This window comes from Ruditapes philippinarum, unplaced genomic scaffold (assembly GCF_026571515.1).
Source record: "Ruditapes philippinarum isolate M1 unplaced genomic scaffold, ASM2657151v2 ctg17960_1_1_1_1, whole genome shotgun sequence".
Lineage (NCBI taxonomy): Eukaryota > Metazoa > Mollusca > Bivalvia > Venerida > Veneridae > Ruditapes > Ruditapes philippinarum.
In genome coordinates, this window is record NW_026854351.1 from 1 (window position 1) to 56,286 (window position 56,286).

At 30.7% G+C, this 56,286-nt stretch overlaps 4 protein-coding genes across 5 annotated transcripts; 1 reads left to right on the forward strand and 3 right to left on the reverse strand.

Moving 5' to 3' along the window:
* Positions 1 to 8,943: 8,943 nt before the first annotated feature.
* Positions 8,944 to 15,639, reverse strand: LOC132739899 (perlucin-like). Its single transcript, XM_060727733.1, has 6 exons — positions 15,507 to 15,639; positions 14,952 to 15,052; positions 13,644 to 13,734; positions 13,329 to 13,426; positions 12,994 to 13,115; positions 8,944 to 8,998 (listed from the first exon to the last, which is right to left on the reverse strand). Exons 1-6 carry the CDS (start codon positions 15,607 to 15,609, stop codon positions 8,989 to 8,991), a joined length of 525 nt encoding a protein of 174 aa, XP_060583716.1. The 5' UTR covers positions 15,610 to 15,639; the 3' UTR covers positions 8,944 to 8,988.
* Positions 15,640 to 18,061: 2,422 nt separating this feature from the next.
* On the reverse strand, positions 18,062 to 20,759 carry LOC132739900 (perlucin-like). Its single transcript, XM_060727734.1, has 6 exons — positions 20,603 to 20,759; positions 20,209 to 20,321; positions 19,415 to 19,505; positions 19,049 to 19,146; positions 18,720 to 18,862; positions 18,062 to 18,189 (listed from the first exon to the last, which is right to left on the reverse strand). The coding sequence occupies exons 1-6, from the start codon at positions 20,679 to 20,681 to the stop codon at positions 18,162 to 18,164; spliced, it is 552 nt and encodes a 183-aa protein (XP_060583717.1). The 5' UTR covers positions 20,682 to 20,759; the 3' UTR covers positions 18,062 to 18,161.
* A 2,584-nt stretch (positions 20,760 to 23,343) lies between these two features.
* On the forward strand, positions 23,344 to 26,342 carry LOC132739903 (uncharacterized). The gene is made up of 3 exons (XM_060727737.1): positions 23,344 to 23,500; positions 24,158 to 24,365; positions 25,301 to 26,342. The coding sequence occupies exons 1-3, from the start codon at positions 23,452 to 23,454 to the stop codon at positions 25,404 to 25,406; spliced, it is 363 nt and encodes a 120-aa protein (XP_060583720.1). The 5' UTR covers positions 23,344 to 23,451; the 3' UTR covers positions 25,407 to 26,342.
* Positions 26,343 to 26,488: 146 nt separating this feature from the next.
* On the reverse strand, positions 26,489 to 37,963 carry LOC132739901 (uncharacterized). 2 transcript variants are annotated; one of them, XM_060727735.1, is made up of 5 exons: positions 37,805 to 37,963; positions 29,992 to 30,129; positions 28,938 to 29,039; positions 28,445 to 28,601; positions 26,489 to 27,511 (listed from the first exon to the last, which is right to left on the reverse strand). In XM_060727735.1, exons 1-5 carry the CDS (start codon positions 37,868 to 37,870, stop codon positions 27,333 to 27,335), a joined length of 642 nt encoding a protein of 213 aa, XP_060583718.1. In that variant the 5' UTR covers positions 37,871 to 37,963; the 3' UTR covers positions 26,489 to 27,332. The 2 variants fall into 2 exon arrangements, with proteins under 2 accessions (XP_060583718.1, XP_060583719.1); XM_060727736.1 differs by lacking the exon at positions 37,805 to 37,963 and adding an exon at positions 30,978 to 31,096.
* Positions 37,964 to 56,286: the final 18,323 nt, after the last annotated feature.

The window sequence follows — 56,286 nt, forward strand, 5'->3', positions numbered from 1 at the left end:
TAAAAAGTTATAGATTACTTCCTATGATAGCATAACGTCGTTTGTGACGTCGTGAGCTGCGCCGCGTATTGTCATGTATATATATTTTTCACATAAACCGCGGTGCAGGAGTGTAATAAAGCCATTTTAATAAAAACGATATTACACTAGTGTAATACCACTTTGACGTGACGTTTCATTTGCACTATATAGAAACATAGCGTTAAATCGCACTAATGTTAGCGTTTCACTTTAAAGTACATGTAGAGTCAACAGATTCAACAGTGGTTTCAATGTTTCCATCGTCTGTTATATTCGGCTGTGTTTCTCCTTTTTGTATTGAAAAAAAATACAAAAAACTTGATAGAAAGCCATGCTAGAGTTTCAAGGTGAAGCACATTTTACTTCAACAGGCGCATATGAGTAACAAGAATCATCTCCGCCATATCTTCGAAAACATATATTAAATGCTTGACATTAGGCATGATACAGACGATAAGGTTTATTGACAAAATAGATAAGACCACGGCGAACTGATTTATAATGTACTCGAAGGTCGTCATACCAGGACGATTCATTCGAGGAATGATTCAGAATTACCCAGAATTTGTTGATGAATTTCATGTTTTCTTCAAAAATTTTTTACCTGCTTAAAAATTTATGTTTTATCAATCTCATTGCAAAATATTATTGATTTAATGGCATCTAGTACCATCGCAAGCCGCCTAAAATAACCATGGAAACGCCAAAAAAAAAACATGACAAATCTTGAAACTTTATTATACACTAAAGTGCCTGATACAAAAATGTTGATCTTGTCTTAAATTTGCCGGTGTAAAACCCGAAAAATGTCGTGCTACAATTTCACGTCATTTAAACATTGGATTATTGTGTAATCAAGTGTCGACGGTTTGTAGTTGCAACGTTTATTTATTCGAAAACATCGTCATATAGGCGTCCAGAAAACGGCGCTATAATAAAAATTTGTCAACAGTTCGAATAGTTTCCTTCAGAAACATCTACTATGACTAAACGAACCTGACATAGGTTTCTTGTTAGTCAATCAATAGCTTTCGAGTGGTAAAGACGTTTTTCTTTATTTTTCAGTCTTAAATATCGTTGGCGGGATAACAGAATACGCTAACGTTCTCCATCGCCGTGGTACTTTTAAAGGACAAATGTGCTGTCATGTTCGGTGTTGCATACATTTAAAGTCATATTTAAAAAAAAATATTGATGAATTAGATGCTTTTAGGCTTCGTCTTAAGTATTATCTCTATTTATCCAATCCATTCATTTGGTTTCTTATCTTGGAATAAAGGCTATGATAAACGAAATATACAACATTTTATTATTTACATAACATTTTATTTTTTATTATTAATAAATAATTATACTACGCACCTTTTTACTTAATTAAATGATAGAGAGATGAAATATATGTTATGCTTTTCAACTTTTTGTGCATTATATTTTCCACCCCCCCCCCCCCTTCATCAAATCAAATAATCAGAAATATTTTTAATTAGAAAGTGTTTGACGTCGCTGCTTATGACGTTATGATACCATTTAGGCTGCGCCGTATGTGCTAATAAAATTAGTAAAAAATTATAATGAAGATTTATTACGCATTAATTAAGTGTTTTTAGATAATCTTTTGATAAATGATATTGAATTTTTGGCTTAATTTCGGATCATTCTGGATCATCCTTCGTATAACTTTTGCTTTAAAGAAATATATACATATTTTTGTAATATAAAACCATCAGCTGTAAATTCTTTGATTTTGTACTCCTGTTTGTGCATCAAAATAACGAAATAAAGACTTGGTGAACCGATTAATGTTAATGCGCTCGTGAAGGTTCGTGCAAAAATGGGGGGAGAGATTATGTAGACGGTAATTGCACTTTCAAGTGCTGTCCATGAACAGGCTCAATCAAAACAAGCCTGAAACAGTTTTAATGTTTGCCCTTTTTGCACGTTCATTAAAAAAGGATTCTGTTTTTCTCTATGTTATCTGTTTTCATTCTCTTTTTTTTTTCAGAAAAAAAAACATTTGGAAAAAAATCAAAAGTTGTAGGAGTTGTTTTAAACACATTTTTGAATATGTTTAAAAAATAATATTAATAAATTTTAAAACGTTTTTTATGGCAAAACAAGTTGGATGAATGTAAAAAATTAACAAATAAAATTTCATTTTCCATTATTAATACAAAAATGTTATGGCAGTCTTATAGGCACGTTGTTTATCCCCAACTTACTCCTCCCTAGTTGGATAAGTTAGCTTAATTTCATTTCGTCACATTGATTTTACGATAGTCTTTAATTAATCAATACTCATTTTGATATCAACACTTTCAACTATGCCAATGCATACAAATGAGACATTTGATACAAGCAACATTTTATCTATATTAACATCTTAATTAGGTAGCAGAAATTCGATAGTTTAGTAAATACTAATTCATCACATTGACAAGATCAATATATATTACGACAAAGAATATTCATGTTTGAAAATCCTTAGAGAACGAGCCAAAGAAAACGGCAACATTGAAAATCTACTAAGCTCGGATTCATTGAGCCAATGGTAGTTGCAAACTACCGTCCATGCCTCTTAGCACTGTCTTTGTTAGAATTCAACATTTTACATGAATTGGTAATTTTAAAACATCCGAAGATGGGTCATTGTCATTTTTTTTTTCAAAAACAGCGTGTCAAAAGAGCAGGGTAATTTTAAGATTTGAGCCAAACCATACAAAAAATAATTGTGTCACTGTTTTTGTGGTTCTATAAAAGTTGGACGAATGACTCATAAGTAAATTTGTAAATTCAATAACGAAATGTAAAAAAATACTCATGTCCAACGCAATTTCTATTTACTAGATTTTTTCGAATTGAAAGATAAAGGGTTAACACTCACTGGGTTCTTTTTCCCCGATTTAGTTAGACACAAAATTCTATCATTTTTTTAATTTTAACATTTTGTGAATGCCCGTTTCGTTTCTCCCTTTCGCCCTGTCCTGTTTTTGTTTTGGGTCCTCCTGGGCTCCTTGCCGCTGGTTCTTGTTGCTGGATCGTGTGGGGGTTGCGTTCATTGAACGCCTCCTTTCCTTGTTGATCTTGTTTTCCATATTTTAACATTTCTAACAGATTCTAAATCAAATTTTAAATATTTTTACTAGTTTTGATGGTACCAAAAACGTCCCTGTTTAAGATTTAAAGCCAAAAACAGTGTTTCTTGTTGATTTATATAACAGTTACTATCAACGGCATCATTTTATTTATAACAAAGGTTTGGTCTCACGCTAAACACTACTCCATCTACTTCAGCACGAACTCCGCTGATATATACATCAAATGAAGTGATGTGATGTCTTGTAACAATGAATCAAATATCTGAACTTGTTGTACCAATGCTTTATTCCTGACTTATATCACTTTGTTTCCAGATTTTTATATATTAGTTGGTTTCTTTTCTTATCAATGATTTATTGATACTTACTTTTTATGATGTTGTCTCCGCAATTTGTTATTGTGATAAAAACTTGAGTATTGATGACATAATAATCAGTTCTGTGACATTCAGTTAGCAAATAATGGAAAAATGAAAAACGGAATCCCTAAAGAACGCCCTAAACGGCAATATAAAATATATACAGGCTTGGTTATACAGACTCTTTCTACTCTATTCTATTTAATTGAACCTAGTCATGTTTAGCTTTGAACATCAGCAAACTCGGCAAAACAGAATCCCAAAAGAAAGCCCAACACGTCGAAATTGACAATATTTCAGGCTCGATTTGATTGAGCTTATTCGTGGACGGTACTGGAAAGTGTAACACACCGTTCATGCCCCTAGCAGCATTCAACACTAAAGCCATATTATGCATTGAAACTTACTTATATCAATCAGACCAAAAGTAACTTTATTTCAATTATATTATCAGCAAAAGGATCCGATAGCAATTTCAACATTAGTCTTACAGATGTGTGAAAAAACCTTTATGTTCTTTGTTGAAATACACCTGAATTTGTAAAGCGAATTACTAGTAGCATTTGAAAAGTGCCAGTATGACATTTTTTGAATGCTGAAAACATAACCAACCTAGCTTACACCAAGTGAAAGATTTTTTTGTTCGTGAAGAGGCTCAATCAAATTTTCTTTTACAAATTATGCTTATTATTTGTATTATCACTTGTCTGGAATAATGTCATTCTATCTGGATTTATATGACAGTTGCACGTTACTTTATAAGAAAGAGATCATCCTTAAGAAATACGAGCTAGAAACGCTAGCAGTGTATAATATTGCATTTGAGCGGAAATGCATCACTATTAAATTATCATTTTGTTGTTACCACTTACAAAATACATGTATCTATTTTACAACAATGATAAGGTTATTATGTTTAATTTGAGTCAAGTGTAAGGGGTGTTGTTAAGTTGTTAATTGTAAAAAGAATATCACTGTTTAATTGTTATTTAATATGCTATTAAATTTAGGTATATTTGTACAAGATTTCGACCGAGAACAAGGCCGTCCTGTTAAGGAAAACATTTTGGTGAATTTCGTGTGACACGAGAGTGTGTAGTGATCGAGATGTTTCGTGAAATTGGCGACCATGCCTTTCCTATTCATATAGACTTATTGATGACGACGATATCCAACTGACGTCATACAGTCGACTAAAGCACATACTTATTCAATGACGACGATTACGACTCTGGTGACGTTCTATCCCATGCACATGATATAATTCACACAGTTGCTTTAATGATACAGGGAGCACACGTTAACTAAACACATTAATTAACATCATTCTGTTTCAATGGATAAGAACAATACACCGTTGTGGTTGAAGTGACGCCCATTTATTCAAGGCTATTCCCAAATCAACCTTACTACCGGCAAATAATAGTGGAAATATATGGATAGTCCTTAAACTCTCAACCGCACTATCAATAAGGTGGTAAAAGACCTTTCATGGAATCGAAAACCATTACCTCTAAATCTCCAAAGCTAGAGCACTCTTATGGATGCTTCATTACATCGGTCGAGTGATTTAATATTGATATTTCAAAACTTAACTTTAGCAATTTTGCACACGATGATTTAACTTGACAAATTGCACAGTCACTATTTTCCAATATTATTTTATAAAAAATTCTAACTTCCTAACTTATTTACTTAAAATATAACTTTATTAATTTAATCTATAGCACACGTGCGTTTAAATAATTGCTTAGTACATACAGTTAGCATTATCTCATCCAAGGTTAGCATGACAGAAATGTTGACAAAAAAAAGAAGACGTATTCACTTCATTTATTATTTTAGTTTTTTATATTTAATGTTTGCTTAATTTTACTGTTATCTTTATTTATTCTGCACGTCGACAAGTCTACCTGTACCTTTTCACTGTTGACAAGAGAGACTATCTCTCTGACAACACAATATCTTTGAACAAGACCTACATGTACACTGTTTTTCATATCATTTTACTGTAACAACACACTTTTTTGATTATAATTATGCATCTCAAGTCAATATCTAATTAAGCATTATCCTAAACATGGCCATAATGTTATGAAGTAAATGTCCTTGCAAATATTTGTTTTTACCTGCATGCGTTTATATTTCAAATAGATCTTCATGGATCAGGAGATATGAGTGAATTTCCCGAGAGTAAACGGTTAATGCGTCATCAAGGTAATGAAGAACATAAAATGACACAACAGAATTGAAAGATGACGTAGGCGTTTTCTGCACTTACCGTACGTACCAGTTATGTAGTTATCAACATTAACCAATCAGTGCATAAAATTTGAAAATTGTTTTCTTATACGTTGTAATATTTTATTCAAAAAAGAATTAAAACTTTTGTTTAACTATTCACATTTTAAAAACAATATAGTTGTTATAATGTGAAAGGCTGAAAATACCTGATATCGTTATTATGGTATAGCGATAGTCTATGAAATGAAAAATCTACATGTATAAATCTATTTTATTTGAAAATAAAATGGCAAATATTAACTTGAAAATAGTGCATTCATTACATACAAAGAAAAGAAGAGGTAAAAGAAGGAGAAGAAGCTGAATAAAAGGAAGAAAAAAGGACGACCATGCAATATTTTTACTTAATAATAAAATTAAATTATTTTATCTTTATAAAAAAAACATATGAAGAAAATTAACTGCTTTTGCAAATTTTATTTAGTTTTCCAAAAATTATCTTTTTTTGGGGAAGGGGGTCTAAAAAGAAGCCAAATTGGAGTCAAAAGAATATGTTTCCAAATTTTTGGGTGAAACCCCGAATGATTTCTTTTAAAGTGTGTTTAGGGCCAAGCAAAATTAAAATTTAAACAAACAAATAAAAAAAAAACCTTTTTTAAAAGTCCCTTCCAAATAAAAAAAAAAAAGGACAAAGTGTAATGGAAATACTTGGAAAAAAAGAAAAACAAAAAATTTTTGTAAAATTTCCCGGGCCCTTTTCCCATTTTTCTTACATTCACTTTTGCCAAAGTTTTAATGGACAAATAATGCTTTTTCAAATTGACATTTTCACAAAGGAAAAACCCAGTATGCCGGGCTATATTTAAAACAGTGTATGGTTTTAAAATCCCAAAAAACGGGTACCCTATGCCCTGTGATACTTCATATCCGGAAAAAACTTTTCCTTTTTTTCTTCTGCCTTGATGATCCCTTAAAAATCGGAAAATGATCAAGATGAATTGCTGAGGCTTTTTATATTTCTGGGAAACATTTTATTCCCCTATCAAATTGGGGGTTTTTTTTTATTTTGACCGCAAAGTTTTTGGAAAAAACTTAAGAGCTAAAAAAAACCTATTTCACCTTTAAATTTTAAAGATTTAAAAATGTTTTGCCAAAAAAAACATATTTAAATTTTAATTCCAAGTTATTTGGAAAATTGGGGTTTTCTTAAAAACAATGCTGTTTTTATTGTTAAATTTTTTATATGAACAAAATATTTGAACCCCAAATTTCTTTTTATAGTTATATAGTAGGGACGAGAATTTTCCATTATAAAATTGATTACAAAAGTTGGGCAATAGAACAAAAATCCCCGCGTGCAAATGTTTAAAAAAATAATGAAAATTTATCAACCACCCTAAGAAAGCTCCCTTTTGATAAAAACAATTTTAAACAAGAAAACATTTGAACGATATTATATTTTTTAAACCCCCCGAAACAAAGGGAAAAACCCCCTATTGAGGAATAATTTTATCAACTTCATCCCATTTGGTATTTTATTTTATTTTTTAAATACAGGGTTGGCTTTTAAAAAATTTGTTTTTTAATTTCCCTTTTGGACCATAAATTTTCATTCAATTTAAAATCAAAATTTTGGAAAATTGTTAAGGTCCCCCCGTTTTTAATTTTTGGGATTTTTTTTTTTAAATAAAAAGGGCCCAAATTTTTAATAACAAAGGGGATTGGGTTTCGTCTAAGCAAAAATTTTCCCTTTAAAAATTTTTATCTTTAAGACCAGACAGTTGTTTCTGCTGTTTTTAGTACCGTAAAATTCTTTAAAACCCAAACCCTTAAAAATTTTTTTTTCGCTTTAGATAAATTAAAAAAAAAAAAAAAAAAAAAAAAAAAAAAAAAAAAAAAAATGTTTTGAAACATTCAATTTTTATTTTTTCTCTTTTTTTAAAATAGCATTTTTTAGTCTTTATCTATGTCATTGTTTTTAACTGTAAAAAATCTGGAAGAAGGGTAAGCCATGATCAAATGACCAACTTAAGTGTTTAACCTTTTGTTCGAGGGAATGTTAAAAAAAAACGTTTCTTTTTATTTGATACCCCAATGGGTTTGCATTTAATGTAAAATTTTAAAAAAATTTTTTCTTTTAGTATTCATTAAGGGAAAAAAAATGTTAGATTTTCCTTTGAATAGAAATTATATGTTTTAAAAAATTCAAAATGGGAATTTAAACATGTTTTTTCAAAATTTTTTGATTTCCTTATCTAAAAAGGACGACTTTCAGGGCAAAAACATTAAAAAATTTAAAAGCAAACCCCCCTATTAGTTTTTTTTCCAGAAAAAAGGTTTAAAAGGGGAAAATTGAATGAGTGGGACTTTTTATACTTAAAATTTTTAAAACGAGGGAAAAAAAATTAATAAAATTTAAAATTCAACCTTTGGGGGGGGAAGAAAAAAAAAAATATTGTTTTTATTCAAAGAGTTCAAAAAATTTGGGATTTTAATCTTCACGAATATTGATATTTTTTTTATCACACCCTAAAATAAATAAGGGAAAGGTAAAATGATAAAAAGAAGGGAATTTTTTCATTTACGCGGGCCCAAAGTGTAAATTTTAGCATTAAAATCCGCTTTAAGCTTCTTAAAAAATAAACGTAAAATTTCGTCACTCAAATTTTTTATAAAACCAGGAAATTTTCGGTTTTTTTTAAAAGGTTTAATTTTTTCTCCTGTGCGCGGTTTTTTGATAAATATCCAAAAAAATATTTAGTCCATAAAAAAAACATTGGTTAACTTATGATGGAAAAAAGTAAAATTTATCATTATGAAAAAATTAAGTAGCAAATTTTAAAAGCCCTCTCCCCTTTTTCCCGGGCCCCCAGTGCACTTAAAGTAACCAATATTTTCGCCCCGCAAACATACGAAACACACCCCAAAAATAAGATTTGGAAAAATTAAATAATCATCAAAAAGATTGCCCCAAAAAAAATTTTGAAAAAACGTTTGGTTTGGTTAAATTATTTCCAATTTTTTCCACCCCGGGTTTTTTTAAAAATTGGGTAAAAAGTAATTTCAAATCTCCCGATCATTTTTTATCGACTTAAAAAATCCGGCCCCAAAATTAAAAAATGTTTTTGTAAATCAATAAATGCATTAAAATTTGAAAATCCCTTCCAAAATATGGCATTTTTTAAAAAAAAATGGAAAAATATTAAAAACATAAAAAAGTTGTTGTTGTTGACTGCCTTTCTTTTCTGTATTTCTGTCTCTTGTTTTGTCTAGTCCAGTCTGAAATCAAGCATGTTCAATAAATATTCACAATTAAATGACCAGTGTATATCTTATATAAAAATTAAAACAAACTTTTTAAAAAGAATATGTTTCTTTATTGTTAAAATACTTTGCAAATAAGAATGTTTAATATCTATCTTTCAATTATTGACAAAGTTTGTCTCTGTGTAATAACACGCTTTCCTAATACTTATATCTTGAAATATTTTTTGGGAACAGCGCTTTCCCTTTTTAAACTAACTACTCCCACTTATAACGTTATTTTGTAAAATATTTGAGGACAGTAATTAATTAATCAATATATACGAGGGATGATCCAAAATTTCGTGGACAATGTGTGTATCTCCGTAATGAGACGTCCTACCGAGGTGAACTCTTTGGATACTATTAATCAATGTTTTTTTTTAATAAATTGACCAAATTTCAAAACACTTATTGCTTTTTTATCTATATATGATAACCTTAAAACATTAAGTATCAAAATCGCGGCGCGGCTTACTTTTTCTCTGTGATATAAACGTTTTCATATCATTTAAACACATGTTAAAACTGTTCCAATAAAAAAAATTGCGGAAACGTTATAATAACGTTGTTAAAATGTGTATGACGTCATTCTGTCAGTATCAGAAGACATTTTGAAGTTGCGGTTATTTTACGCTCATGCTATAAAGAACAGGTGCTAAAACAGCTTTATCAAAAATTGACGCCACGGATCCAACAAACCGTCGGACAGTTATACAGTTATGTGTAAATCTTGGAAAGACGCGTGGCGAGACAAAAACAAATGATCGAAACCAAGTGTGACAATAACTACCGCTCTCCCAGTGGGGTCGTTCTCTAGTTTATACAGATACGGCATCGCCCGATTTCGGATGGAAGAAGGGAAAAAACCAGAACACCGCTTGTGTTGGGATGATGGAATCGTCACGCTTATCACAATCGATCACCTCATACACCAAAATCAGTCCCTCATTTCCGCGGACTTTTTCGAACCTGCGCAGTAAGAAAGAGACCAAAGGAAACTGTTGAATGGGTGCGTGCGAAGATTAATGAAGACAGGCGTATAAGTTTAAGGCAGATCAGCCATAATCTAAATTTATCGTATGGAACTGTTCAGAGAATTTTTACTGAAGAGCTAGAAATGCGTCATTTGAGTGCTCGATGGGTCCCTCGACTGCTGTCAGCGGATGAAAAACAACAACGAGTTCAGGCGTCAAAAAACTTTTTGCAACGTTTTCAGAAAGAGGGCCAACAGTTTTTAGATCGCATTGTCACTGTTGACGAGACATAGCTATTTTTCTTTGATCCTGAATCAAAACAACAATCTATGCAATGGAAAAACAAATCATCGCTTCCACCGAAAAAGGCCCGTGTATCCCGATCAGCAGCTAAACACATCGTCGGGTTAATTCTACAACCCCGTAACTCGATTTTTGGCAAAATTGAGATTTTTATATCATTTTTTTCGTCTCAATGAGCTCTTCACAGTGAACATACTTATGTAGTTGTAGAACTAACATAAAAATGTTTATTTCCAATTCCACAAACCCGTAACTCGCTATTTACATCAAACTTTAATTCTAGACCCCAGTAACTTCTCGTCCAATCAAACATTCTGATTTTGTACCACGTGATACATGACACATCTGTAATGGCTGCCTACTTATCACAACCAAATATTTGAAAAACTTTTAGTGATTTATTTAAAGATAATTATAGTATATTACCTGAATGTAATATACATATATTGATGATTTAGTTTTTATAGCTCTTACATCATTTTGAATTAATAGTAAATGTATTGAATAGATACATATGTAAATACTACATTTATTCGGATGATAACCAATTCGGACGGCCTCGATGAGTACTATTTTTGTTAATTTCCCTTAAGCTTCTTATTTTCAAGTTTTTACACTTTTTGAAAGGGTACTCATTAGCTATATAGCTGAACCCATTTTTACATTTGCATTTTGATCATCCATAAAAGTTATAGTTATTAGATGTTCTTGAATGGAAGACAAAATACCACTTTGTTTACATCTAGATGCTATCAGGACAAATTGTTTCAGATTCAACGCTGTTTTCTGAAGCACGAAAAGCATCTACTTAATGTACACTCTAAATCAAAAATTGAAACATAATAGCAACATAGGTATGTGACAGAAACGCATCGTCGAATACCCACGGTTGATAAACATGTAACATAACAAGTGCATACTTTTTGAAAAATTAATGTAGATTTCATTTGATAGTAGCATTGATTTTCAAAACAGACGTGTAATATTTTACACAGTAGGAGAAGTTAATGATATTTTTTACTTGAATTTTTGCTATGTTTCTAGCCGAAAATTATTACATTTAGTCAATTTGCTTCAAATGTTTCAATTAGAACCCCGTATGTCGCTTTTATGGTGTAGAAATGACCTGAATGTTTTGTCAACAACCATGTATCTCTCGAATGGGGTTTTAGAATTCAGAATTTGTATGTATTTTCTTATTTATTATGAAAAATTGAAATTAATTATTTGATATTTTAGCTTTAAAATTGTATGCACAGAAATAAAATTTGGTACATATGTACAACATACAGATTTCTAAATTCACTGAAAATTTTATCTTTATACGGTTTATCATTAAAAAGTTATTACAGTTCAAACTTTCAAATGCGATTTTCTAAAAATGACAAAAAATGACATACGGGTTTGTAGTATTAAGCCAACGACATGTTTATTGTGTTTTATGACACCAAAGGGCCATTCCTCAGTCATGCCGTCCCAGCTCGACAGACAGTCAATGCAGCCTATTCCACCAAGGTACCGTAATATTTAATTTTTTTTTTGAATCTACAGAATAACTATTTTATTAGTAAATAAAAACAAAAATGAATAAATAAAGATTATATAATGTTTTATTAATGATTGTTACATTACAATATAAAACAACTTGATTATCTTCAATTTGTCCACAGGTCATTCGCCGAGATTTGATGCACACATTTAGAAAAAAGCGACCCGAATCTATTGAAAATTTAATTCTTCACCACGACTATGCACCTGCTCACCGTGTCCGGGACACACAGCTCACCATTCAAATCCAGCTTGGAGCAGAAGTACTCAGTCATCCACAATATTTACATGATCTTTCCCGGTGTGACTTTGCCTTGTTTCCCAAGTTAAAGAAAGAATTGAGAGGGAGACGTTTTGACAATCTTGACGAGTTTAGAGGAGCCACCCAATACATACTGTCATCATCAGCCAGGAATGGTATGCAAGTTCATTCAGAGACTGGAGCCGCCATGAAAAATGTGTGCGAGTTAAAGGGGAATACTTTGAAAAGTTATAGATTACTTCCTATGATAGCATAACGTCGTTTGTGACGTCGTGAGCTGCGCCGCGTATTGTCATGTATATATATTTTTCACATAAACCGCGGTGCAGGAGTGTAATAAAGCCATTTAATAAAAACGATATTACACTAGTGTAATACCACTTTGACGTGACGTCATTTGCACTATATAGAAACATAGCGTTAAATCGCACTAATGTTAGCGTTTCACTATAGGCGCGTCGTTAAAAAATTACTCATTTTTTACAGTTTATTGTTCTTATTTTATATTATGTGATAAATAGAATATTATATTCGTGTAGATTCAATACTAAATTTATTGAACTCGTTGAATAAAACAATATTATGCTCGCCAGAGGCTCGCATAATATGATTTTATTCAACTCGTTCAATAAATTTAGTATTAAACTACACTCATTCAATATCCTCTATATAAACTGGAGCAGAATCGTTAATTCTTGTACAATCTTTACAATATTTTGAGAATTTGCCGACATATGCTCACTTAATAAGATACTAGAATTTCGTGTGATTTGCTTTATTACTCTTTGTTTTATGCAGGGTGTCCACGAAATTTTGGATCGCTCCTCGTATAAAGTGTCAATGTGAAGAAAACTGGCAATATAATGATGATATATACTTACTCTACCTCACAGATGAAATTACGAGCTGACTCGCAAGTATCATCATCCCATTGACCGTTGCCGTATAAAGCTATGCAATCTTGTACGCCCGAGTCGGGCTTTCGTGGGGCCCAGTTTGTAAACTTAAATTATAAAAAAAATATAAGTAAAAGTCAGGCAAAAATATCAGAAGGAACGTTTTTTTCTACAATTTCTATCATAGTGCGAAATTTAAATCTTACATAATAACAAGTCCATAAAATTCTAATTTTTATATACACTGACAATATATACAGAGGACCTACAGAGGAAGATAAACACATTTTATTTCCATTTTATAAAGATCTTTATCTTACATTGACAGGTTTCCCATCCGGTGCCCAGAACCATCTGCCTTTCGAAACACGGTCGATACCTCCCGTCCAATATTTGCGAATCCGACCAGCCGAAAGTACTGCAAAAATGGATTCAGTAAAAGAAGTTTAATTCTTTCATTACTATGTCTTACGAATAATAAAGAATGCAAATGCTACGTATAGAAATTAATGGGTAATGGTTAACAGAGAAACATTCCAAATAATGATAAAACAATGTAGTTGTAAAGCTGATCAAATGCAATATTTGGAACACAGTGTATTTATGTACAATATATAAATAAATGATTAACTTACGTTTTACAAATTTCAGAAAACTGTCGATATGTTTCTGTTCCGAGGCTGTCTCAATGTAAACAAGGTGACTACCAAACGATTGACAATACACCTACGAAATAGTGAATGAATACGGTCAATATATTACGAAAGACCGGTGGGGACATTTCAACATCTTGAATTCCCGATAACATCTTCGTGAATTTTAACTTCCTTAATACACGCTTGAAACATACGGAATTCATGAATTCACGATTTCAATTTCATGAATTTACGATTCATCTTCATGAATTCACAATTTAACTTCACAACTTCACAATTTCAACTTTACGAATTCACAACTTCATGAAGGTGAATTCATAACTTCATGGACTTTAAATCGTGAATTCGTGAAGTTGAAATCGTAAATTCCTGAAGCTGAAATCGTGAATTCACGAAGCTGGAATCGTAAAGTTGAAATGTCCCATCCGGTCTTTCGTAATATATCGTACATTTTTAATTTCAAGTTGCATCTTTATTCACCTATTGGATGTCATTAAAGCATATTTAATTCTACATTGTCTATCTTCTGGTAATTGTAATAATATTAAGCAATATAGTATATCTTTTGTACATTTATTTACATTGTGTGTTGCATTATTATCTATATCATATATGATACAAAGTTTGGAGACCTTTCTATTGAAAGTGTGTCAGAATCAAATTGTATACACATGCATGCACAGTCTGATAACTGGAAAGCAAGTATTAGTTACCAGTATTCCAGTTACCACATTGTCAGTTTGGGATACAAATGGAGCATTCTCGTTGATTGACTCATTTTTCCGTGGGTTTAGCTATTGTTACGACGGAAAGGAATCACGACAGAAAAGTCATATTTAGATGTTCGTTCAATGGTAACTTTTTTCTGACGACAGAAGGTCTGTTTTATATTTTGCATATTGCTTTGCTACAAAAGAGAGCGATCATCATGACTTTTTCCGCGTTTTTTATGCACAACTCAAGCGACGACGTATGATTCGTAAATGACTCGTGCAAATGGACATTGCAAACCTTTACAAATTATTGGATAAATAATTAAACGATACCCTTAGTCGTATTTGGTACAGGCTTCGATTTTTATCTTTTGTAGTGATATTTTACTGATTTGCATTATATTTGTACTTGAAATGTATCACTATTCTTGTTCTTATTTGAAAAATTGAATTCGTACCATAAGTAATTTACTCACTGATAGTTTATCATTGGAATAGAAAATTTAAAATTATCTTAACGCGTGGACGCAGAGATACAACTGACTAGCCACTACTTTGGACTCTTTTTACTCACATACGCTTCGGTCCATTTCACAACTTCTGGCGTAAGTAAATAACATGACTTTCCGTAATGCATATATCCAGCTGGACAATGGCGCCTCTTGTTTTGCTGCTCTGAAAATAGATTGTTCAACTGTATATGACGACGTTGACATGTCACTCTTGATGGGCAAATTTGACAATTTCAGAACTGGTGAAGATACTCTCTTAAAACACTGGTAAAAAATCAAAGCATTGATTATATAACTGTGTCTGTCTAAATATTCTTACTGAAATTAAGTACAGTCTATGGTATTTTTTTCACTTGTACGTTCTAAGTATTTATTGAAGCAATACCACCTACTGTAGCTAAAACAAATCATAGACTTTAGTAGATCGCCTCTTACGATAACGCTGGAATAATCAGTGACTGCAATTATGATGCCTTAATCAAAAGCAACCTCACACACAAGGTGATATGTATGAATATGTGAATATTTATCTAATGAAATAATAATGCTGTGTAAATAAATGTGCTGAAAGTACTGAATATTGAATCAAATGTGAATTATCAGAAATATCTACTTACGCCTGTCACTGATGGATGATACTTCTGTCGAGCTTTCAATCTCTTGAGACACGATAAGAGCCAAAACCAGCATAACTTTAGTTATAAACATATTACCTGCCATAATGAATGACACACTTTATATACAAATAATCTTTAGCAGGAACGTAAAAATTATAATTTTACAAACGCATAAGGAAACTAATTGCATTCATTTGTTTTCAAGTCTTAAGCCAGGTTTTAAGTTGCACCTAGACTATATTATGAACGGACTTGTTTTACGAGATTTCATATAAAGATTTTTAACTCCTTAGTGTTTTTATCTAACGAAACGAAACATTACAAGTTTATCATAAAAATCATCATCTCGCGCTTTAACTTAGTTGAAATAATATGACTACACGAGTCCTTTAAATACACCATGTGGCAAACAAAATTCATGTTATTAAATTTTGTTAACTTTAAGATAGTTATTTTCTTGTGTTAGACAAAATACTAAATTAATAATGACTTTAAATTCGAGTAGATTCTAAATGTCTTGGAATCTTTAAAATGTCATGTTAATTGAAAATAAATCACCTTGAAAACTATTAAAATCGTTAATTAATGAAATAGAATGTATTCTATTGTAAAGAAACGTAAAGTCGACGTTTAAATTTATATGTTAAAAGTTATGTTTTATATAGACTGTTGATTGACTCAGAATGGAAGTATTATTTTTTTCCTTCCGATTGTGTAAATCAATATATAAGAACATGAAACATAAAACTCTTATAATAAACAATTATAGACAATTTTACGTACAACCGACAATAGTTAAACTTTATTTGCAGACGATAAACCATTAACTTTCACAAAAACAGAAGTAGACATAATTTTATTTGCCTTTATTGTGTTGTAAAAGAACATATAACTTTACACATGAATTGAAATGCATTTTAAATTTGAAGCAGGAAAATATAACTATTTCTTTATCAGATTTCATACACTATTCAAATGTTATGTCCGTATACCCTATCACTTTTCTAATAAATTTGTTGTGTTTCTTTCAATATTTTGAAACTTGTTATTTTAGATGATATTAAAAGGTTAAGTACCCCATTGCCTTTTTTCAAGTCATGAATTACAATGCTTAACATGTGTAATGCACTTAAAAAGTAAAATACTGGTTACGTAAATTGTATGCTACAAGAAGCGTACCAAATATGGTTGCGGTTACATTGGCGTCTTCATCGCCGTCAGTTACTATTTAACGCTTGTTCAAGGAATTCCAGCTATGCAGAGATATTAAAAATGGTCCGCAGTCTGACGCCCAATCAGCAGAGAGCATACATAAAAAAAGCATCCTCTAGAATCAAAGTTCTTATATCACTGGAAGAAATGATTTACAGAGTATGTAAGAAGAGCCGAGAAGTATTAATTGTTTATTGAAAAGCAGTGTAATACACTATTCTTGGCCGTATTTGTTGCTTTATTCAAAGGTCTTTGACATTTCCTACTGCATTTTTCCCACCAAAATCCTCAATACATTCATTATGCAGTTAATATGGTTCTGCGGTTGAATACGATGTCGTCTTTTTTCTTCTTAAAAAAATGGAAAATTTCCCATGTTGACGTACATTGACATGCAACTGAGCAAAAAGGTCGGATCGTGCATGCATTCTGATAGAATATATTAGAAATCTCTGATAGAAGTGATGCAATTCACCTTCTTAAAAGATTCTTAATTACATATTTTATATAATGAAAAGTTTCAATAAGATGATAGCATTATCGTGTTATATTTATAAAATATTATTTTATAAGAGACAAAAGGTTCACTGACAATGTAGATTTATAGGACTAAAAAAATTGCCGCTCTTTTCCCAGTGTAAGATGCAAAGTAGAAATGGGATTATAATTATACCTAACTGCTTTGCAAAATTACCTGCCTTGATACATGCTTTGATATGTATATACCAAATAATATGAGGCGCAAACGTTTTCAGAAAAACAGGGTCTTCATATGTTGGTTAATTTGTGCCATTTGTGTTTTCAGCCCGCGGGGCGACGTTTATTTCTTAAATTTCGCTCCGAGCCCCGCGGGGCGACGTTTTATTTATTTAACTACACCCAGCGCTCTGAGCCCATGCCATCTAACTTGTTAATTCTCGAGTTTTGGCTTGGCGGGGTCGCGGGGCGAAAACACGCTAATTACCGGGGACGCGGGACGAAGTTTTATTTATTAAACTTTGCCCCATGCCCTCTCTAATTTGCGTGTTTTTGATCTGAGCCCCCGCCATTTTAAATTGTTCTCGACTTTTCGCTTGGCGGGGTCGCTGGGCAAAAACATGAAAGGCACAAATCAGCCACCATACTTTAAAGAAAAATTTTACAAAATGATTATCCAACGCCGACTTTATGTCAATACCTCCGCTTTCTTTGAAAAAGTAATGCTCAAATGGTTATAACATTATGAGCGGTTGAATTGACGTCTTAAAACCAAGATAGTACCATCGTAGCAAAAATGCACTTAATTTAAAACGTTGGTGTACGTCTTCTTTATTTATTTCAACTTCGAGGGTTTTATAACAATATTGCAACTTTAACATTTATTCTACAATTTTATTTCAAAAACAAGTTATTTCATTGTTTTCTTCGAGACTTGGATATATTTTATATATACAAAGAGAGTTTTTAACCAACAATTTCTTCCACATCCAGACTGAAATGTAAATTACGACAAATAACAATACACATTGTGTACCAATGTCAAAAAATCGCAATAAGATATATTTTAACATTTTTCACACAAGATGTAGAATTTTGACATTAAAGTGAGATATTTTGACATTAAAATTCCAAAATCAAAGTGAGATAATTACATAACAGAAAATCAACAATATGCTCGTTTGTATTTGAAAGCATGTTTTTTTTTCTCGTTTGAACATAATCATTAAATGATATTTCCGCAAGTACTTTATAAAGTAACTTAACTGTTTTGAATTAGTCATATCTAACTAAAAGAAAAGTTAACTATGTGTTAGAGTATCTCAGAAGTGCGAATATACTGCTAGGGAATCGAGAAAATGCACATTTTTGTTTATTTGCTTCAATGGCAACATATATAGTAAGTTCTTTAAACGGTCTAAAGAGGAATAGAGTTTAATTTGAAATCAATGCTTATTAATCGTGCTTGAATAAATATGTGTTAATATGCAGTGCCATTCGGAAGTAGATGTGTAATTTACTTACTCTATTTCACAGAGGAAGTTATGTCGTGTTTCACACCATCCGTCATCCCATTTACCGGAGGATTCGAAAATAGCCAAGCAGTCCTGGTGATGAGATGACATGGCGGGGCTGTTATCAGGTTCACCAGCTCCCCAGTTGGTGTACTGCAATAAACATTGTGCAAATTGGTAGATTGTACATGTTAAAAATATAAATAATCAAATAGATCAATTTTCATTAATCATTATGAAGTTCCTTCCGTACAAACTATAATTCTGCGGTGAAAGAATGTAGCTTCATTCATTCATTCATTCATTCATTCATTCATTCCAAGGAATTGTTATACAAACGGTTATTGGTTTGACAACGTTAATCCAGTACCAACTGCCCTCCGAGACGGCATCAGTTCCGCCGATCCAGTAGTAATGGTCTTTGTCTGTGGCGGAAGCTGAAATAATTTAAGGGTTGTAAGAAACTGGATTCAAGAAGTCGTGACTTGATTTGATAGAGATGCAAAGTCAATAGTAACTCGTGCTTGACTTGTTATGATATAGGTTATATCAGCTCAAATGTACAAGAAGTGTGGGTTAGTATACAAAGCCATATTTTGTCTTTAGCATTGTATTATTAAAATGCCGATTTGCTGACAAATACGTATTTTCATACTTTCTTTATACTTCGAACGTCCTGATGGATTTCTTAAGAAAATACTTTACCGCTAAAATTCTTGAGATAAGCTGTCACAAACTGGCTCTCGGCTTCAGATTCTATAAATGCTAAATGGGAACCATATACTTGGCAGTATACCTGCATATAGAAGAGAGTATGATTACAAAATTTACGCTCAAATAAGTGTTTGACATATTTTAACTATATTTCGAGGTATGCAATAAGCAATTTGAGATATCTCCAGTTAGCAAAAAAATCAGATGAAACATAAAAATATATGTAATAGATAATAACAACAGTGACGGTCAACCCATTTGTCAATGATTCAATTTTGTCTCGATACGTTTCTAACTTTAAAGTGAATTGGTCTATAAAAGAAGATCTGTAATACCATTAATAATATAATTATAAAATATTGAGAGTATTCAGTTAAACCACGACAAAACTATATTCGGATGACATATCAATATATGGCAGATAGAGTGTTTTAGAACAAAATAGTATTATGAATCATATATATGTTCATACTATATCACTTTAGAACTATATCTACATTTTGTTTTTCAGAAATTTTTTTTTTCAAAATATCCAAATGATATATTTCAATTGTTTATATCAATATTTGAAATATTTATGATAAATATGCCCATTGTAGACCAGTCCACTTAAAGATACTTAAAATAATATTATTTGAACTGCTGAGGCTAGTAATCATTGTTGACGCTAGACGTTTGATCATACACATTGTCGTACTCGGCCACCCTCAACCAAATAAAGAGCGCGTTACCAGACCATGATGGTGTGTTTGTGTATGCTATGTATGATATGAAAACCCACTTACAACAGCTTCAGGCCAGTTGGCGAGATCATGCGCAGCGTGAAAGCATGAGTTACCAAACCTAGAAAATCCTTTTGGACAATCATGGAAGAGTGGACTTTCCAAATGACGACGCTCTGAAAAAAAAGAACACACATGTGAGATTAGGCATGTATTCATTCTGTTATAAACAGACATGATTTACCTTTTCTTCTAGCATTAAATGTTGTAATTAAACGTAAATTATGCCATATAATAAATTTCAATTTATGAACCCAACTTTATGTCAAAATCGTCAACATATATGGCATTTGTTTCTGCGATTCACGGTGTACGTATGGTATAACATATTGGCCTATACAATAAAAACATCTTAACAATGATAACAAGCAAATAATACGGTTAAAAAACTTCTTACCTTTCGATTCCAATCTTAAAGCTGAATTCTGGCACACGTATGTGCAGATTAAAACCAATACAAAACAAACTACAGCCATGCCAATCTTTGTTATTACTGTTCTTAAAAGTGTCACAGATAATAGGCTTCCTGTCCTTTTTATCTCCTGTATCTCGTTTTTCTGTGACTCAAAGAACTACTTTCTGTGACCACCAAAGTAGGTCAGATGTTAAAAGTAGGTCTTGTTATCTTTCAATTAACCTATACCACACTTAAAATATTTAATGGACTTGTCCATATTTTAATCTGGGCAAAGCCATTTATCATTATGGGAAAATTTCAACATAAATTTTGACTGAATAGCAAACTGCAGATCATGGTTAGATGCAACGGATAGTCAAGTGATCTTTGCCCATATGTAAATTAAGTTGCTTAAAAAAGGCTAAATGTTGCATTGTGTAATAAAGTCGTAAATACAAACAAAAGAAGAATTTTTGATGTATTAAACCTTTTTCTGAGAGCAATTACTGTATCTTTGAGGTTTTCTCATTTTGCTGAAAATGTGACTTCATTTGATGCGTTTGTTTTTATACCTTACCAAAATTACTTAAGTTTAAATTGTAACAAGTCTGTTGTAAAATTCTAAGACTTTTATAAAATATACCACATAAGAAGAATCTAACAAATGCAATATTATCATACTCCATAATATACCCCTATATATACCTAATATACAGAACGAACTACTGTAATATGTACAAATCTGAAAAGAACACATTATTACAAAAATAAGTTATAAATTACCAATTAATACAACCATGCATGTATTCTTTATTCGGCAATTCATGGGGGACAACTATGTGACAATCAATTTAAAAACACATGTTTGGTTATTCCCCTTACAATGCAACCTTTGTTAACAAATAATTCTTTTTAATTAAATATGTTTATAAAATGATGCCTTTTCAAATATTTATTTTCAAATTATAGTAACTTTGTGTCTTTTAACTCAGTTTCAGTCGGCCGAAAATGATTATGATACTCAAATTCAAAAAACAAAACAATGCGTAGCATTACTATATACATTATATGTTGCTAATACAAATAATAATTCCCAATGTTTCCTTCAGAGAGTGAAATCAAATTAATATATTAAATTAAAACACTTAACAATAACAACGTACTTAAGAGTAAGTATCATATCAATTTTGAGAATATCCAGAAGCACGCGAATGACAAGTTGCTTATGTAACCTTTGGTTCAAATTAAGGCCATAATATTATCAATTTATATCTATATATATGTTTTGTTGTACGTGCGCGTGTGTTCGTGCATGCGCGCGTGCGCGTGTAAGTGTTTTTGTTCGAAAAAGTATATAGATGTACTAGTGTCCGCGCCATTATTTCACTATTTATATGGTGGCATATTTATGCCACCAGATAACCATATAACTAACTAGTTAATAAAGAGGTTAACTATTTACGTAACTAGTTAACCTCTTAATTAACTAGTAAGTTATATGGTTATATGAAGGCAGAAATATGCCACTATATATTTATTTTTATTTTTTGCATGTTTTGCAGTTAAAGCTATATCCATTTGATAAGTAAAATATATTATTAATAGATAAGTTTAGACTTATATAGTTTAAAATGATCAAAGAACATTCGTTGTCCGCAAATAAGGTTTTGCTCAAAGCCATATTTGTATTTTATGTCTTTGGTTACCAAATACATTTTTTAAGTTAAAAAGTCTTCTATTTCTAACCTTTTCGTAAGCTGTAAATGCTCTTTTTCAATGAAACAAAGACTTTTAAGTTAAAATGAGTATTGAGTAGGACAGTGCTCGAATTTAAAGGCACACTATGCCTCCGAAACTTAGTTTTTCTTTAAAAAATGGCAGACATGCGTTTTGAAATGTTTCAATAATGGTTTTAGAGCTTGTAACTTGTTTATCAAATGAAAAAAGAAGTGCTGAGTTCATGAAAGTTACCGAAATGTAAAACAAAGACGTATTTTAACTTCCATACTAAAACAACAAAAACAAATTCAATATAACTTACTTAATTGCTGAAAAGCAGCATATGCTAAAGATGGTTTTGGTAATTGACCAATTGGTAACTTTTGTAAATTAAATATAACAGGACACGAGAAGTAAAGGCAACATTTGAGAAATAAAATAAAAGCATTTTGAGGCACAATACGAATTTACCCTTCAGCAGGACATAGAAACTAACAAATGTTCTTGCCTAAACAGATTTCCAATGTTCTACGTAATATCTTGTCAAAGATAAAGGTACTTTAAGATATTAAAAACAAAAAAAACAACAGTTTTCTGTAGATAGCACTGCATTTGAAATTAATCGCCATAAAAGAAGCAAAGTAGTATATTGACTTACATACAAAATAATTAATAATTATTATAACTTTTCTTCATTCGAAAATGCAGAAGAACGATGGCTCAATCACATGGCTAATGAGTAACTGTTTGGAAATTATAACAGTATTATTGCGAGAAATAAAAGTAATATCAATTTAAGGCTTAATGGGCCCTTTAAACACACGCCTTTAAAATTGATTCAGAAAAGATTTCTTTTTGTATAGCCTTTATAAACATAATTTTCGTTCACGATTATTAATTATCTGTTTCTTTCAGATTCATATAATAAAAGAGCTAAGCGATTTAAAAGGTAAAATGATCTAGAAATCGATGATAGTTAATTGTGACAAACAATAAAACAGAATTCAAAAGTAATGAATTATTTACAAGAACTTTATGAAATATTTATTTTGTATTCAGACCAATTCTTTTAATCACAAAAAGCGAAATGTTGAAAAGGGAATCTACGTTTAATTAGAGGACGAAAGAAAATGGATATATTAATGAAGCTGATGCTCGGACAATTTCTGTGTTACTCCGGTTTGTACGATTATGAATTAATATTACAGTATTCTCTATTTCTTATTCATTGTTTAAGTTGGTGATACTATTTCTTTTATTTTAATACAAAGTTCAAATGCAAAACGAAATCATGTTTTATCTTATATTAACATTTAACATTCGAATAAATAAAAGACCAGCACTGTAAAATATTCAACAATGGTTGCTTGCTATACAAGTCTACTCCAAGCTTTTTATGTAACAGATAAGTAAGAAACATACTCAGAAATAACTTGAAAATCGTATTTTTATGCTCTCCTTAGTCCGATAAGAGAGAAAAGTGTTGCAACTTTGTAAGCTGAAATTTTGCACTAAAGTTGTTGGTCTTTAATTACATCAAATGGAACATTTAATCTCGACAATTATTACCTATCCTGTCAAATAATTTCGGTTAAGTCCCTTTAAATTGTTCAAATCTACATAATATTATTTTGCAAGTTGTTTAATATATTATCTTATTTATTCTTGTATGGGCATATATACGGTATTCTTTTACGCAATCTTATATCATTGCGCCACATTTTATATTTATTTTAATTTAGTCATTTTTAACGAATTGATTTAATTTTAAATCATGGTAAAATTTAATATGTTATACCGATATCACATTTCAAATTTATTGCTATATCTATTCAGTGTTGTGTGAATACTGCCCGACCTACAGAGATAGCTCTAATGTTACAAGGGCTGGGTTCAACTGCCCCGAAGCACTCCGTCTTGTCGGCAAGTCTGACGTATACTGTTGTATTAACGACTCTGATGGTACACGATACTGCTGTAACGATAAAAGACAAAGTGTCTACCACTCCCAGATGACGTATGGACAGGAGGCGTTCATGCTATAGTTTGTTTGCTTATTTTCATGTTTTTACGCCAATTTTAACGCACGCATTTGGTCATTTCTCGACGGTCGATCCACCTCACTTACTTTTCTGATTAACAAGTATGTAATTATCAGTGTCTCCGAAAGTGACCATGTCTCCGCAAGTGACCAACTACAAACCCAACATAATTTTTGAATAAGCGGTGAGAGACAAATGACCATAACACTCAATATCCGAGATCAATTTTAACGGAGAATAACGCCTTGTTCGAGGATCGAACCAGTGGCCCCTTGGTTATGGTTATGGTTATTCATTTAAATAATATTCATGTATAAATAAATACAATTTTATAAAACCATCTTTTCCTTTTTCTGACAGAGCATGCACCTTAAATATTCTTCAGATTTAAAGTATCGTTACCTCTGTGTAACTTGTGGGTAAGTTGTCTAAGTTTATAGCGATATAAAGTACAAGTAGACTCACGGACCAATCTGATTAAAGTTCAGATCTACTTATTTCTTTTATGTAAATCTGATGACGACCGTATATGATTTACCTTCTTTATAACTCGGATTTCCCGAGAAAGATATTTTTAGCCATGCAATCAAACCGGTTTTAACGTAGGCATTAGAAGAAGTATTAAAATACCGTTATTCGTGGAAGTTAAACAAATTGTTGATTTTTGTAAGAAAAAAAAAACACAAAAAAAACGTTTGAAGTAATTTTAACAAATTAACTTGAAATAATAGAGTCAATGTTAATGGGCAAGATTGATTTGCCACTTTACCTGAGTGTCGGCTTTTCAACAAAAATAGAATCATTGTTGAACGATTTGACACGAATTCTTCAGCAATTTATTATGCACTTTTAAATGTATTCTTGTATTCTTGTAAACATTGTTTCAGATAGTTCTTCAATATGTTATACAGATAGGCGTTGTTATTTTCTTTTTCAGCTGGCCATTTTTAGCAATGGGCGGGCTAGTAGCTGGATTTGTTATTTTCATACCTTACACAATGCCAAGGATTGCAGAGGTCAAACATGATTCACCTATGGATTGATTAGAATTTTTTATTCAAATAACATAAGAAATATAGGAATTACTATCTACTTGATGAGAAACAGTTTAAAGTGTAAAACATATAAAACATGGAAAATGTGTGATTATAAATGACATGAAAATACCATTACTTGTTTTTAAGAATGTAAATCCTAGATATATAACATTGTGTCTTAAATATTATCTAACACAATACGGTATGCACATTGGACATATTTTTATGTTTAGGAAACGTTAATGCGTACTTCCATTCCGCCACTGAATTCACTATGTAAAAATATAGTTCTAGAGTATAATAAATTATCTATGAAAATTATATATTGTTACAGATCTTCTATACCAATTAAAAACTAAATCTACCAAAGATTTGCACGAAGGGCCTTGAGTTAACCAATGGCCGTTAAAGCAACCTTACGTACGTCATTGGCACATTACGTTTAAAACTATGCAGTTAAATATGTGAATGCTTATTAACTTGTCCCTACCTAGTATCTTTATAAAAAGACAAAATAGTTTCATAAGATTTTAAATGTACTTTATCATACTTTTAAACACTGGAGAGGGAAGAACTAACGAAATGTACAATGCACTCAGAGCATAAGCATATTTAAATACAAAAAAATAGAAACAAACAGTGTACTTTTTGTCAAGATAGACAAATTAAAATAGTCAAGCATTAACAAAATATGCATAATTTTAGCTTAGGCGATTCAGTCCTATGTTTTATACAAAGTGTAAATAACTATCATGTTTTAATCGATATCATACACATGGACTTTTAAAACCCACTAAAAGCGTCCGAAGTTTTCATTTTGATCAGGAGACATTGTCTTTCACAGTCATTTGATAACAGCACATAAACTTTCCTGTATTCACTGGTGTAGAATATGTGAATAGGAACATAAAATACATGTATTTATGTACTTTGAATTAAAAAGGAATAATTGTATTAACTACTTAATTACATTTAGATCCAAAAAGTCGGGGCCACTTTGTTCTTAAAATATCAGTACAAGTGAAACTAGGAAGTACTGTCAATGAAACATTTTCTATGAGGATGAAAACAAATAAACAAAACAACGCTGTAAGAATGAATTTTATTTGAGACTTGATGCAGCACACATACACGGAAAATAATTTTGAGGATGAAAAATGAAAATCAAGCGTAAGCATAATAAGAAAAAAAAAGCAATGACATCATTGAACAGTTAGTTTGATAAACAATTTAAAATACTCAAATCGAAAGCGAAGCATATCCTGTGCTATAAAATGAAAACTGCAGTGCATTTGTAGGAAAACGGTACTTTTATGGGCCTAATTCCAATTATTGATAAGGATACCTCTATCAAATGCTACTATTTCATATTTGCATGGAATCATGTATTTCGAACAATATTAAGAAGTTCAGATACAACACTATCATCTAAAATGATTGGAAAGAAAACCCGAACAATGAACAGCCATCTATGGCAATATCTATTCCTTATGAATTTGTTCACATGAATGTTTATATACATGTATATAATAAAAGTAGAGTAAAAAAAGTTTTTTCTACATTTGAAATGAGCATATGTCAAAAAGACCAAGTACCGGAAAGAGGCTATGCTAACGTGGAACTGTAATAAGAAACGCATATGTTTTAAATTTATCAACCACCTTGACATTGGAAATATTGAAGAAGAAAAACACAAAGCATTTGGGTTTGTCTTTTTTTAAATCTCAAAATGAGATGTTAAAGAAAAATATGTTTTGTTAGATAATCATCTGTTTTGACAGAACTAGATTTCTTTGATCAAGCATGGTTTGTAATGAAACAGACATTGTCATTTTCAATATGAGTAGAGAAACGCTTCAGCAGATTAATTAATATTATATTTTGTATGTATTAAAAAAAGAAATTTGGTTTAGCGTCAGGTTCTAATTGTATTTATCCGTAGTAGTTATATCCGCATTTGAAATAGATCACCTTGACCCAACATAGTGTGTATTTGTAACATGATCGCCTACACCACCAACAACAGTATCTGACCTTACAATATCTTAATGTGTAGTAATATTTCCAGCGGCACGACCACCTTCCTAAACCTCTCTTAACTATACCTCCATCTGAAAATAAACATAAAAAATTATCTGATTATGATAATAAATAAATGTATCATCAAAAGTACTGAGGATCGAGAAAAATTTCCCGGTGTATTATGTAGCAATGTGTATTTAATTTGGCTTTTGAACACTTTTTAGTCACTGTTCAGGTGATTAGGTTGAATAAACAAGAAAAATGCACACACAAGGTAACTATTGGTTGTTTATTAACGTTCTTCAAATTGTGAAAATGGTATATTAAAATACTGTCAAATTTTCATGTTTCTTTTCAAATCATTGAAATAATTAAAGAAAAAGCGATGTGCATTGATATCTATCTACCTTTACTATTGTATTGAAACAAACATTCAAGTCATGTTCGACGAAAACATTCAACAAAGAGCATGTAACTTAGATTATATAATAGTACTAACGCTCTTCATAATGTTGAATACCCCTGTGATTGTTGTAGTCGGTAGCTCTTTTCAACTTGGTATTTATCATAGTTTAGGAAATTTATAGCTTAAAAAAACTTTTCCCTGACAACCCTTTACATTGTTGAATAAATTATAGCTGATAATGTTAAGATATAACGTGCAATGTATACAATTATTACTTTCATTTTTTTGATTGGGCCGAACAAACACAGTATGAGTCATATGGCGACTCTTCAGCTCTACTGGTGGAAGAAGACCTCAGACTCAAACGGGCACCTGAGTAGAAACACCGACATTCCGTAAGCTAGCTAGATATCATTTCCGCATTAAAGAATCCGGAGACGCTTGCGCGACCTGAACCCACAGCGGTTTGAAGTCAACGACCGTAACAACTCGTCCACGGACGCCCCTACAAATATTGTAAGAGTTGGCTCCATAAAAAGCATTACTTTTGCGTTTCGGTATAAAATTCCAAGCTCCGACCAGTAACATTTAAACTATTTTTGTAAACAATTCGTACCTTCGGTTTCGGGTTCAAGAGTATTGGCTTCTTCTCCACTGCATGTTCTGGGAACGAGAACATACATATCTCTTCCAGAGCAATGCTCTTGTATTTCTTGAGAAACGTTTGACTGAGTACATAGAACTCGGTCATAACATAAAGAATTAATTTCGATCTGAAATCAAAGACAAAAATGAAGAAATATCTACAAAGAAACAATAAAATAGACCCAAAATACAAACACATACATGCAGTATGGCAAGATAAATTATATACATGTATCGGGTTTGAAACAGAGAAACGGCTGAATAATATTCACAGAAATTAACATTGAATAAAGTCGCTTGAGTTTACTCATTGATAAACGACATCTAAAGCCAGATTAAGAAGCATTCAATCTTCTAAGCATTAAGTTTTCTTTTCATTGTGAGAAAAGCTCGCTCGTTTGGGTTTATCCAAAATATGGAAAAAGACTTTATAAAAGAAAATGTTCAGTGATGCTTTTACCCACCTCTTTATCTGTACTGTCCGAATCTTTCTCAACTGTTTCAACTTCTTCCATCTTTGATAACAAGCAGACACTTTCATTTGCTGGCTTATCAATTTGGTACCCCTGAAAAGAAGAAAAAATGCGTATCCTTTAAACAATGATCTGCATAATTTGCACTGTTTAACACGAGAAACAGTCAATTTGAAAAGATGAATATTACAAATATTGAACCACTAAAAATGGCAGAATGTGTCCAGACATGAATGGCTCTTCATTGGTGGCAAATGCCTATCTGTTTTCGTTCCAGCAGATTAAAGTTTAATCTATTTATAGTTTCGATAAGACTTCTTTTTTAACTTTGCAGTATTTATGCAATATTTTTGAACACTTCAAATTTATAAATTATTAATATGATATGTTTTTTAATTAAAATTCTGTATTCATTATACAAAGAAAAGCTATTTCCAACCACCACTCTTTAATTCATACATTTTAGTATTGTAAATAAAAAAGTCTAAAAATAAATCGCAGAAAATGTCCACTATAGTGACAATTTTGCCATCATAATGACAATTTTAGAATACAAGTAAATAACAATTTCACTATGGAGCGTTACTGTCATAAATATGGCATCGCAATAAGATTTTATGAAAGAGGATTGGTCTACTGTGAAAACGTTTTTCATTAGTTTCAAATGAAAATAATAGAAATGTATAATTTGGATATTCTCGTGGAATAATTCTTGAAGAAAAATGTTGATATAGTTCAAAATGACTTAAAATATATAGACATTTATATAATGAATAATAATATTTTGTTCTAGAACAATTTATTATCTGCTATATGAAATATGTTTATAGGTTGACTGATTAGCCTTTGTTGCTTTAAGGCAGATAGTACAGTCACAGTGATTTAGTATTTTGTATTAAAGTTGAAGTACTACTTTGTTTACATTTTGCTACTGTTTGCATTTAGCGGTTTTAGTTTCAGCTGGTAACCTTTCTTTCTAAAGAAGTAAAAAATTTATTCATTTTTGAGGCCTTTAAACAGACACAAGTACTTAAATCAAACATACCTCCTTCTCCATCATATCAATTGTCATGATATGGTTTCCGTTTTCATTATGGACATCAATGTCCTCTTCACTTTCTCTATGAGTGATGTTCAGTGTCAGCACGTGCCCTGTTTCATCTGTTATTTGCTGGGTCTCTTTCTTTATAAAATAAAATAATTTAAATTTATCATATTTTATCATGAAGTAATTGCATTATTTCAAACCATTAACAGCAAAACACGTGACTGAATTTCAACCCAAATTGGCTTCCGTGCAACGAAGAAAACTATGAGCTTTACTTGATATAAGTGTAAATATATAGTTTAAACCAGTTTATTTTAGTTCGATTGTTTGGGAAGCTAAAAGTTTATTGAAACGCTCTCGAATCAGTTCCTGGTACTAAGTAATGATAGTTAAGTTTCTGCTTGTCCCTGACGGGGAGTGAACCCATGCGGCCAGCAAATTTTAAATCACTAGTCCGGAAAGTGAACCACGTAACGCCGTCATTCAAAATAGTTATATTTGTTATAATTATTTATTATTTAATATTTGTTATAATTTTGATGATAAATAAAGGACCAATAAATGTTGTTTTTTAATCCATTTAAATATATGACACTTAACGAAATTAGTTATCTTTGTCAAATATTTTTATGTAATTTCTTGTATAATTTCACTCTTTAACTTTTAAGCATATATTTCAAATGGTTGGTTATCTTATAATGAAAAGTTTTAATGCGGAACAGAATGTGCGACTTGGTCAGCACAAGTCGCAAATGGCGTTACTTCACTTGAATGAGTACAATGCAGGCATAAAAAATTAACATTACAAAAACGATTTTGAAATTTCATTGCGGGAAAATTTGTGTAGTATAACTAACTAATTAAAAATGTACAAAAGTAAATAGCTTAGATCATAATCGGATGATTGAAACGATAGCGTTAATTTACTTTCCTCAGACTGTTAAAGCCTCTTGTTCTTATGTTATATCAATTTTATCATATACCTCAACAACACTGGCTGTTGCCCCTGTGATTATCAAGACAACAAGAAGGAAGTTGAATCTATGCATGTTTGGTGTTTGTTTACCTGGAAAAACAAGCGATCACATCATAAAGTTTTAAAACATTTTCATCAGTATTTATTTGATGGAAATAAATTGTGGTTCAAATGCCTAAAAACTGAAATTATTGCTAACTATTATCAACTGAGGAATGTAAATCGGAATAATAATAAAAAAACCAGAAATGTTCTCAAAGTTAAATTGAAGAATCGTAATTTATTTTTTACTCATAGACGGGTTTGAATTAAAAGCATTTAAACCTTTAACATTTTAAGCAATGTTTAACAATAATGGAGTTCTATATTAAGGTATTCAGTTTCAAAAATCTTTAACACCTGAAATGCAATACCAACTTTATATATATATATATTTTAGTATTAATAGACCATTAATAATACATTATATAACTTAATTGTAATCAAATCATTTAAAACAACAAAACGAAAGAATGAAAAATAAATAAACAGCTTACTTTTCTAAGATGGACAGCGTTTCCCCAGACCAAACCAAGGCTTAAGTTGCTACATAGGTCTTATCTATGGGTTTTTATACTTAAAACTTGATGATACACGTAATAGTTTCTGTCAGAACAATTAAATTTAAACAACCAATCACAGAAAATAAATAGATGGTTTCGATCATTTTTTGTTCAATAAATAGTAATAAAAAGAGAGATTATTACCTAAGACACAGCCAGAGAGGGGTGCATAATGCTCATTAAGCCTAAAAATAAATTTAAAAGTGTGTACATAAGCATTTTACAAGGACTTTGCACCGGACAAAACTATAAAAGTATAAAACAATATATTTGTTTAAATTTTATCAGTCTCTAAAACCATATTAAGATTAACAATTTTATAGTTTTGCACCCTGTTTTCGATGGCTTCGCAGAAATAACGTTGATATGAGAACAGGCTAAAAATAACAACCATTAAGTTAGTAAACACTGTATATTCGTCATGATGATTATTTGTTATAACTATGTTCTACAAATTATATGTTCAGTTCGTAATAACTCCCTGTATTGATTGTCATCTATTTGATTTCTCTGATGTTGGCATCGGGGTATTTACAGATAGTTCACCGCCTTATGAAATAATCTCCGGAAGGTTCTTCATTCAAAAAATCATTTCGAATGTGAAATGTTAAATTCTGCTAGAGCCAGTGATAAAGGGCCTGGATGGTGTTGCTTGCATTGTACAATATCGTCCACGAACGGTATTCTTATTATTAATTATAATAATTATTATTATTATTATTTACAATATTAATATTTATAATAATTATTATTATTATTCAAAGATATTTTTTATTATCAATACATCAATACTAACATAAAGCTATTTATTCATCTTGATCTGACACATAAAGAGCAAAACAACGTGTTTGGCAATGTGATTTGGATTTCTGATTGATAATGCATCCAAATATTTATGTTCATCGTACATATGTCGTCATAACTGCAGGCTGTGGATAAGCCTGTTCGGCCATTTAATCATTTCTTTCCTACTTTAAATATAAGTGGCGTTTTTCTATATTCAGAAATGCGTTTACAACAAAACAAGACTTGCTGGATAATAAATATACAAAATGAAAAACTGACTAATAGATAGTTAAACAAATCCTTAATCATGTAACTATATCAACTAAACTATAATTGAAGTTACCTTTCACAAATGTTTGAAAATTGACATTTTGTTAATCTAATTATTTCTTTGAGAATTCAATAAAATTAACATAAAAGTAAGTAAATAAGTACATGAAGAGTCCGTTTTAGAGAGGATCAAAAATCTTACGTTTTAAATAATATGAACTTTCGTGAAATAATCGCATTGGAGTAATCAGGAAGTACTTGACAAATTTAACAACTCACCACGGTTTTAAATGAATTATTTAATCTCTTCAAATGAACTTTATTGCTTCCATGGTTTAATATTTGTTTAAAACAATTACATTTTATGTCACAATCAGTTTTTTTATAACGAAATTTAATCTCATGTTTACAAGTAAACTAAAATACTCAGACATTTACAGTCATAAGATTTTTGAATTTCTTCTTTTCAGTATGGTGAATTAAATCAGAGATGTTTTTTGTCCGATATCAGACGGCAGTCTTGTTAAGTTTCTTTTAATCCTACGTTAAAAAGTGTCAGTATGCGAAGTTGAACAAGTGATAATGCGTTGTGTGCCGTTGCGTTGCGTGCATGCGTTTGTGGGGCTTGCGTTTTTTGTGTGGATTCTATAATATCTGTCCATTCTTAAATTATTTTAATATATGGATCTATTATTCTACACTCATCCTATAGGTTGGTCATTGAATGAGGAAAGTGTTATTAAAATGTTCCGTGGTAACTACTGTCTAAACTTACACATTTCATATGTAAAATGATTTTGATAAAGCCAGTGCAAGGGGCAGATACGATTTCTTACATTAACCACTACCGTCCAAAGCCAGACCAAATTATTCCTGCAACATTTTCAATGTTGTTGCGTAAGAAGACCTTCAAAGTTTATAATTTATCTAATCTCTATTTTCTTAACCAGCAGTTAATCACTTTGAATATATCTTGAAATTCGTGATAATATTACGTTATGATTAGTACAAAAGCCTTACACCGATATGATAATAGTATTTTGTAAAGAAGTTAATGTACGACGTAAAACAGGTATGCATGTCTTACATGTCTTAATGATCGATATTCTTTAGCTGATACAACAAACGAAGGTAAAGGAAGATTATATTTTCTGTGAATTTCTTCTTTATTTTGTTTTAATCTGTTAATATTGTCTATTAATCTGTATAATGTTGGATAACCTTGCATTTCAAACAAAGCAGCTATATATAGTAGCTTTATGTAGACCAATGTAGTGTAACTCAACAAATGTATTAAACATATTTTGATAGTTAATAAATAATCTCGTATTTGCTACGTTGTGCATGAACAGGTAAATCGATGCAGATCGGTCTCATGTTCAAGATTAATTTGGGACATTATGTCAATTAACAAGACTCTCTGAACTGTCTGTCTCTCAACCCAGGGGACGGGGGTTCGTGGGTTTATGTCTAGACCGACAACGGCCATGATTTATCATACAAAACCAATACTGACAAATCTCTGAATACGAAGTGGAAAGTGATGGCTAAAAATTTGAGATCATGTTTCATGATTAACCTGAAATAAATAATTAAATGACTTTTAACTGCATTTAAAAATGAAAAGTGTTTTTTGCATTTTAGTGTTTCTAATCTTTAAATTTCCGCATAATTATTGTTAAATTTTATTTCATAAAATGAACAAAAATAATGTCAATGATTAAAGAACTACAAAAAATGTTATTGAGCAAGAAAGTCGTTTAAGAAATTTTTGCGGATTAATGGTATTGCTGCTCTTGATTTTTTTCTTTTGCTGTTTTAGGAGGATGATTTGTTTCTTGTTTCGTTTCCTTTTTTACTTAACAAAAACAACAACAACAACAAATCAACAAAACCGTTGATATACATAGACTTTGTCACAACGCTTGGCAATTATTTGGCTACGGCGCTATAAAGAGGGCTAACTTGAAGAAGAGTGTATTTCAGATAAAATTAGAGTTGCGTCCCTTTACCTTACAAATGACTATTTATTAAGACGCAAAACAAAACAAAGAAGTTGATGCAATATAATCTTGACCAAATTAAAATGCAATATTGTTCTGTTATACAAGTCTCATGTGTAAATTCCATTTATGATAGACAGAAAGGTCAGCAAATACATATTGTAGACCCTATTGTACTGGAAATAAGTATGGGCTACATAGGTTAATGCAATCAACCGTCCAAGACCCCTCTCATCATCCAGTACCAGCATATTCAACACTCAAGCTCCCCACAACATATTCAAAACTTCCGTTGATGTATTGATAAGGCGGTATTCATTAAACCGTTATTATTTAACCACTTTTTCTGTATTCCAATGACAAGTGGCATATAGCCTTTAACTGGCATATAGTCATGAAGTTAAAAAATGACTATGAATAAAGTAATTGGCGAAAGTTATAAAAATGCATTTTTCAAAAATGATCAGATGCTATGATGCCAAATCCATCTCACGTCTCAATATACACTAACAGCATTTAATATATATTATTATGATCGTACTTTATCGATTTAAAAACTTTGTTATTATAGAAATTCATATATACTGTAGTTTACAAAAACGTTTCAGGTATATCATGTCTGTAATAGGAGTTCTCTTCATTTAGTATTAACTTGTCCCTTTTAATATACAATTTTAAAACTACTTTAAATTTCTCTACTATCGTTAGCAAATTTTTCCGCATCTTTCAATATGTTGTATCAACGTTAAAATGAATCTATTTAAATATCACTCGCTCGCTCGCTCCCTACCTCCCTCACCAGGCCACCCACCGGATACAAACAATTTTATACGTTTCTGTCCGAGCACAAGCCCATCAGCAACGTATTTTGTCGGAATGTAACAGACGGTGCTGAAGTTTAAAAACAATCCAATATCTGTAAATGACACTTCTTTGATATAGGTCTATCTCGAATAAGCTTATTTCAATTTTTCATGAGACCATGTCCAAACAATAATTAAATCATTGATTTTCTTAAATTACAATGACGATTTGAAATGCTTATAACTTCCCGAGTTTTACTGGGTAATTCTTAAAACAGAAACTCGTAAATAAACATTCTAATCTGTATGACATTATATTATACAACTTGCATGCAAAGTATACATAGGAAGCAATGCATTTACTCTGTATCTTCAGATAATTATGACTAATTTCCATGGAAAATGATGCAAAGGTAGCCAGAATGAAGCTAAAAAGAAAATAATATTCCTAACACCCACATTAATCAATATGTCAATACATTAAGGTAATCAAGTATCAAACATCAATCAAAGGACCTTTTTTTCTTTAATAATGCAATAATAAGTTTTATTTCTTTGAAGGGAGTTCTAAGCAGAATTCAAGCTGCTTAAGGAATGCACGCTCTGTCGCCAGCACAGCTGCTGGTTATTCCAAAGCTTAGGATAATGTTCATTTGCGGATGAAAAACAGCAATAATGTTCACATTTTATTAAATTATTCACATATAAATATCAAGCGGAATGGCTCTACTGTAATTTAAGAAGAAAGTAAATGCAAATTTCATTGATTTAGCTTTCTCGTCTAGAATCTCAGTGATCTGAGTGTGTGTGTTTCATACATTTTAGTTCAGGAACTCAAACAAATTTTATAGCATGCTTTGAAGCGTTAATAAAGTTGGATGTGTCTTTCATCAATGTTTGGCAATTATTTGACTATGGCGCTATAAAGAGGGCTAACTTGAAGAAAAATGTATTGACGACAAAATTGGAGTTGCGTCCATGTACCTTACAACCTTAAACCTTTGATTTATAGCAATAATTTTGATATTATTTTGGGTTAAAAGTTAACACTATTTCTCATAACAAGGGCTTGTTCTTTAGATACCCAAATGGTTTTTATATAAAAACAATCTAAACATTTTAAGATCCTCTATTCGATAATTCCATTTTAATATAATATTCATTTCAGGTATCTATTTTGCGATTTTGTCACGTGCTACTAAGGAAGATATAAAAGCATGTTTAACCCAAAGATGTATAAGCATCAAAATGCATTCAGGGTTACAAACAGCTAAGTTATCTGTTGCTCAGATAACTGCCATTAAGTAGCAAACTGTGGACAATAAGGATTTCTATCGAAAATGCGATTGTGATTAATTTGTTTTTCTGGACCAGTGGTTTTTTAAAGTAGCTTTAGATAGAATGAAAATATCTACCTACATTATTGCAACAACATACAAATCGTTTGCTGAGGACATAGTAGTATTACAATCATGACTTTATGCTCTTTTTTCATCGTTAGTCGGACCTGAGGGTTAGATAGTCTGTCTGGATAATGCTGATTGACCAACAGTTGACATTTGGAAATGTTGAGGACAAAATATGAATCTGCCTAAGATAAAAATAATTGACTGTGCCACTCTTTTTATAAATTGAATGTTTACATGTGAATCTGATAGACATTTACAGAAATTTCCATGTGCCACGTGAGTTATTAATCGTTAATGCAAAATAAATTATGAAATTAAATATAAATAGGAATTATGTCAAAATGTAATTTAAGAGTTATTTAGAATATTGCCTGTTAACTCACTATAGACCTTTGGATGGACACAAAGTCATTTTCTGATAAAGTTGAAGTGTAAATCTTTCAACATGTACCCTCAAATGTTTTATAACTTGATTTAATACAACTTGATCTGGTCAAAACAAAGATACCTTTTCATATTTAATTTCAATACTAGTATTTATAGCAATTAACAATCGCATTTATATCAATCATCAAACGCGAAATTAGTTATCTTTGTCAAATATTTTTATGTAATTTCTTGTGTAATTTCACTCTTTAACTTTTAAGCATATATTTCAAATGGTTGGTTATCTTATAGTGAAACGTTTTAATGCCGAACAGAATGTGCGACTTGGTCAGCACAAGCCGCAAATGGCGTTACTTCACTTGAATGAGTACACTGCAGGCATAGAAAATAAACATTACAAAAACGATTTTTAAATTTCATTGCGGGAAAATTGTGAAGTATAACTAACTTATTAAAGATGTACAAAAGTAAATAGCTTAGATCATAATCTGATGTTTGACACGTTTGCGTTAATTTACTTTTCGCAGACTGTTAAAGCCTCTTGTTCTAATGTTATATTAATTTTATCACATACCTCAACAACACTGGCAGTTGCCCCTGTGATTATCAGGACAACAAGAAGGAAGTGGAATCTATGCATTTTTGGTGTTTGTTTACCTGGAAAAAACAAGCAATCACATCATAAAGTTTTAAAACATTTTCATCAGCATTTATTCAAAGGAAATAAATTGTGGTTAAAAGGTCTAAAAAATCTGAAATTATTACTAGTATCAACTGAGGAATGTAAATCGGAATATAAAAAAACAGAAATGTTCTCAAAATTAAATTGAAAAATCGTATTTTTTCTTTTACTCATAGCTGGGTTTGAATTTAAAGCATTTAAACCTTTTACAATTCAATACTAACATAAAGCTATTTATTCATCTTGATATGATACAGAAATAGCAAAAATAACGAGTTTGGCAATGTGATTTTGGATTTCTGATTGATAATGCATCCGAATATTTATGTTCATCGTACATATGTTGTCATAACTGCAGGCTGTGGATAAGCCTGTTCGGCCATTGAATCATTTCTTTCCTACTTCAAATATAAGTGGCGTTTTCTATATTCTGAAATGCGTTTACCACAAAACAAGACTTGCTGGATAATAAATATACAAAATGAAAAACTTACTAATAGATAGTTAAACGAATCCTTAATCATGAAACTATATCAACTGGACTATATTGAAGTTACCTTTCACAAATGTTGTAATTGATATTTTGTTAATCTAATTATTTCTTTGAGAATTCAATAAAATTAACCTAAAATAAGTACATGAAGATTCCGTTTTAGAGAGGATCAAATATCTTACGTTTTAGATAATATGCACTTTCGTGAAATAATCGCATTGGAGTAATCAGGAAGTACTTGACAAATTTAACAACTCACCACGGTTTTAAAGGAATTATTTCATCTCTTCAAATGAACTTCATTGCTTCCATGGTTTAATATTTGTTTAAAACAATAACATTTTATGTCACATTCAGTTTTTTACAACGAAATCTAATCTCAATGTCACAGGGTGAGAAAAATGTGCAGCCTGACCGGGACTCGAACCCGGGACCTTCGGAATACCGTTCCGCGGCTCTACCGACTAAGCTATCTGGCCGCTTACACATCTTCTCCCCTAAATAGTGAACAGTTCTGAACCGTGACATCATGTTTACAAGTAAACTAAAATACTCAGACATTTACAGTCATAAGATTTTAATTTCATGCTTTCAGTATGGTGCATTTAATCAGAGATGTGTTGTGTCCGATATCAGGCGACAGTCTTTTTGAGTTTCTTTTAATTCTCTTAATTTCATCTTGTTCCTACGTTAAAAAGTGTCAGTATGCGAAGTTGAACATGGTGCGTGTATGTGCGTGCGTGTATGCGTGTGCGTGTGTGTTACTTTGGATTTATAATATCTGATTTTTATCGTAAATCATTTAATACTGTCTATTGTTTCTATACTCAATCCTATAGGTTTGGTCATCGAATAAGGAAAGTGTTATTCCAATGTTCCGCTAAACTAACACCATTTCATATGTAAAATGATTTTGATAAAGCCGGTGCTGGGGAAGGCGCAGGTACGGTTTCCTTCATTTTCCATTACCGTCCAAAACCAGACCAAATCAATATTGAAACATTTTCAATGTTGGTGTGTAAGAAGACCTTCAAAATTTATATTTTATCTATATTTTTATTTCGAAGTATAGCTTGAATTTTTTGATAATATTACGTTATGATTAGTTCAAAAGCCTTACACCGATATGATTATAGTATTTTGTAAAGAAGTGCATGAACGACTTAAAACAGATATGCATGTCTGAATGATCGATATGTCAGTTGATACAAAAAACAAACGTCAAAGAAGACTATATTTTCTCTGAATTTCTTCTTTATTTTGTTTTAATCTGTTAATATTGTCTATTAATCTGGATAATGTTGGATAACCTTGCATTTCAGATAAAGCAGCTATACATAGTACTTTATGTGGACCAACCACAATAAAAACAATGTAGTGTAACTCAATAAATGTATTAAACTCATGTACAGTCATATTTTGATAGTTAATAAATAATCTCGTATTTGTAATTGCTACGTTGTGCATGAACAGGTTAATCGATGCAGGTCAATCTCATGTTCAAGATAAATTTGGGACATTGTGTTATTTAACAAGAGTCTCTGATCTGTCTGCCTCTTAACCCAGGGGTCGGGGGTTCGTGGGCTTATATTTAGACTGACAACGGCCATGATTTATCATACAAAACCAATACTGGCAAATCTCTGAATACGAAGTGGAAAGTGATGGATCATGTTTCATGATTAACCTAAAATAAATAATTAAATGATTTTAACTGCATTTAATAATGAAAAGTGATTTTCTTTATAGAATTTTTAATCTTTAAATTTCCGCATAATTATTGTTAAATTTTATTTCAAAAAATGAACAAAAATAATGTCAATGATTAAAGAACTACAAAAAAAGTTATTGAGCAAGAAAGTCGTTTAAGAAATTTTTGCGGATTAATGGTATTGCTGCTCTTGATTTTTTTCTTTTGTTGTTTTAGGAGGATGATTTGTTTCTTGTTTCGTTTTCTTTTTTACTTAACAAAAACAACAACAACAACAACAAAACCGTTGATATACATAGACTTTGTCACAACGCTTGGCAATTATTTGGCTACGGCACTATAAAGAAGGCTAACTTGAAGAAGAGTGTATTTCAGATAAAATTAGAGTTGCGTCCCTTACCTTACAAATGACTATTGTTTACATTCAACACAATAAGACGCAAAACAAAACAAAGAAGTTGATGCAATATAATCTTGACCAAATTAAAATGCCATATTGTTCTGTTATACAAGTCTCATGTGTAAGTTCCATTTATGATAGACAGAAAGGTCAGCAAATACATATTGTAGACTCTGTTGTACTGGAAATAAGTATGGGCTACATAGGTTAATGCAATCAACCGTCCAAGACCCCTCCAATCATCCAGTACCAGCATATTCAACACTCAAGCTCCCCACCACATATTAAAAACTTCCTTTGATGTATTTATAAGGCGGTGATCATTAAACCGTTATTATTTTACCACTTTTTCTGTATTCCCATGACAAGTGGCATAAAGCCTTGAACTGGCATATAGTCATGAAGTTAAAAAATGACAGTCACTATGAATAAAGTAATTGGCGAAAGTTATAAAAATGCATTTTTCAAAAATGATCAGATGCTATGATGCCAAATCCATCTCACGTCTCACTATACACTAACAGCATTTAATATAAATTATTATGATCGTACTTTAGCGATTTAAAAACTTAGTTATTATAGAATTTCATATATACTGTAGTTTACAAAAACGTTTCAGGTATATCATGTCTGTAATAGGAGTTCTCTTCATTTAGTATTAACTTGTCCCTTTTAATATACAATTTTAAAACTACTTTAAATTTCACTACTATCGTTAGCAAAATTTTCCGCATCTTTCAAAATGTTGTATCAACGTTAAAATGAATCTATTTAAACATCACTCGCTCGCTCCCTACCTCCCTCTTCCAGCCACCCACCGTTAACAAACAATTTTATACGTTTCTGTCCGAGCACAAGCCCATAAGCAACGTATTTTGTCGGAATGTAACAGACGGTGCTAAAGTTTAAAAACAATCCAATATCTGTAAATGACACTTCTTTGATTCATTTTTAAAAGTATAGGTCTACCTCGAATAAGCTTATTTCAATTTTCCATGAGTCCATGTCCAAACAATAATTAAATCATTGATTTTCTTACATACAATGATGATTTGAAATGCTTATAACTTCCTGAGTTTTACTGGGTCATTCTTAAAACAGAAACTCGAAAATAAACATTCTAATCTGTATGACATATAATATACAACTTGCATGCAAAATATACATAGGAAGCAATGCATTTACTCTGTATCTTCAGATAATTATGACCACTTTCCATGGAAAATGATGCAAAGGTAGCCTGAATGAAGCTAAAGAGTAAATAATATTCCTAAGATCCACATAAATCAATATGTCAATACATTAAGGTAATCAAGAATCAAACATCAATCAAAGGACCTTTTCTTCTTTAATAATGCAATAATAAGTTTTATTTCTTTGAAGGGAGTTCTAAGCAGAATTCAAGCTGCTTAAGGAATTCACGCTCTGTCGCCAGCACAGCTGCTGGTTATTCCAAAGATTAGGATAATGCTCATTTGCGGATGAAAAACAGCAATAATGTTCACATTTTATTCAATTATTCACATATAAATATCAAGCGGAATGGCTCTACTGTAATTTAAGAAGAAAGTAGATGCAAATTTCATTGATTTAGCTTTCTCGTCACGCCTTGAATTTCTTCATAAAACACAATCTAGAATTTAGATTGATCTCTCAGTGATCTGAGTGTGTGTGTGTCATACATTTTAGTTCAGGAACTCAAACAAATTTTATAGCATGCTTTGAAGCGTTAATAAAGTTGGATAATGTTTGGCATTTATTTGACTATGGCGCTATAAAGAGGGCTAACTTGAAGAAAAATGTATTGACGACAAAATTGGAGTTGCGTCTATGTACCTTACACCCTTAAACCTTTGATTTATAACAATAATTTTGATATTATGTTGGGTTAAAAGTTAGCACTATTTCTCATAACAAGGGCTTGTTCTTTTGATACCCAAACGGTGAGTATACTCGTATATATAAAACAATCTTAAAATTGTAAGATCTTCTATTCCAGAATTCCATTTTAATATAATATTCATTTCAGGTATCTATTTTGCGATTTTGTTATCTGCTACTAAGGAAGATGTAAAAGCATGTTTAACCCAAATATGTATCAAAATGCATTCAGGGTTACAAACAGCTAAGTTATCTGTTGCTCAGATAACTGCCATTAAGTAGGAAACTGTGGACAATAAGGATTTCTATCGAAAATGCGATTGTGATTAATTTGTTTTCTGGACCAAGTGATCAGAGTTTATTTTTAGTAGCTTTAGACAGAATGAAAATATCTACTTACATTATTGCAACAACATACAAATCGTTTGCTGAGGACATAGTAGTATTACAATCATGACTTTATGCTATTTTTTCATCGTTAGTCGGACCTGAGGGTTAGATAGTCTGTCTGGATAATGCTGATTGACCAACAGTTGACATTTGGAAATGTTGAGGACAAAATATGAATCTGCCTAAGATAAAAATAATTGAATGTGCCACTCTTTTTATAAATTGAATGTTTACATGTAAATCTGATAGACATTTACAAAAATGTCCATGGGCCACGTGGGTTATTGATCGTTAATGCAAAATAAATTATGAAATTAAATATAAATAGGAATTATGTCAAAATGTGATTTAAGAGTTATTTAGAATATTGCCTGTTAACTCACTATAGACCTTTGGATGGACACAAAAGTTGAAGTGTAAATATTTCAACATGTACCCTCAAATGTTTTATAACTTGATTTAATACAACTTGATCTGGTCAAAACAAAGATACCTTTTCATATTTAATTCCAATACTAGTATTTATAGCAATTAACAATCGCATTTATATCCATCATCAAACGCTATATATTCACGCAAAGCAATTAGTATTTATTACATCCGTTAGAGGTTGTCAATATGATACAAATTAATGATTTCTAGTGTATCAGAAAATAAACGGAAGTATAAATGACTTGATGTATTCTATAGAGACCTATTTTATCTTAAATTTTACAAAACAAACAACGAAAACTCAATTGAATAATAGTCATCAAAATACCCAATAGTTGGTGTTTTAGTAAAAGTTCTTAAAATAGAGAACAAAAGAAATTCTAAAGAAAACCTAACAAGGCAAAATTAAGAAAAAATAAAATGCTGTAGGCTCAGGTTGGTTCTTAAGTATGTAAGCACTTTGTTGCTTGTTTATTGATACTCTAAAATATTAGTTACTTATAAAATTTTAGCATCGTGCATTGCGTTTTTGCATTTGTCTGCCCTCCGGGATCAATAGTTTTAGTGATAATGTTTGGATACCGCTTTAGCCGGCGATAGAGATGTTGCACGTGTGATATTATCTAAATAAGTTTAGTTATGAACAGATTAAATAAACCCAGCATTGCAATTGTCATCAATTCGTTTTGTTTTCTAATGCTCTCCGGGGATCTCCTGTTTCACGCTTATAAAGTTGTAAACGATTGCAGCGTTACAAGTAAATACAAGTATATTTTTTTAACAATTCATTCTATGCATTACTCTAATAGCCAGACTCACGCTAGAATGATTTGTTTTAATGACCAACATAGTTTTATATGAACGTTTTTGAAATATTATCTTATAATAAGTTATCAAGTTACAAATCACTTTTAAAGAAAATGATAACAATATTTTATAGTTTTTTTTACAAGTGCTTGTCTCAAATGTTTTTGAATTTTCCGTGTAAAACTCTTGATCCCTTCCTCTTGGACTACTTTTAACTTTCAAAATTGTACTCTCATTTAGTTTGATAAGAAATCATAAACTTATAGCTTTAAACTTGACTGACTTATTATTGTCAAGTGAGTACAAAAATCTTATAAAGTACCCCAAATAACTGTGTAAGGATTGCAATTATTGGTGCACATAATTCGATCCTTATCTGTAATATTCATCTTTTCGAAATGTCAAAAGCAAAACAATGTTCATTCCATTCAATTATTTAGAAATGAATATTAAACTTTACTGCAGTACAGAAAAAATAGATTCCATTGATTTTGCTTGGTATTCTGTCATAAATTGCAATTTTAAATTCCAGAATATTTTAGTCATCCTAAAGTGTTCAAAGATGTTAGATTCTTATAAAAAGAGGACACATGCGTTTCAGTTTATAATCCAAACATCTAATCAATAAAAACTTCAAGATCTACACTTACTTATTTTTAGAAACACGACTTACTGAGTGAAGTAAACAAAAAATACCCATAAACAATATTGTCAAAAAGATATACAAATCAGTATAATACAAGTCTAAAACCGAGTAAGTAAGTTATCATATATTTAAGATACTTAAAATTTGCAAATGCATATATATTTATATTCATATTTTCATAGTTTAAAATTGACCGTATTATAAGGCTTAGCTTAGTTTAGTTGCGATATAATCTATTGACAACTATACATGTGTTCACTTGATGTATGGACAATATCTCTTAAATCTCTGTCATATAAGTTAAATAACATACTTATATTATCCCAATAAATAGTCATTGCAATAAACAGCCATTTTCAACATGATTGACACTTTTTTCCTTGTATTTTTGAAATGATTGATATTATTGCTGCAGATTTTGACTTCTTTAATTATACGGAAATGATGTATTATACGTTGTTTGTGTTTAAAGTTACGTCCTCTTTACATCATAAACAGAGGAGAAAAAAGCAATCCTTAGTTACAAGACTGAACTCGAACAATAATTTTATTATTAAATGAAAAATAAAAATACCTATTCTCGTATTAAGTATTAGATTTAAGCAATTAATTAAGAAACATTAGGCATTTCAAAGTTGAAGATTTCAACTTTAAGTTGTAAACAAAATTTATCATAATTATATAAATAAAAATATTTTAGCTAATTAACTTAGATTCATGATATTTTTGAATGATTATCCATATAAAATATACTCTAACATTTAATTGTGGTTTAATGTACATTAAAATCAGCCAAACATACATATATTGCGTCTGGTTGGAAAATAGGATCGTTTATGAATTAAATTTTAAAGGAAGATGAAGTGATACAAAGTGCTGTTGATTCTTTATAGACTGTATTATTTACTAGTAATACTGCTATCATCAAATGTGCACTATGTTTACGTCACAAATCATTAAACGAACGATAATATTCTAAATTAGATTGATATGCACTATGTGCAAGTTCATTTCTGTGATTCATACAAGTGCATCTCTTTGATGAATATAACTAATAAATAGAAATGGTTGAGTACACGATTCATTACTTTCGTGAAATAAGGTTTTCACCATGTAATTTATAGTTGTTCATTTTTCTATACACAGAGTCTGCTGGGATCAATTCACTAAAGCAATCCTTTCGGTCGCTTAAAACGAAACGAAAAGTTATTTTTTCGGATAAACACTTCAGGCTTACTATTAATTTGAGTTATTGTGCGAATTAAGAGATTAGGCTTTTGCCTAGATAAATCTAACCTTATTTTTGTGAAAGATTTAAATACATTCAGAATATAGGTCAAACTCAATAAATTAAAAACAAAAAACATTGAAATAACAATTTGCGCATAATTCGATTATTTGGCAATTTAAGAATCAAGGCTTGATAAAGTTTCAAGTCCTTGGAGAAGTTGTCACAACCCCGGAAACGAACTGCATTCATACTATATAACTAACTAATTGTGAGTCATACCTCCGATTTGAATGTTCCGATCGTTATATGCAAATGTTAATTTCTTATCCTGTTGGCATAAATTGCTCCCAGTGATCTTTAAGGCTTCAGTTTTTACTTCAGTATAAATACAAATTTATCAAACAAGTATATACGTAATGGCGAAAAATTACACAGACATCCAACAAAGATAACAAATAATAGACAACAATTATGGATTAATGTCAGAACAATTCTAAGTCTTCATATATTAGAATCAAGCAGGAAATATTTGTATAACAAGGATACGGATTTTATTAGTCGAACCACGTTTTTTTTAAGCATTACACTTTAAGATTCAGAGTCAAAGAATTAAAAGACATTCAAACTTGCATGGGCTTAATTTGCTTTTAAATTTCCAAATAAATCGGCTAAACTTTGTTTGTCAGACAATAAAGTAAGCAATACAATAGTTTCAGAGTACATAAACAAATGTATAAATCAAAAGCCAGCATTCAATGTTGATATTATACCTATAGCATTATGATGAACTGTACTCTATCAAACCGAGCCTAAAACTAAAGACAAAGATATATGTTCCGCGAGATATTTAATCTGATCGCGCAAAATGTAAAATAGACTATAATTGTAATTTTGGCACCTGTCAATATTCCAAGATACTGTCATAAGTAAGATAATACTACACCGAGTTCATTCTGATGTAGACACAGAAAAGACCCGATCCGAATCCCGAAGGACACAGACCTAACATAATCTAGAAGAACCCTGAATTTGTACTAGGATAACTAATATTATTTAGGGCGTTAACAATAAAGTAGTAAAGAATCAGAAATTGACACAAAATTACACTTACACCTGTATATCGACAAAGAACCCCAAGTAAATCTCGACCTTCATCCAGTACCAGCATAGTTCAAATCTTTATAGCGGAGACGACTGTCTATAGCACGCCATCTCCGTATACGTTATGCTATGGATTTCATGAATATTTCAATCTTTACTTGCGTTTCACCAATGAAAAATACGTGTGTTCAATAATACTGGAACTATCAGAGATCTATACGAATTTCGCTGATTTTCTATATATTTTTCGCATAGTATAATGATATATACAACCGATGATTTAATGTATTCACTGTAATTAAGGATTCTCTATATATATATCTCTATATTTTTTTTTTCTTAAAGTTTTTCATGACTTCCAAATGCATATTTTTACATAGCTGGGCATAGCGTACTAAGACTACCTCTTAATCATCTGACAACTTATTACTCACATAGCATCGGGTGGTTTAAACATTAAAATTAGTTAAATCACTCAATGAAATATAGACCAAGTTACACGGGTATTACTCGAAACCGGTGCGTGACCTGGCACATATTAAATTGGTTCTTCTATGGAGACATACCACCACAATAACATACATCAAGTGAGTTCTGCGATTTTATTATATATAAATTGTAATTCTTTAAACTATGATCAATTTCATAGATGCAATAATTTTATATAATCTTGATACGTGTAAAGCCACAGTGTCAACATAATCTCTATCTAGCTATTTTTTAGATCTTCTTTACAAAAAGATACAATTTTAGGATCACTCATTGAAATGCTTCAGCGTATTCGAAACATCGTACTTTATATCCATTCAAATTTCATATTCTCATCTTGTAATGCAGTGCTTACTCGTCTGCATCTTTACTCTCTCTCTTTTCTCTTCTTCTGAAATAAATGCTTATTATTATTTTCATTATAATGATATTTCGGTGATGAATTATTCCATGTTTCATATTTCGATTCTAAATAGGATTGTGTACATTATGTTATATAATGTAACACAGGTCTGAATTGAATCTTATTATAAATATGCGAATAAATGGTACACAAATTAAATACATAGATGACGTATTGTTATCGTAAAATTCCATTTGTGAATTGACAGAAAGGTCAGCAACAGTTTCTACTATTAGGTAAGACTCATTTATACTGTGAATCAAGAGATCATAAGTTAATGGCTATAATAGTGTAGTTTTACATGCCTCTATATCCAAATTTCGTGCCTAGATCCCTTCACACATATCTAGAGCGTAACCAGTGATCATATTAAAAACCGTTATTATTTTGTATTCTGGGTGATTCATTAAACCATGACATGGACAAATGGCATATAGCCTTGGACTGGCATATAGTCATGAATTTAAAAAATGACTATGAATAAAGTAATTGGCGAACGTTATAAAAATGCATTTTTCAAAAATGATCAGATGCTATGATGCCAAATCCATCTCACGTCTCAATATACACTAACAGCATTTAATATAAATTATTATGATCGTACTTTAGCGATTTAAAAACTTATTTATTATAGAATTTTATAAATACTGTGTTTACAAAAAAACGTTTCAGGTATATCTTGTCTGTGATAGGAGTTCTCTTCATTTAGTATAAACTTGTCCCTTTTAATATACAATTTTAAAACTACTTTAAATTTCACTACTATCGTTAGCAAAATTTTCCGCATCTTTCAAAATGTTGTATCAACGTTAAAATGAATCTATTTAAATATCACTCGCTCGCTCGCTACCTCCCTCACCCAGCCACCCACCGGATACAAACAATTTTATACGTTTCTGTCCGAGCACAAGCCCATAAGCAACGGATTTTGTCGGAATGTAAACAGACGGTGCTAAAGTTTAAAAACAATCCAATATCTGTAAATGACACTTCTTTGATTCATTTTTAAAAGTATAGGTCTACCTCGAATAAGGTTATTTCAATTTTTTATGAGTCCATGTTCAAACAATAATTAAATCATTGATTTTCTTACATTACAATGACGATTTGAAATGCTTATAACCTCCTGAGTTTTACTGGGCCATTCTTAAAACAGAAACTCGAAAATAAACATTCTAATCTGTATGACATATATTATACAACTTGCATTCAAAATATACATAGGAAGCAATGCATTTACTCTGTATCTTCAGATAATTATGACCAATTTCCATGGAAAATGATGCAAAAGTAGCCAGAATGAAGCTAAAAAGTAAATAATATTCCTAAGATCCACATAAATCAATATGCCAATACATTAAGGTAATCAAGTATCAAACATCTTTAATAATGCAATAATAAGTTTTATTTCTTTGAAGGGAGTTCTAAGCAGAATTCGAGCTGCTTAAGGAATGCACACTCTGTCGCCAGCACAACTGCTGGTTATTCCAAAGCTTAGGATAATGTTCATTTGCGGATGAAAAACAGCAATAATGTTCACATTTTATTCAATTATTCACATATAAATATCAAGTGGAATGGCTCTACGATAATTTAAGAAGAAAGTAAATGCAAATTTCATTGATTTAGCTTTCTCGTCACGCCTTGAATTTCTTCATAAAACACAATCTAGTTAATAAAGTTGGATGTGTCTTTCATTAATGTTTGGCATTTATTTGACTATGGGGCTATAAAGAGGGCTAACTTGAAGAAAAATGTATTGACGGCAAAATTAGAGTTGCGTTCATTTACCTTACAACCTTAAACCTTTGATTTATAACAATAATTTTGATATTATTTTGGGTTAAAAGTTAGCACTATTTCTCATAACAAGGGCTTGTTCTTTAGATACCCAAATGGTTATTATATAAAAAACAATCTAAACATTTTAAGATCCTCTATTCGATAATTCCATTTTAATATAATATTATTTTCAGTCATGTATTTTGCGTTTGTCACCTGCTACTTAGGAAGATGTAAAAGCATGTTTAACCCAAAGATGTATAAGCCTCGAAATGCAGTCAGGGTTACAAACAGCTAAGTTACCTGTTGCTCAGATAACTGCCATTAAGTAGGAAACTGTGGACAATAAGGATTTCTATCGAACATGCGATCATTGTGATTAATTTGTTTTCTTGACCAAGTGATCAGAGTTTTTTCTAAGTAGCTTTAGGACAGAATGAAAATATCAGTACTACTTACATTATGGCAACAACATACAAATCATGTGCGTTTGCTGACGATAAAGTAGTATTACAATAATAACTTTATGCTCATGTTTTTCATAGTTAGTCGGACCTGAATCGCCTATATATTTCATTAGATGGACTGTTACGTTAAAGCTGATTGACCAACAGTTGACATTTGCAAATGTTGAGGACAAAATATCAATCTGCCTAAACTATAAAACGACTGCGCCACTCTTTTTATAAATTGAATGTTTACATCTAAATTCTGATAGACTTTTACAGAAATTTCCATGGGCCACGTGAGTTTTTGATCGTTAATGCAAAATAAATTATGAAACTAGGAATAATGTCAAAATGTAATTTAAAAGCTATTTTGACTATCGCCTGTTAACTCACTATAGACCCTTGGATGGACACAAAGTCACTTTCTGATTAAGTTGAAGTGTAAATATTTCAACATGTACCCTCAAAAGTTCCATTACTTGACTTCAAACATCTTGATCTGGTCAAAACAAAGATACCTTTTCATATTTAATTACAATACAAGTATTTATAGCAATTAACAATCGCATTTATATCCATCATCAAACGCTATATATTCACGCAAAGCAATTAGTATTAATTGCATCCGTTAGAGATTGTCAATATGATAGCAATTGATGATTTCTAGTGTATCAGAAAATAAACGGAAGTAAAAATGCATTGATGTATTCTATAAAGACCTACTTTATTTTGAATTTTACAAAACAAACAACGAAACTGAATTGCATATAAGTCATCAAAATTCCCAATAGTTGGTGTTTTAGTAAAAGTTCTTAAAATAGAGAACAAAAGAAACTCTAAAGAAAGCCTTACACGGTAAAATTTAAAAAAAATAAAATGCTGTAGGCTCATGTTGATTCTTAAGTATGTGAGCACTTTGTTGCTTGTTTATTGATGCACTAAAATATAAGTTGCTTATAAAATTTTAGCATCGTGCATTGCGTTTTTGCATTTGTCTGCCCTTCGGGATCATTAGTTTTAGTGATAATGTTTGAATACCGCTTTAGCCGGCGATAGGGAGCGTGAGAGATGTTGCACGTTTATGTGATATTATTGAAATAAGTTTAGTTATGAACAGATTAAATAAACCCAACATTGCAATTGTCATCAATTCGTTTTGTTTTCTAATGCTTTCCGGGGATCTCCCGTTTCACGCTTATAAAGTAGTAAACGATTGCAGCGTATATTTTTTAACAATTCATTCTATGCATTACTCTAATAGCCACACTCACATAGACTCACGCACAAAAACTGTTTAGAATGATTTGTTTTAATGAACAACATAGTTTTATATGAACGTTTTTGAACATTTCAAAATTATCTTATAATAAGTCACTTTTACAAATCACTTTTAAAGAAAATGATAACAATATTTTATGGCTTTCTTTTTACAAGTGCAAGTCTCAAATGTTTTTAATTTTTCTGTGTAGACTTCTTGATCCCTTCCTCATGGACCACTTTTAACTTTCAAAATTGTACTCTCATTTAGTTTGAAGAGAAATCATAAATTTATAGCTTTAAACTTGACTGACTTATTATTGTCAAGTGATTACAAAAAAAACTTTAAAGTACCCCCAAATAACTGTGTAAGGATTGCAGACATTGGTGCACTTAATTCGATCCTAATCTGTAATGTTCATCTTTTCGAAATGTCAAAAGCAAAACAAAGTTCATTCCATTCAATTATTTAGAAATGAATATCAAACTTTACTGCAGTACAGAGAAATAAGTTGATGCAGATTCCATTGATTTTGCGTGGTATTCTGTCATAAATTGCAATTTTAAATTCCAGAATGTTTTAGTCATCCTAAAGTGTTCAAAGATGTTAGATTCTTATAAAAAGAGGACACATGCGTTTCAGTTTATAATCCAAACATCTAATCAATAAAAACTTCAAGACATACACTTACTTATTTTTAGAAACACGACAAAAAAATACAAATAAACAATATTGTCAAAAAAATATATAAAAATCAGTATCATACAAGGTTAAAACCGATTGCGTAAAATATAATATTTATAAGATACTTAAAATTTGGAAATGCATATATATTTATACTCATATTACATTGTTTGAAAATTGATCGTATTATAACCACTTGTTACGTCAATCCTTAGTGTAGTTGCGATATAATCTTTTAACAAATATTCATGAGTTCATTTGATGTATTGACAATATCTCTTAAATCTCTGCCATATAAGTTATCTTATTCCAGTAAATAGTCATTGCAATAAATAGCCATTTTCAACATGATTTACCGTTTTTTCCTTGTTTTTTTTTTTAAAGATTGATATTATTGCTGCAGTTTTTCACTTCTTTATTTATACGGAAATTATGTATTATACATTGTGTGTGTCTACGCTTTATATCTTTAACAGAAGAAACAAAAAAACAACCCATTAAACAAGACTGAACACGAATAATAATTATCATAATAAATCATTAAATAAGAAATAAAAATACCTATTCTCGTATTAAGTATTAGATTTATGTAATTAATTTAGAAACATTAGGCATTTCAAAGTTGAAGATTTCAACTTAAAGTTGTAAACAAAATTTATCATAATTATATAAATAAAAATAATGTTAGCTTATTAAGTTCGATTCATGATATTATTGAATGATTATCTATATAAAATATACTCTAACATTTAACTGTGGTTTAATGTACATTAAAATCAGCCAAACACACATCTGTTGCGCCTGGTAGGAAATAGGATCGTTTATCAAATAGATTTTAAAGAAAGATGTTGTGATACAAAGTGCTGTTGATTCTTTAGATACTGCATTATTTTTTAGTAATACTGCTATCATCAAATGTGCACAATGTTTGCGTTTCATACGTGTATATCATTTAATCGAACGATAATATTTTAAATTAGATTGATATGCACCATGTGCAAGTTCATTTCTGTGATTTATACAAGTGCATCTCTTTGATGAATATAACTAATAAATAGGAATGGTTTAGTTAACGATTCATCACTTTCGTGAAATAAGGTTTTCACCATGTAATTTATAGTGGTTCATTTTCCTTTAAATGCCTTGATGTCGTTTAAACGGTACTATATACATAGTGTCTGCTGGGATTAATTCACTAAAACAATGTTTTAGGTCGCTTGAAACGAAACACAATGTTATTTGTTTCGGATAAACACTTAAGGTTTACTATTATTTTGAGCTACAATTTAAAAGCGAAGTGTTTAAGAAAAAAAAAAAAAAAAAAAAGATTGTGCGAAATAGGAGATTAGCCTTTTGCCTGGATATAACTAACCTTATTTTTGTGAAAGATTTAAATTCATTCAGAATAAAACTTGATTTAAGCATTTATGTACAACAAATGACATACGTCTCACATATATTCTTAAATATCTGCGTTTGTCATTCAAATAATTAACAAAATTCTTTTCTCAGCGTTGTCATCAAGTAAAAAACTGAATTCGTTGGACTCACATCCCCCGTCGTAAGATGCAAACCACTTGATTGTAGCCTTTAAGTAATCTGAGGTACATAAAAGGAGTGATACATAAATGAATGGCATTAAATATTATTATCGTGTAATGTCATTTCATTTGTTTTCTTAATTTCAATCGTGTAACTAAGTATTACAATTTTATAATTCAAATATGGCTAAGCATGTTATTCATTCTCAAATTCACTGAATACACAATTATACCAGGAATGAAAATATTTTTATATTTACTCATTTTGCATTAATTATTATGAGCTCTTCATAAGCTTTTCTCAGCTTTGTAATACAGATTTCAAGCTTAACAAAATAATCGTTGAACTGATAACCACCGCCGTAAAATAATAATCTTTTGAGTGAAAGTACAAAATAGGGCAGAAAATTAAAAAAAAAAAAAACATAGAAATAATTATTTCAAGGAAATTATGTAATGTCATTCGGAAACTTATTTAAAACATGTAACTAAGAACTACAAGTATAGGATTCAAGTGAAAGGTCTATACTTAAATTGATTTAATCCAATCAGACCAGGAATAGAAATCAATTTAATATCAATACATTTGGCAATGGCTATGATGAGATATTCATATATTTTATAAGAAAATTTCATAAAAACACTATTAAGTCAAAGCAAATTACGTTTACATATATTTACGAGATATATATTTAAAACAAGTTTGTAATTGTGTGGACATTTCTGGATGTTAAAATAGAAGGTACCATTGCTGTTGACGTTTGAATCTTAACTATGAACACGTTCATTGCTAGATCAAGAATAATTCGACATATTGTGTAATTATTTCATTTTGTTAAAGCATGTATCAAATCTGTCAATTAGAAAGATATAGCAAATTTTAGCGTTAAACATTTTAAAGTCTAGACTACACATTATTTGTCTTTATTACAAATGAAAAGATCAGAAAATACAAAAACTGGCGTATCTTTAGCTAAGGCGGTAACGCCAACATGGCATTCAGCGTACATAAAAATGAATATAGGTCAAACTCAATAAATTAAAAACAGAAAACATGGAAATAACTTCAACAATTTGCGCAAAATTCGACTATTTGGCAATTTAAGAATCAAGGCCAGATAAAGTTTCAAGTCCTAAGTTGTCACAACCCCGGAAACGAACTGCATACATACTATATTACTAACTTATTGTGAGTTGAATGGTCCGAACGTTATATGCAAATGCTATTTTCTTTTCCGTTTGGCTTTCAATGCTCCCGGAAACCTATAAGACTTTTGTTTTTACTTCAGTATAAATACAGATTTATCCAACAAGTATTTGATGGCGAAACATTAGTATCAGTCAGACATCCAATAAAGATAACAAATAACTGACAACAATTGTGGTACGTTTATTGTTATACAACGTCTGAACAAGTCTAAATCTTCATATAATAGAGTCAAGCCAGAAATGTTTGTAAACCAAGGGTACTGATTTTATTAGTAGAACCATGTTTTCGAGCATTACACTTTAAGATTCAGAGTCAAAGAATTAAAGACATTCAAACTTGCATGGACTTTAATTCAGATATGATATAAGTTTTACTCAATTTTAGAGTTTGTCGTAACAATGGTCTTCTTAAATGTATTACATTTTCACAGATATAAATCAGGTAAGAGTTTTCTGTTTGTAACATTAAAACACTAATTATATCATTCTAAAAATCAACTTGAATTGACAAACGTAAGACAATGTTTGTTTTTAAAGTAGCAATGTGATGAAGAGATTTTATGTCAAAGTTAAAGGAACAAATATGCCTCAGATAAGTATAAAGTGTCCTTTCTTATATAAGGGCAAACATTGGTTTAACATGTATAATTTATAGTTTAAAAGCATAAAAAAAACTTAATACATGAAGAAAGAAGCTCTGAATTTGAAATTATGTCATAAAAGTAGGAAAATGTTAAAAACGTATAAGTTCGACTTTCATACAAATTACTTTATTACTAAAACTGCACCACTTACTTCCGCAAAGCAACAGAAGCAAAATATGATTCATGTAATTAATCAATGAGTAATGTTTTGGAAACTTTCAAAGAACATCAAATATTAAAAGCTTTTGAGAAATACAATTCAAGGATTTTATGGACATAATTTGACTTTAAATTACCAAATGAATCGACTCAACCTTGTTTGTAAGATAATAAACTAAGCAATACAATAGATTCAGAGTACATAAATAACATATAAATCAAAACCAGCATTCAACGTGATACAATGTATTTAACTATTGCTTTGAGAGTAACAAAACAATTATTAGGAAAACTTTATCACTCGGAGATAGAGTAATATGATGTAATTTGCACATCATTTCCAAAGTGGAACAAATCACGCGTCGATGCTAACACAATTCCCAGACGCTTTTATTGATCGAGATTTATACACGTTGTTAATGGGAAATCAGAACACTAAATTACATTCTGTTTATGACATAAGAATGACATAGTCAATCTTTAATGGTTGATTTTATAGCATTCCGTTAGTTTGTGATTAGATATGACATTAATCAACTTGTTTCACAATGAAAATACGTTCAAATATGACATCAGGATCTTCAATATATATTTCTATATTTTGATAGTGTATAATAAATACAAGTACATGTAATCATGTAATGACATTGCAAGTAAGAAAAAA

Bases quoted from the DNA above. Each gene is read 5' to 3' on its own strand.
- LOC132739900 (XM_060727734.1), bottom strand. From the start codon at position 20,681: ATGGCTGTAGTTTGTTTTGTATTGGTTTTAATCTGCACATACGTGTGC. The intron at 20,322-20,602 runs GTAAGAAGTTTT...CTTTTTTTTCAG, and splicing joins TTTAAGATTGGAATCGAAAG to AGCGTCGTCATTTGGAAAGT. The intron at 19,147-19,414 runs GTAAAGTATTTT...AAATTATTTCAG, and splicing joins TTATCTCAAGAATTTTAGCG to CTTCCGCCACAGACAAAGAC.
- LOC132739899 (XM_060727733.1), bottom strand. From the start codon at position 15,609: ATGGCAGGTAATATGTTTATAACTAAAGTTATGCTGGTTTTGGCTCTT. The intron at 13,735-14,951 runs GTGAGTAAAAAG...ACTATTTCGTAG, and splicing joins TGAAATGGACCGAAGCGTAT to GTGTATTGTCAATCGTTTGG. The intron at 13,116-13,328 runs GTAAGATAAAGA...TTATAATTTAAG, and splicing joins CGGATGGGAAACCTGTCAAT to TTTACAAACTGGGCCCCACG.
- LOC132739901 (XM_060727735.1), bottom strand. From the start codon at position 37,870: ATGCATAGATTCCACTTCCTTCTTGTTGTCCTGATAATCACAGGGGCA. The intron at 30,130-37,804 runs GTATGTGATAAA...TATTTTATAAAG, and splicing joins CAACTGCCAGTGTTGTTGAG to AAAGAGACCCAGCAAATAAC. The intron at 27,512-28,444 runs GTACGAATTGTT...GTTTATTTTCAG, and splicing joins TCTTGAACCCGAAACCGAAG to ATGGAGGTATAGTTAAGAGA.
- LOC132739903 (XM_060727737.1), top strand. From the start codon at position 23,452: ATGGATATATTAATGAAGCTGATGCTCGGACAATTTCTGTGTTACTCC. The intron at 23,501-24,157 runs GTTTGTACGATT...ATATCTATTCAG, and splicing joins ACAATTTCTGTGTTACTCCG to TGTTGTGTGAATACTGCCCG. The intron at 24,366-25,300 runs GTTTGTTTGCTT...TTTCTTTTTCAG, and splicing joins CAGGAGGCGTTCATGCTATA to CTGGCCATTTTTAGCAATGG.